General features: G+C 47.0%; 1 long non-coding RNA gene across 5 annotated transcripts; it reads right to left on the bottom strand.

Moving 5' to 3' along the window:
- Positions 1-40,920: 40,920 nt before the first annotated feature.
- Positions 40,921-71,494, bottom strand: LOC135050993 (uncharacterized). Of its 5 annotated transcripts, none has more exons than XR_010241976.1 (4): positions 71,441-71,494; positions 55,995-56,145; positions 41,324-41,473; positions 40,921-41,214 (listed from the first exon to the last, which is right to left on the bottom strand). It is a non-coding gene; the product is annotated as an uncharacterized LOC135050993 (long non-coding RNA). The 5 variants fall into 5 exon arrangements; XR_010241977.1 differs by lacking the exon at positions 71,441-71,494 and adding an exon at positions 67,765-67,788; XR_010241978.1 differs by lacking the exon at positions 55,995-56,145 and having other exon boundaries at positions 40,922-41,214; positions 71,441-71,485.
- Positions 71,495-72,089: the final 595 nt, after the last annotated feature.

Genomic DNA, 72,089 nt, shown 5'->3' with positions numbered 1-72,089 from the left:
GGGGTTCACTAGTGTATACTCAATGTAGTGTCTCTTCCAAGGCTAGTGGGGAAGAACCAGCATGGCTGGACTCCATTAAGGGAATGATTTCCACAATCTCTACTAAGTTATCTCGGACCGAGAAAGAGACGCAATACTTAAGACAATCTATGACTGAGTTTATGAAAAGAGACTCAGTACCCAAACCAGTGTCTCAGTCTCCTGCCAGTTGTCTGCAAAAATGCACTTTGGCCCATATCCTGCAGCCTGACTCGGATGATGAGGGGTCAGAAATGGAGGAGGGTGAGGGTACTCTGTCACAGGGAATAGAGGCTCTCTATCAGAGAAGTTCTAAAAATCCCTGATAAGGTGACAGAGGAGAGTGAGGGATCTTATTTTAAAATAAAAAAGAAATCCTTAGCCACGTTTCCTGTGTCAAAGGAACTAAATACCCTGTTTGAAGAACTGTGGGTTAGTCCTGATAGGAAATGTAAAATTCCTAAATGGTTGTTATCATCCTTTCCTTTTCCTCCTGAGGATAGCAAAAAATGGGAAAATCCACCGGTAGTGGATGCATCAGTCACCAGGCTTTCACGAAAAATTGTATTGCCGGTCCCGGGTGCAGCCTCCCTAAAAGACGTGGCTGATCGTAAAATTGAGACTACACTGAAATCCTTGTATACAGCTGCTGAGGTGGCCCAGCGGCCCACTATAGCATGTGGGTGGATTACAAGAGCCATTGCCAAATGGTCGGGTAACCTGGTTGAACGGTTAGACACCTTGCCTCAGGAGGAGGTTATCTTGTTCCTACAGCTTATACAGGACTCTGCAAATTTTAAGGTGGAAGCCATAAAAGAAATAGACTTGCTTAATGCACGCACTACGGATATGTCAGTGTCTGCACGCAGGGGTCTATGGCTACGCCAGTGGACTGCGGATGCGGACTCCAGGAAAGCCGTGAAAGGCCTCCCTTTCACAGGCGAGGCCTTATTTGGAGATGAAATAGACAAATGGATCTCCAAAGCTACTGCAAATAAGTCAACATACCTTCCTTCTGCAGCTCCTCCAGCTAGAAAGGCCTACTCAGGTCCCAATTTACAGTCCTTTTGGAATGCCAAGTTTAGGAGCAAACCCAAAGGTTCTTCTATTGCCACCAGAGGCGCTAGAGGTAAACCACGCAAACCAGCAACTGCGCGGTTCACAGGAACAGGGCTCAAGCTCTGCTTCTTCTAAACCTTCAGCATGACTAGACCACAATGCCTGGAAGACTGGCAGGTTGAAGCCCAGCTAAAATTCTTTAGTCACATCTGGACAAGTTTGTGCCAGGATCCCTGGGTCATAGATCTTATTTCCCAGGGCTACAGACTGGAGTTTCAGGAGCTCCCACCTCACAGATTCTTCAGATCAGGCTTACCAGTTTCACAAGAGGCAAGTATAACTTTACCGCACACCATTCAAAAACTGGTACAGACTCAGGTCATTGTTTCAGTTCCACCTCATCTGCAAAACAAGGGATACTATTCCAACTTGTTTGTAGTACCGAAATCGGACGGTTCCGTAAGACCGATTCTGAACCTCAAATCTTTGAACCCGTACTTCCGAGTGTTCAAATTCAATATGGAGTCTCTGAGAGCGGTGATCTCAGGTCAGGAGGAGGGGGAGTTCTTAGTGTCTTCTGGATATCAAGGATGCTTACCTTCACATTCCGACCTGGCCGCCTCATCAGGCTTATCTACGGTTTGCACTGCAGGACTGTCGCTTCCAGTTCCAGGCCCTGCCATTTGGTCTCTCCACGGCACTGAGGCTGTTCACCAAAGTGATGGCAGAGATGATGTTTCTACTCCGCAAACAAGGAGTGAACATAATTCCGTACCAGGACGATCTTCTGATAAGGGCACCGTCCAGGGAGCAGTTATTGGACAGCATTGTCCTCTCAACCAGACTACTCCTGGATCACGGGTGGATTCTGAACCTACCAAAATATCATCTAGAACCCACAGAGGCTTCCTTTCCTGGGAATGATACTGGACACAGAGTCTCAGAAAGTGTTCCTTCCCTTGGAAAAGGCAATGGTAATCCAGTCAATGGTTCGGGCTGTCCTGAAGCCAACCCGGATCTTGGTGCATCTGTGCAGTCGCCTTCTGGTGAAAATGGTGGCCTCTTACAAGGCTATTCAGTACAGGTTTCATGCGAGGGCCTTCCAGCTGGATCTGTTGGACAAATGGTCTGGATCGCATCCTCACATGCACCAGAGGATCTGTATGTCGCCAAAAGCCAGGATCTCCCTCCTGTGGTGGCTACAGACTTCTCACCTAGTCGAGGGTCGGAGGTTTGGGATTCAGAATTGGATTCTGATAACCACAAACGCAAGCCTCAGAGGCTGGGGCACAGTCACCCAGGGGATGCAGTTTCAGGGAAGATGGTCAAGTCAGGAAGTCATCCTTCCAATAAACATCCTGGAACTCAGGGCTATATACAACGCCCTTCTGCAGGCCTCTTCTCTTCTTCAGAATCAGGCCATTCAGGTCCAGTCAGACAATGTGACGGCAGTGACGTACGTAAACCGAGAGGGCGGAACGAAAAGCAGAGCCGCAATGTCAGAGGTGTCAAGAATTCTCCTCTGGGCGGAAAAACACGCCGCAGCGTTGTCAGTGGTCTTCATTCCAGGAGTAGACAACTGGGTAGCAGACTTCCTCAGCAGACACGACATGCACCCGAGGGAGTGGAGCCTACACCCGGCTGTGTTCCGGTGGATGACACGTCAGTGGGGATATCCAAAAATCAACATGATGGCCTCTTGCCTCAACAAGAAGCTCAAGCGATATTGTTCCAGGTCGAGGGACCCACAAGGAGTGGCGGTAGATGCTCTGACAACTCCGTCGGTCCATCAGCTGGTGTACGTGTTTCCTCCACTTCCGCTGATCCCAAGAATCACTAAAAGAATAAAAAGGAAAAAGGTTCAAGCAACCCTCATTGCCCTGGACTGGCCACAAAGGGCCTGGTATGCAGATATTCTCGAGATGCTGCTCGAAGATCTGTGGCCTCTACCTCTTCGAGCGGAAGAGCCTGTTCATCTATCAAGACTTACCGCGGCTATGTTTAACGGCATGGAAGTTGAACGGCTGATTGTAGCCAGAAGAGGGATTCCTGACAAGGTCATCCCGACTATGATCCAAGCCAGGAAGGGGGTAACATCTAAACCAGGCATGTCAAACCTGCGGCCCTCCAGCTGTTGTGAAACTACATATCCCAGCATGCCCTGACACTCTTTTGCTGTCAGAGAATGCTAAAGCTGTGTCAGGGCATGCTGGGATGTGTAGTTTCTCAACAGCTGGAGGGCCGCAGGTTGGACATGCCTGATCTAAACATTACCACCGTATTGGAAGAAATATGTCTCTTTGTGTGAGAGCAGACAATATTCTGCGGTGGAATTTCATCTGGGACGTTTCCTGCTTTTTCTGCAGTCGGGAGTGGATGTGGGCCTATGCCTATGTTCCATAAAAGTACAGATTTTGTCCATGTCTGTTTCTTTCAGAAACAATTGGCTTCTCTCCCTGAGGTCCAGACGTTCTTGAAAGGTGTTCTGCACATCCAACCTCCCTTTGTGCCTCCCACGGCACCTTGGAATCTCAATTTGGTGCTGCAGTTCCTTCAATCGGACTGGTTTGAACCATTACAGGAGGTTAACGTAAAGTACCTAACGTGGAAGACCGTCACACTTTTGGCCTTGGCTTCAGCAAAACGTGTGTCGGAGCTAGGGGTGTTGTCTTACAAGAGTCCCTACCTAATTTTCCATGAGAACAGAGCTGAACTCAGAACTCGTCAGCAATTTCTTCCTAAGGTGGTGTCTGCCAGGGCGTAACTAGGTGTGTGCCAGCGGTGCCTGGCACACAGCGCATGTGTACTGTGGGCGCAGGACCGCTGGCACAACCCGCAGGACCGCTACTGTCTATCACGGAGGCAGCTCCAAAACCACTGCCGCTAGCTGCAGTGCTTCTGATGCACCCAGCTCCTTCACGGCGCACCTAGTTACCTACATGACACAAGGCAGCGCAGCAGCTGCCCATCAGCAGGCTACGCCTCCTCCCTGCATTGCTCCCACTCTCCGGCCACAAGCCCACAACTCTTCTTGTCAATGTGAGTACCGGGCATCCGAAGCCCCGCCCCGCCCCTAGTGCTCGGCATCCATGTCCTGCAGCATGGAGAGTGTCCACAGGCTTCGCCCTCTCCCTGGTCCCCCTCTCCGGCTGCAGCTCTTGTTAGTGTGCAGCCAAAGCTAGGCCCACTCACTCCGTCATGTCCCGCATTTGTATCCTGCAGCAAGAAGAGTGTCCGCAGGCTCCGCCCCCTCCCCCTCTCTGGCCGCAACTCTTCTTGTCAGTGTGAGTGGGCAGCCGAAGCCCCGCCCACTCAATCCCTAATGCATCCATGTCAGGCAGCACAGAGAGAGTGTGCTTTCAGTTCCCACCCACCAACCCACGGTGCCTCCAGTAGAGGAACAGAAGCCGGCAGCTAAAAGTCAGTGTAGATGGAATATAAGTATGTAAGTAGTTGCAATAATTGCTTTATTTCTGAGTAAGGGAAGTGGAATGCAACACACACACACACACACTCTCTCTCTCTCTCTCTCTCTCTCCTTATACACACACACACACACACACTCACTCTTCACCTTGTGTAATGTGTATAAGGGGCTCTACTATAGCGTAATATGTATAAGGGTTAATACATGTGACTAACAGACACCACTGTGCTGTGCAATGAGACTAACGGACATCACTGTGCGGTGTAATGTGACTAACGGACACTACTGTGCGGCAGCGCCGTAACTAAGTGTGTGCCAGGGGTGCCTGGCACACAGCGCAGTCGCCCTGAGGGCGCAATGGCCAGCGGCTTGTAATGAGTCAAATTGTTGACTCATTACAAGCCGCCTCTGCTGTGCTGGTTGCGCTGCGCGGGAGAAGCTGGAGGCAGGGGAGGAGAGCAGCAGCGCCAGAGGCAGGGGAGGAGGGAGGGGAATAGGAACTGCAGCAGCGCTATGTAATTGGTAGTGGCGCCGCTGCAGCAGTCCCTCTTCTTCCGCATTGGCTGCCCAGCGCTGCTGTGAATGCTGGGATGTGCTTCGCTCACCAATTACATAGCGCTGCTGCGGCTCCAGTCCCCCTTCCTCCTCCTCCTTCCCCCCTGCCCGGGATCTGCCAGCACCGAGGAGCCTGACTGCCAGCGGGGGGAGATGGTAAGTATCTATCTGTCTGTCTGTCTCTATCTATCTATTCTGTCTGCTGCAATGTGTAAAAAGGGGTACGCTGTCTGCCGTAATGTGTAAAAAGGGAGACGCTGTCTGCCGTAATGTTTAAAAAGGGAGACACTGTCTGCCATAATGTGTAAAAAGGGCACGCTGTCTTCCGTAATATTTAAAAAGAGGGACGCTGTGTGTTGTAATGTGTAAAAATGGGGACGCTGTCTGCCGTAATGTGTAAAAAGGGGATGCTGTCTGCCGTAATGTGTAAAAAGGGGGACGCTGTCTGCCGCAATGTGTAATAAGGGGGACTCTGTCTGCCATAATGTGTTGATAATGTTGATATTATCTTAAACCATAAAGCTATACCTTTAAACACACCTTTACCATGGAGCCGCTACGGCCGCTAAACTTAATATGCACTCTATGTACCTTTTACGCTATTTGCGTAACGAGTCCCATACCGTGTACGGACTCTGCGAACAAATGCCGCGCTGGGGGTACTAAGTACACGCAGCGCGTACACACTCAATTAATACACTTTAAAACCTTATACAATTAAGCAATGTAATACACTTTAAACCCTAGCAGGGAAAAGAGGACACAACACCGATTTGTAGTTAATCACTGGGTTCTGACACCACAGAGTAATATATCTGAAAGGGGGTTAACAATACAATTTATACACTACAATACAACAGAGTAAATGGCTACAGTCAATGTACATACGTGAGAATATTCGCATGCGCTTCCTGGTCCAGTCCTCCGCTAATCAGGTAGATAGCGTTGAGAGTCTTGTGTCTGGCCGGCCTGCAGCAGGCTTTATTTATACAAGTCTTCCAAAAGCAATACAATGGATACTGTAATCCCTTTGTCCATTGGACACAGGGATGCATCTTTACAGTACATGAGAGGTCATAGGTTGATTTGAAAAGGTGGGCGATGTCTTTCTCAACTGCTCTTGTGGGTGATCTCCTCTGGATTCCCGCCGCATACATAATATACAGTAAATACAGTTTATATCTATATTCTGCTTCTGCACATAACTATACCCAGGAACATGTGATCTTCCTCAAACCAACACCGGAATGTTACCCTTAAAATACCCTACAGCTGGATACCAGACACCACCTTATAACCTTAGTCTGTCCCCTCCTATCATGCAAAGGTGAATCCCTTCGTTCTGGAATCATTTAAACTGTTGATACTTGCTGATGTGGTGCAGGGGGACTATGTGTACAATGTGCACTATTTGGATTAAATATGTAATGTTTTGATAGCCCTCCATGCGTTCACAAACTCCGCCGTAAATACCGATACCACGCGCTGGACAGCAGGAGCGACCATACGCAAATTGCGGATATGTGCACGCACGACGGAACAAGTGCACGCGCAGTGGGCATCTGTGTGTATTTTATACGTGCTGTGTGTTCTGTAATATTTTTCGACTTTGACAGTCCACCCTTTGGCAGTCAACAATAACTGCCACTATCTAATCACTAAACAGAAAAATATCAATACAATATCTACAGACGATTGGATGGTAGGAGGAGAGTTGTAGGCGGGAAATGTATGACCTAGTGGGATAGTAAAAAGCATGTATGTATGAATCCATGTCTGAGGGGCATGTATCATCGTGCCGTATATGTTCTAGAAAAGCTTCGAGGTATTGCGAAATATACATTAAATCCTTCTTATCCCGTATTAAGGGTCTGTAAGTGGGCCAACAAACACTACCGAGCTTTTTTCGGCTTCTTGCTCCAACAAATGGGGTGCACATTTAGTTGATGATACATGGAGGGGGAACATATGTGAGTGCTGGTATATGTGGATATCACCTGTCGACTATGTGTGTCACTAACTGAAGGTTGTAGAGATGAAGATAAGACACATATCTAAAATACATTCACATAACATTTTCATAATCATTCTTGGGCAGAATATGACATTACCATATTACAAACTTTCCAAGTGAAAAACCCAATCCCTAGTTCTCCCATCTGTTCAGTACAAGTATCAGGCTGTATGATATGAGCACAGTACCCTGGTAATACTTCTCCAACCCACATGGTCTTGCTTCCTCGAGTATACCTATACCGAAAATATCTTCCACTGTTGGCTATTTGGCGTACAAGTTCAGAGTCTATGGGTATCCTATCAGCTCTGTGTGAAAAGGCCATGGTCTGGTTATTCCATGTCCCCTCCCAATTTCCCGGTTTTCGGTAAATGGAAATGTTGAAACACACTAAGGATCTATCTACATGATACTGGTGGAGCTTCAAACTAGGGGGCCTAGAAAAATTAAATTTCTTGTTCACCGGTCTCCCACCCCGTAATTCGAGTACCTCATCTATTGCTAAAGGGTACGGTACTAATCCTGACTTGCTCTGACCTTGAGGTACTTGTGAGCACACCCAGCATTCTGTCTGGTTTAAGACCTTACCCACTAGTGAGTGGTAATCACTCAATGGATGACGGTCCATATTGATATTAAGGCTGGACTGACATCTCTGGATGCACCCATCCTCGACTATGTTCTCACAATTCCTAGAAATGCAATTTTCCTCAGCCAGTAACCCTTCACAGTGCCTCCGAGCTCCCTGACTACCAGATCATTTTCTGATACTCGCCTTTGCTCGAGTGATGTGTTGCTCTTGGAATTCTACAAATCCATCCTCGCCATCAGAACCCATTCCAGATCCTTTCTCGACCTCTCTGGGACCCTCACCAAAACAGACTGTCCTGGCCAACAACAGGATTAACAGGAAAACCCGGAACGCAGTCTCTTGGGATAAGTCCATCTTGTTAAAGGAAGAGAAGGGAAACAAGAAGGGGGAGAAAGGGAAGGAGAGAAGGAGGGTAGTGGGAGATGGAGAAAATAATAAAAAAAAAGAAAAACTGGTGCGACAACCGCCTCTGGTCTTGTTGTTCTCCGCGCTCAGGTGCCGTGACAACAGTCCTGCCTCTCAACCTTCCCGGAACAGACACTCCAGTGATACGATGTTCTCTACACTCTGCTCTTTGTCACGGGTTCTCTCTGGGTCAGCGACCTTCTTACAGTGGGACGAGTGGACCCAAGTCTCTCTTTCGGCAACCTTTAATGCTGTCGTGCTGGTTAGTAAGACCTGGTACGGTCCTTCCCACCTGTCAATGAGGCAACCTGAGTGTAGAAAATTTCGAATCATTACATAATCCCCAGGTTCAATGTCATGACAATTACTGTTTGGCAGGTCAGGAATCACCAGCTTTAGATTTCTATTTTGATTCCTCAGCTGCTGGCTCATCTTAACCAAATATTTTACAGTCACTTCGTTATTGCATTTCAAATCATCCTGGGGGTCTATCATTACATGGGGTTGTCGGCCAAAAAGAATCTCAAAGGGTGATAGGTTAAGTGGGGACCTGGGAGTGGTTCTGATGCTGTACAATACAAGTGGCAAAGCTTCTGGCCACAACAATCCAGTTTCAGCCATCACTTTGCTCAGCTTGTTCTCAATACTGCTGTTTACTCTCTCCACCTTCGCACTCGCCTGTGGGCGGTACAGAGAATGCAGCTTGCTATTAATTCCCATCAGTTTACACATAACCTGAAAGACTTCACCTGTAAAATGGGTACCCCTATCGCTTTCAATTATTCTAGGGATACCATATCTACACACAAATTCCTGCACAATTTTCTTTGCAGTGAACGTAGCAGTATTTGTGGCAGCAGGGAACGCTTCTACCCAATTGGAAAACACATCAATACAGACTAACACATATTTTAAATTCCTACAGGGTGGTAACTGTATGAAATCAATTTGTATTACCTGAAAAGGGCCGTCTGTCGGAGGGATATGGGATGGTTCTGTTGGTATTGACTTTCCAATATTCTTCCTCAAGCAAGTAAGGCATGTCATTGCTCTCTTACCTGCATGAGAAGAGAATCCTGGAGCACACCAGTAGGCTCTCACCAGCTTACACATACCCTCTTTACCCAGATGAGTCAGACCGTGTGCCGCCTCAGCTAAGCTTGGAAGATATGCTCTGGGGGCCACTGGCTTACCCTGTCCACCTGTCCAGAGTCCTGAGGACTCCTGGCCATACCCCTTTGACCTCCAGACCGCCTTTTCCTGTGGAGAACACAAATTTTGCATTTCAATTAATTTTTGTGTATACCTTATGTGTGTTTGTATACCTACAATCCTTCCCTCTGACAGTTATAGCATACTACTACATGTGACTTACCATCAGGGGTCTGGGGTTTTGGCTGATGCGGTTTGGTTGTAAGAGCATTTATACTTACTGTCATCAGCTTATCCCCCTGTGACTCCCTGTGATTAATGACGTTCCGATCGTGCTGGATAGCGGACTCTCTTAATGCAGCAACCAAGATACCTCTCCAGTTAGGTAGAGTGGTTTGTACCCTTGTTCCTAATGTCTCTTTTAACCTGTCCATTAATACTGACACAGCTACCTCCCTGTGATGTACATTTTCCTTAATGTCCTCGATCCCAGTGTATCTAGCCATTTCCTGCAGTGCTCGGTGGAAATATTCAGATGCCATTTCACCTTCTTTTTGTCTTATGGAAAAGATTTTATTCCATTTGACAACAGTAGAGAAATATACTCCTAATTGCAGATTGATTTGTCGTACATTCTCCTTAGTGTACTCATCAGTGAGAGGTACTTCTGCGTCTAATTTACAATCAGTAATGAATTTCGCGGGGTCAATATTGGAAGGTAAACATACTCGTAGCACTGTTCGCCAATCTTTGTTTGTGGGTTCGGTGGCGTTACCTAATTCTTTAATGAACCTCTGGCATACGACTAGATCCTTTCTGGGATCGGGAAATTCAGACATAATTGTTCTCAATTCTGTCTGGGACCAGGGACAATGCATAGCAATGTTCCTGATGGGAGTGACTCCCTGAGCGTCAGTCTTCCCATTGGGGACTGCGATCACCCTGACAGGATTTAATTCAATTACGTCATTCTGAGTTGACTGCACAATCTGAGGTGCTATTGTCTCTGCATAATGTATGGTACCGTACTTACCTGTGGACACGACCTCACTTATCCCTCCGCAAGGGGGCCTTACTACTGATCTTACTGGTTGGGCCGTGCCCACCTGAGTATTCTGTATGGTGGCTGCTAGAGAGAGTGCCGATATCGTGCTGGGCTCATCTTCTTGCTCGCAGTCCTGGGGAAAATTTAAAATGGGATACAACTGGCAAGGGTTAGGGTTAGTACATTTATCAACTATACTCTTATCGGATACCAATATGCCATTGTCTGTAGCCACTTTCTCCCCTACAATATACGGTGGTGGTGGTGCGGTTGCCATCATTTTCCTGCTAGGTTTGGAACCTGCTGCGTGAGCTAATTTTCTTTGCATATCGCCCTCTTGCTGCCATAAGTTTAAACAATTTGTGTGTTTGACCCTTTGTTTTCGGGATTTTATCAGACATATCCTAATCCTTAAATTCTGCAATACCTCTGGTTCAAAACTGCCTACCTTAGGGAATGGTTCCCTATCTTCCGCAGTCATACGTTCCCGTTCATTGCACAAAACTTCTGTGTGTGGTCCATACTTCTCACACATTATGAACCTCGCTGACCCCCTGGGCCGCGGTATGTCAACCTGAACCCTGGTTGAACGTCCCTTACTTGAGCAACTGGCCCCCACATTTTGCAGGTATTGTCCTTTCAGCTAATCCCACAAAAAAAACAAAATACTCAATATAAGGCAACGGTGAAAGTTCTCCGAGCGCTCTTCACCCGCTCACCGCCCACGTTGGCCAGTACTACCATACACTGTCGATAGAGAAGGCAATGTACCCAACTTAGGGCCCTATGTAACCTCTATTTACTGGAAGTTTCTGGGAATAACTTAGCCTTTCCAGTAAATATAGGCTGTTGGAGATTTCCTGAGAGAGACCAGCGAAAACTCCCTAAACCTTTATTATACACAAATCACGCTTGCGTATGCTATATACAGCGCTAATGATACCACGATTTTACGCAAAGCTCGTAAAAAGGGTATCACGTTGCGCTAAATATTGCACCCACGAACGCGCGGTCCAATCGCACAGCGTATAGGTACTTGTTACTTATCCGCCGTACGACCACTGGAATCGATTTTCAGGCTGCAAAACCTCAGCCGGAGAGTATAAAAAAAAACTAAATGGGTAAACCTTCGCTAACCCCCTGGGCTGCAGTACTCTAAACCTCGCTGACCTCCTGGGCCACGGTACTCTGCTACCTTGCTCCTTTGCACTTCAATCTATATTAACGTGAGTCAGCTATCTCACGCCACAAAGTCTCCACTCACTTGGTGTACCACTCGACGGGATCCCGAATTCCCTGGGTCCACAAAACCTTTATTATGTTTGCTCACTCACATTCGTTCACTCAAATACACTTTGGTTTTTCTGTACAGAAAATTATCTTTCATTCAGATAAACAGCCTTAGTACCAGAGGCAATGCAGTAAAAAAAGGTTTTATTTAAACTAAATCTTGGAAACCGAGCAATTTGTGCTAATGTAGCATGGCTACTGTCCCGCCCCTAAACTAAACAATGCTATTGTGTAATTTGTACTTAGCGGTCGTACCCTTACGCACGTTGCGTAAACACGCGACTGTGTGTATGTCTTTACGTTGCGTACGCAGTCCCGTACTTTGTCCGAGACACGTGTACAAAAACCGTACGTCCGCAATAGTACAAATCCCACACTTCTATAAATCTAAGCGATATTACCTATAATCGTTTACTTAACACAACACAGTTTCTTTCTGTATAAACCTGTTTAACTAGGCCAGACTGTATTTGTGTTTTACGTTTACTTCCTTAATATTTATTCTATATTTTTAACTAAATAGCAACAAATTTCTCCGCACAGGTCTAAATGAATCTAGTAATCAGTATTTATGGCAACAATATGAGCAGGTATACAAAGTACAGGTGTACACTTGTGTTGTGTGCGCATTTGTCGCCAAACAGAAATTCACAGACTGTTTAAATAGCTTTGCGTATTTACTTTACGGGTCCCACCAGCATCCCTACAAACCATGCAGAGCAGACGCCATCTAATCAGCAATAAAATAGAGTTTCCCAGTGTATCCTGCAGCCAGAAAAAGGTTTACGTAGGATACCTGCCCGCCCTTTGCTGATAGATAAAGTCTGCTTTAACCTGCTAGGCTGCGGATATGTGGAAAAACCGGACGATGCCCCCAATTGATAATGTCGATATTATCTTAAACCATAAAGCTATACCTTTAAACACACCTTTACCATGGAGACGCTACGGCCGCTAAACTTAATATGCACTCTATGTACCTTTTACGCTATTTGCGTAACGAGTCCCGTACCGTGTACGGACTCTGCGTACGGACTCTGCGTACAAACGCCGCGCTGGGGGTACTAAGTACACGCAGCGCGTACACACTCAATTAATACACTTTAAAACCTTATACAGTTAGGCAATGTAATACACTTTAAGCCCTAGCAAGGAAAAGAGGACACAACACCAATTTGTAGTTAATCACTGGGTTCCGATACCACAGAGTAATATATCTGAAAGAGGGTTAACAATACAATTTATACACTACAATACAACAGAGTAAATGGCTACAGTCAATGTACATACGTGAGAATATTCGCATGCACTTCCTGGTCCAGTCCTCCGCTAATCAGGTAGATAGCGTTGAGAGTCTTGTGTCTGGCCGGCCTGCAGCAGGCTTTATTTATACAAGTCTTCCAAAAGCAATACAATGGATACTGTAATCCCTTTGTCCATTGGACACAGGGATGCATCTTTACATTACAGAAGAGGTCATAGGTTGATTTGAAAAGGTGGGCGATGTCTTTCTCAACTGCTCTTGTGGGAGGTCTCCTCTGGATTCCCGCCGCATACATAATATACAGTAAATACAGTTTATATCTATATTCTGCTTCTGCACATAACTATACGCAGGAACATGCAATCTTCCTCAAACCAACACCGGAACGTTACCCTTAAAATACCCTACAGCTGGATACCAGACACCACCTTATAACCTTAGTCTGTCCCCTCCTATCATGCAAAGGTGAATCCCTTTGTTCTGGAATCATTTAAACTGTTGATACTTGCTGATGTGGTGCAGGGGGACTATGGGGTATATGCAATTGTGGTCGAATTCCCGAAAATGTCGAAAAACAGGACATTTTCACCCAAAAAATAATTCGACAATGCAATACAGTACTTTTCGCTAAAAAAACGGCTATTCCACATTCGACTTTTTGAAATTCGACATTTGTCAAATTCGACATTTCTGCAATGGTACAAATGCGGCATTTCGACAAAAGTATATTCAATTGAAGATTGTAAATTCGACAACAGTTCTTTTAGACAGTAAATTCGTCATTTTCAATCCGCCACACTTTGCTGGCGGAATCTAATAAAAAAATGTAAAAACATGTTTTTTGTGTGTTTTTTTTTGGTAATAGCATATCTATTTATATTAGAAGGGATTAGGTACTTGGTTTGTCTATTTAGGAGGCACAAGTATTATTTATATATTTTTAAAAATATTATTTTTTTTTTTAAATGGAATGGTGTAAAAATCAGGGGAAAAAAATGCGTGGGGTCCCCCCTCCTAAGCATAACCTGCCTCAGGCTCTTTGAGCCGGTCCTGGTTGCCAAAATACGGGGAAAAAAATTACAGGGGATCCCCCGTATTTTAACAACCAGCACCGGGCTCTGCGCCTGGTCCAAAAAATACGGGGGACAAAAAGAGTAGGGGTCCCCCATATTTTTTGGACCAGCACAGGGCTCCACTAGCTGGACAGATAATGCCACAGCCAGGGGTCACTTTATACAGCGCCCTGCGGCCGTGGCATTAATACCCAACTAGTCACCCCTGGCCGGGGTACCCTGGAGGAGTGGGGACACCTTCAATCAAGGGGTCCCCCCCCCAGCCACCCAAGGGCCAGGGGAGAAGCCCGAGGCTGTCCCCCCCATCCAAGGGCTGTGGATGGGGAGCTGATAGCCTTGTTGAAAATGGAAGAATATTGTTTTTTGCAGAAGAACTACAAGTTCCAGCAAACCTCCCCCGCAAGCTGGTACTTGGAGAACCACAAGTACCAGCATGTGGGGGGGGAAACGGGCCCGCTGGTAGCTGTAGTTTTACTGCAAAGAAAATACCCAAATAAAAACAGGACACAGACACCGTAAAAGTATAACTTTATTACATACATTCCGACACACATACTTACCTATGTTGACACGCCGACTCTGGGCTCGTCTCCAATGTCGACGTCCGGGGTACCTGAAAATAAAATTATACTCACCTGATCCAGTGTCCGGTTCTTTTATTGTAATCCACGTACTTGGCAAAAAAAACAAAACGCATTAACCCGAACCAGACGGACTGAAAGGGGTCCCATGTTTACACATGGGACCCCTTTCCCCGAATGCAGAGACCCCCCGTGACTCCTGTCACAGAAAGGTCCCTTTAGCCAATCAGGAAGCGCCACTTCGTGGCACTCTCCTGATTGGCTTTGCGCGTCTGAGCTGTCCGACAGCGCATCACACAGCTCCCTCCATTAGTTTCAATGGTGGGAACTTTGCGGTCAGCGGTGAGGTCACCCGCGGTCAGCAGGGGAGGCTTGCTGGGACTTGTAGTTCTTCTGCAAAAAACAATATTCTTCCATTTTCAACAAGGCTATCAGCCCCCCATCCGCAGCCCGCAGCCCTTGGATGGGGGGGACAGCCTCGGGCTTCACCCCTGGCCCTTGGGTGGCTGGGGGGGGCCTTGATTGAAGGGGTCCCCACTCCTCCAGGGTACCCCGGCCAGGGGTGACTAGTTGGGTATTTAATGCCACGGCCGCAGGGCGCTGTATAAAAGTGACCCCCGGCTGTGGCATTATCTGTCCAGCTAGTGGAGCCCGGTGCTGGTCCAAAAAATACGGGGGACCCCTACTCTTTTTGTCCCCCGTATTTTTTGCACCAGGACCAGGCGCAGAGCCCGGTGCTGGTTGTTAAAATACGGGGGATCCCCTGTCATTTCTTTCCCCGTATTTTGGCAACCAGGACCGGCTCAAAGAGCCCGAGGCTGGTTATGCTTAGGAGGGGGGACCCCATGCAATTTTTTTTCGGGATTTTTACCGTTTTCCCCCGTTTTTTTAAAACATTTTTAAAAATCTAATCAAAATCTGTCAAATCGGCCGTTTTTCGACAGCGGGATTGTCGAATTCGTTTTTTATTGAATATGTCGAACTCCGGCACCCACCTGTTGGAATTCGATTGTCGAATTTAAAAATGGGCGAAAAAGTGCCGCAATTCGCCCGGAATTGCATATACCCCTATGTGTACAATGTGCACTATTTGGATTAAATATGTAATATTTTGATAGCCCTCCATGCGTTCACAAACTCCGCCGTAAATACCCATACCACGCGCAGGACCGCGGGAGCGACCATACGCAAATTGCGGATATGTGCACGCACGACGGAACAAGTGCACGCGCAGTGGGCATGTGTGTGTATTTCATACGTGCTGTGTGTTCTGTAATATTTTTCGACTTTGACAGTGTAAAAAGGGCATGCTGTCTGCCGTAATGTGTAAAAAGGGGGACGCTGTCTGCCGTAATGTGTAAAAGGGGGACGCTGTCTGCCGTAATGTGTAAAAAGGAGGCGCTGTCTGCCATAATGTGTAAAAAGGGGACTCTGCTGCAATGTGTAAAAAGGGGGAATGTCTGCCGTAATGTGTAAAAAGGGGGACGATGTCTGCCGTAATGTGTAAAAAGGGGGTCGCTGTCTGCCGTAATGTGTAAAAAGGGCACGCTGTCTGCCGTAATGTGTAAAAAGGAGGCGCTGTCTGCCGTAATGTGTAAAAAGGGGACTCTTTCTGCTGCAATGTGTAAAAAGGGGGACTGTCTGCCTTAATGTGTAAAAGGGGCATTACCTGGTGTAGTAGCGCTACTGTGCAGCGTAATTTGAATAATGGAGACTACTGTGCACCGTAGTATGAATTGGTATTATTTTGTGGCCATGCCCCTTCCCCATGAAGCCATGCCCCTATATATTTTTTGCGCGTCTACGGCGCGCTCTGCCCCTATCTTGCATAGGGGGTGCGCCAATGCCGTTTTTTGCACACAGCGCTAAAATGCCTGGTTACGGCACTGGTGTCTGCGTTTCACATCAACCAACCTATTGTCGTTCCGGTTGTTACGGACACCTCTGCTACTTCAAAGTCTTTGGATGTTGTGAGGGCTTTGAAGGTGTATGTAAAGAGAACAGCTCGTCACAGGAAATCGGACTCGTTGTTCGTTCTCTATGATCCCAATAAAATTGGGTGTCCTACTTCAAAGCAGTCAATTGCACGCTGGATCAGGCTCACTATCCAGCATGCTTATTTCACGGCAGGCTTGCCGGTTCCAAAATCTGTTCAGGTCCACTCTACTAGGTCGGTGGGTTCTTCTTGGGTGGCTGCCCAGGGTGTCTCGGTTTTACAGCTCTGCCGAGCAGCTACTTGGTCAGGTTCGAACATGTTTGCTAAGTTTTACAAGTTTGATACTTTGGGCTCTGAGGACCTTCTCTTTGGTCAGTCAGTTCCGCAGGAACCTCAGCACTCTCCCACCTGGTTTGGGAGCTTTGGTACTTCCCCATGGTACTAAATGGATTCCCAGTATCCCCTAGGACGTAAGAGAAAATAGGATTTTAATTACCTACCTGTAAATCCTTTTCTCGTAGTCCGTAGGGGATACTGGGCGCCTGTTCGGTGCTTCGTTCTTCCTGCACTGTTACTTGGTTAAGTATTCTGGTTTACTCAGCTGATGCTGTTCCTGTTTCAAGTTTGGATAGCATGGCTTTCCTCTTGTTTTGTGTGTGCTGGTTCGTAATCTCACCACTTTCCTTATCTATCCTTCTCTCAAAGTATGTCCGTCTCCTCAGGTACAGTTTCCTAGACTGAGTCTGGTAGGAGTGGCATAGAGGGAGGAGCCAGCGCACACTATCAGTTTCATAAAGTGCCCATGGCTCCTAGTGGACTGTCTATACCCCATGGTGCTAAATGGATTCCCAGTATCGCCTACGGACTACGAGAAAAGGATTTACAGGTAGGTAATTAAAATCATATTTTTTCAGCTGTATTAATCGCCTTTAGAATCACTTAACAGTCCTGTTTCACTAGTGAGAATACATCATGCAGGGAAGCATATGCAAATAGCTGGATATCAGTGTGCTAATACTGCAGGTGTAATGTTGGAATTTCAGTAACAGTTAAATGTGCTCCTGTTTCCCTGTTTTTAGCATATCATACAGGGATTTTTCTAGTGTTCAGACAGATATCCAAGCACTTTTAGCTGGAAGTCTGTTTTTAGGGCCCGATTCAGAACTGATCGGTGTTGTGCGATTTTGCAAGGCCGCCAATTATCGATCGAATGCGTAAGCGTACGGATCGTAATGTGCACGTGCGAGGCCAAACTGCGAAAAAATCCAGAGTCTTTTTTGATTGCTAGTAATATGCAACTTGATATGCAAGTTGATTGACAGGAAGCCGGCGTTTAGGGGTAGTAACTGGCCATTTTCTGAGAGTGTCAGGAAAAACGCAGGCGTGCCCAAGTGTTTTCAGGGAGGGTGTGTGACGTCAGCACCGGCCCTGATCAGCCTGATTCTATTGCACTGTAGGAGTAGGTAATGGGCTATGCACAGACTGGAAAAATAATTTGATGGTGAGTTCTGAGCGGTGACTACGTAATCGCAAACCTCTGCAAATTCGCAGAGGTGCGATCAGGTCTGAATTACCCCCTTTAAATATAATCTTATGCCCAGATTTATCAATCCTTGGAGAGTGATAACTTGCACGGTGATAAAATACCAGCCAATCAGCTCCTAATTGCCATGTTACAGGCTGTGTTTGACAAATGACAGTTAGGAGCTGATTGGTTGATACTTTATCACCGTGCAATGTATCACTCTTCAAGGCTTGCTAAATCTGAGCATTAGTTCTCAAATCTCACTGCTCCTGGACTGTTCAGTTACTCACATCAGTTATAGAAAAAAACATTTGTACTGTATAATCTCATAGGAGCTCAGGGGCTTTAAGCCACTTGGGTGGTATGATAGTTTAAGGAGAGTTTCTATATGAAACCTGGGCACCTTGAGATATTTGTTCAGCAATTTTAGATCGAGTATGGGATGATGAGACCCATTGGGTTTCTGAACCAAAAAAAAGTGAAGAATAGAACCCATGGCCCTATTGAGACATGAGGACAGGAATAATCATGCCTGATTGTAGGAAGGATTGAATAACTTCTTCAGCACCTTGGCCTTGCTGAGGTCTGCTGGTGGACTGGTAGGAAAGTATTGTCTGGGAGGACGGTTCAGGAAGAAGAAAGCATACCCGTGGGAAACCACTTCTTGAACCCAGGCGTCTGTTGTGATCTGACACCAAGCGGGTTTATCCTCTGGTTTGGTAGTTGGGCGTCTAGCTGCCCATGCCTGTTTGGGTTTAGGCTTAGAAGCCTTTGTGAGATGTGACAGTCTAGGGAACGTGACCTCTGCCCTTGCCCTGAGGGTATAAGTCCGAGGCTGCATAGAGGAGGCTGAGGGTAGGCAAGCCGTTTTAGAAGTTGCCAGGTTATTGACAATCTTGTCCAATTCTGGTCCAAAAAGAAATTTGCCGGTGTATGGAAGTGCCTCCAGGGCCTTCTTAGTGTCAGAGAGTCTAATTCTGCATGGATCGTAGATGTGCAAAAAATCCATACGATCCATTACACTGACATGCGGGTGGGCGCCCAGCACAGGGCAAGTCCGCCCCAGATTCTGTTTCCAGACCCCCCCCCCCCTCTTCCTGCACGGCAGCGATGCTTTCACATGTTTAGGGTAGCCTACCTACGCAGCCTAGCATTGTCTGGACCGCGCCCCCCCAATGCCGCTGCAATGCCCCCTCCCGCCCCACGAACGCCTCTGCCTGTCAATCAGGAGGAGGCGTTCGTAAAAGTGAGATGCTGTTGTACACGTCACATGGCTTTAGCATGCGAACGCAATCGTACCTGCGTTCCATGCTGAATTAGGCCTGAAAGGGTTAAAGCTCGTCTCTGCTTCAATGTCATAGAATTGCTTGTGTTATAGAACTTAATGTTCCAGCACATTTTTTGCTACTGTCCTTGTCTGTTATCTTTTTTATACAGTGTGAATAACCTTCCTATTTGAGTACCAACTTGCCCATATATGCATATCCTTCCACTGCGGCAGTTCCTAGCCAATCATGTTCTGTTAGCCCCTTTTGTGTTCTGTCCAATTAGTTATTGACTTTGGATATACACGCCCTAAATCCTTTCTTTTATATACTTTTGTTAAACCAACAATAAACAGTGTGAATCTTTACTGCTTGTGTTGTGCATGTTACTCGTAGCATAAAAGGTTTACACTCACGGACGTCTATGAGGCTATCACATCGAGGGTTAAAGGAAAGAGGAGGAATCCTTTCAAGTGGGGGCTCCGTCCGCGATTCAGTTGGTCGTCCCCGGATGGTAAGATAGAGAATTTATTGTCTGTCTTTGCCATACGGGATTGCGGTCATACACTGAAGCTGAATCCGTGTCAGTGTTCTGGGAACACGTGACCAAACATCTTTAATGTCTGGGACTTAAAGATACGTCTGAGAAGGGACCGGGGGTCCAAGCGCAATTCTCCAAAGACGTTAGTATCTGGGATACTTAAAATAGACCTGGGAGTCTATACATAACGTAGATTTTACCTCGATTTGATTGTCTATTATGTTATGGCCATAACAGATATTAGAGTATAAGTTTCATGTATTCAGCTTGACGGGTGGTAAGTGCACGTCTGTTGAATACCCTTATAACTTTCTTGCTTCCTATCACAATACGCTGCATTTCCAAGTCCCTGTACGAGTGGTGAGTAAACGTACAGATTATTACTATCAATTGTTTTTGTTAAAGTACTATGCAGATGATATTGTGATATTGTCAATAACTAATTAACTGGTTAGCTGATGCATGCATAGAAAGTTGTTGGAAATTGTGTTTTTACTATGGGTTCTGGTCAGCGTAAGAAAACTGTATACCCCCCTCCGAGACATGTAAAGAATACGTGGCCCGTAGTTCTACCTCTGATTATTATTTGATTGATCCCTGGGTGGATAATTTAGCAGGGTAGACAGAGAAAGCAGGACAGGACCCACTCCCACGGGAAGGCAGTAATTACCCTTTCTATATGGAGGATTAAAAAAATATCAGTTCCCAACAGCACAGAAGCGAAGAAGTGAGAAACTGTAAATCTTTGAAATCCCTCTCGCCTCCCCCTTACATTCCAATATATCCTGCGCTTAAAGACACAGATCTCTTAGCAGCAGTAACCCTTTCACACCAGATGGGATCGCCTCCAACTCCACTGCTAGAAAATGCGTCCACTAGCTCTATCCCTAACGCACCAGTAACCCAGAGTTTAGATAATAGTAAAACACTGTCCCAAGCCCACCATTACCCCCGATGGCTGTATATCTTATTTGCGCAAAGCTTGCAAAGGACGCAGCTATACACATATGAAGGAAGTCTTTAAAACCCGTGCTCCTTTGCCTGTGTTTCTTTGCCTGTCGCTGTAGCTTGTAAACAGAAACCTTCATAGTCTGTTACTGAGTTTTGGAAAAGGTTTAAGGACTGCTGGACAGATGACGCTGGCTTACCTTTGCTTAACTCAGAAAGCTTACTCATTTCCACCTTCATTAACAACCTTCTACCTTCTGTCATAGTTTCTGTTAAGCAAAGCGTCTCTTCCTGGACTTCTGATAGTACGATAGATTTTAAAAAAAACATCTGTATGAGAAAGAGGCTGCAGGGTGTTTTGATGTAAAGAAACCTGCACTCACTCATAACTATCAGAACTCCAGACGCTTTGACAGACAGAACCAACCCCGCAGTCAGGGAAAGATTCACCTCTGCTGCCACTTATTATAAATGGAAGTAAAGTTCCCTTTTTTGTGGACAGCGGTGCAACAACCAGTGTTTTGTGTTCTGACCTATATGATGGTGATTTGGAAAAGACTGCTCCTTCAATGGGAGTCAATGGGATACCCACCAATGCCTGACTTAGCTCCAGTAAACCCCGCTCTTTGGTCGGAAGGTCCATATGACACTGGCCTAATCTCATGCACACCATATAAGGCCAATCTCAAACCCGACTCACAACCTGTTTATAGAAGGTCTCCGCCCCATGATACAGCAATTCTTACAACAGGGTATTCTCAGACATATTGTATCACCATACTGTACTCCTGTGAACCCTGTTGCCAAAGCTGATGGCAGTATAAGATTTGTACAGGATCTCAGAGCGATCAATCAGTTAATTGTCCCAATTGCACCAATTGTTCCAGATGTAAACTCACTCATTTCTGCAATCCCTGCAGATGCTGCGTTCTTCTCTGTAATTGATTTGAAGAATGCCTTTTTCAGCATACCTGTAGATTCACAGACACAATTACTTTTTGCCTTTTCTTTTGAGGGTAAACAACTTACCTGGTGCAGATTATTGACGCACCTGTTGTCTCCAGGCCACATTGGGGCCCTGGCAACCTCACCATGGTTCAGTCCTGCTACAGTATGCAGATGATCTGCTGCTCTGTAGTCAAACTGAGGAGGCCTGCCGAGAGGATGGTGTTTCATTACTAAACTGGCTTTGTGAATGTGGACACAAGGTGTCCAAAACAAAAATGCAATGGTGTAAAAAGCATGTTGATTACTTAGGTTTTGTGCTCACTCAGGGAGAGAGGAAAGTCAGTCCACAACGCATACAGTCTGTATTGGGCCTGGTCACCCCAACTACCCAGAAGGAACTACTGTCCTTCCTGGGTATGGTAAATTACTGCAGACAGTGGATATCTGATTGCTCCTATTATGATAACATTTTGAGACAAGCCACACTGAAGGACAAACCTAAAACTGTATAATGGTCACAAGAAATGTTAACTGCATATGAAAGTTTAAAATGTATGTTGATGAAAAGTCCGGCACTTGGCCTCCCCAATTATGTACTACCTTTCCATCTATATGCAAGGGACAATTGTAAAACCATGGCGGGGGTGCTCACACAGTTTCATGGAGGGAAGTTGCGCCCCGTGGCATTTTTTTTCCAAAGTCATGCCAGTGTCTGTGCAAGGTATGCCTGCCTGCCTCAGGGCTTTGGCAGCCTGTGCAATGGTTGCAGAAATGGCCACTACCCTCACTTTAGGCCACATCACAGTACTCCACACCACACATGATGTCCTGGCAATACTTAAAGGCTTACACACACAGCACATGTCAGCACAACGCCTTAGTGGATATGAAGTACTCCTTTTGAGTAACCCTACCCTTACCATTAAGTACACTGCTAGTTCTTCTGGCCCTGCACCCATTCTCAATGCCCTTTTAGGCTTGAAAGGTCCCGAGGATGAACCACCCGACCTACATGACTGTGCTGCTTCCATTGAAGCTGAAACTTCTCCCAGACTTGACTTGTCTCCCGTTCCCATACCAGGCGCAGACATAGTTTTTGTTGACGGCTCCTGTAGTAGGCCCAATGACAATACATACCCGGCTGGCTATGCCATTGTCACCCTCCCTGACACTGTGTTGGAAGCCCTACCAATACCTTATCAGTCCGCGCAAGCTGCAGAACTCATTGCACTCACTAGAGCATGTCCCTCCCTTGACAACGTCCATCTGCTCACTCAACTTCAAGCTGCTGCGACTAATACTGATCTCTCCGACTGGACTTACCCAATTCTGCAGAAAAAATCCTAAATCAGGATTAATCTGCAAAGAGGGGAAACCCTGTGTGCCCCGGTCCGGTGCCCCTTTGCTCGTTGCCCATTGCCGTGGTGTTGGTCACCGTGGTGAAGCCACAACACTCCTCCTACTAACCAATGATTTTTATGTTACTAATGCCAAATCACTTGTGGACCAGTATGTTAGCAGATGCATCACTTGCCTCAGGAATAACCCTAACAACCCCAATAAAGCGAAACACCAGCATCTTGAATACCCCACCACCCCTTTTACACACTTACAAATTGATTTTACCCATATCCCTGGTACAGGTAAACAAGAATATGCCCTGGTCATTGTAGATATGTTCTCTCGCTGGCCAGAAGTATTCCCAACTAAGTCAGAGGATGCCAAGACAGTAGCAAGAATCCTAACACAGAAAATCATCCCTAGATGGGGGTGCCCCCTGCAAATAAATAGTGATAAAGGCTCAGCCTTTACAGCCAAAATCACACAGGCCTTAGTAAAAGCTCTGCAGGTGGAGTGGAAGTTTCACATCCCGTACCACCTGCAGAGTTCAGGGGTCGTAGGAAGAATGAATAGGACCCTCAAAGACAAACTAAGGAAGGCCACAGGAGGTACCTTCCACAAATGGAAGCAGGTCCTTCCCATTATCCTAGCAGAAATCAGAATGACCCCACAGAAAACTCTAGGATACTCACCCTTTGAAATACTAATGGGTAGACCCTTCCCCACACCCTGGGCTAAGAAACCGTTGATGATACAGGAAGGAGATCTAGAACTTATAAGGGAAGAGTATGTCAGGGCCCTCATAACCAAACTTGATGAGATTGAACATGATGTCGCTTGTAAAAAACCCTCTGAATCCACAGGAACCAACACACCCTTTTAAGGTCGGAGACAGAGTAGTGGTGAAGATCCTCCCCCGCAGCAAGAGCCCAGGAGACTTCACCTATGGCCCAGAGGCGGAAGTCGTTGCTGTAACCCGAACCGCAGTCCTGACAGAAGAGAGTCCCACCTGGATCCATGCTTCCCGAGTAAAGAAAATTCCTAGACCAGACCTAGAGGAGGAAACAGGTGATTCCAGTGAGGTACGAACAGGGGCGGACAGCCCTGACCTCCCACCTAGCGAAGACAGAAGACCAGAGGAGGATGAAGAAAATGCCCCCTATCTTTACCCTGGGGACTATCTTGATAGCCCTACTGGCCCATTTTCCCCTCTCAATGACTGAGGTTGATATAACTCAGAATAAGGGAAACTGACACTATGGTATAACTCTTCCACCACATACACCGCAACCTACATACTAGATTATTTCCAATTCCCCCAACTAGCTGCTGTCCAAAAGTCTGTTGACTACCAGATCCGCGCTGACACCACAGACAACCTAAGCCCCGAGGTACCTTATATTTGCGTTACAGGCCATAACTGGGGAAATGATTGCAGCTCATGGTCCGCGGCTGCCTGGAACACAGGTACCCCATGGGGCTATAAGCCCGCTGAAGCCTTAGATAAAAAGGATAAACACGGAACATCATTAACCCAACGATTAACCCTTCTTAAAATGCCCAACAATTACTGCAACTCCCGCTCAGGCTAAAAATTGCGCCACGGGCGCGCAGAAAGACGTAAGCTTTGCAAGAATCATATAGTATAACAATAATGATTCTAAGAGGGGATTGAAAGGGTTAAAGCTCGTCTCTGCTTCAATGTCATAGAATTGCTTGTGTTATAGAACTTAATGTTCCAGCACATTTTTTGCTACTGTCCTTGTCTGTTATCTTTTTTATACAGTGTGAATAACCTTCCTATTTGAGTACCAACTTGCCCATATATGCATATCCTTCCACTGCGGCAGTTCCTAGCCAATCATGTTCTGTTAGCCCCTTTTGTGTTCTGTCCAATTAGTTATTGACTTTGGATATACACGCCCTAAATCCTTTCTTTTATATACTTTTGTTAAACCAACAATAAACAGTGTGAATCTTTACTGCTTGTGTTGTGCATGTTACTCGTAGCATAAAAGGTTTACACTCACGGACGTCTATGAGGCTATCACATCGAGGGTTAAAGGAAAGAGGAGGAATCCTTTCAAGGCCCAAAGTCCGCCTTCCAGGAACAAAGCCAAATAATGTGTCTGGATATTACAGAAGCAGCCGAAGTCTTAGATGACAGAAGGGCTGTATCCAGAGCAGCCTCACCAATGTAATAGGCGGCATCCCTGATGTTGACAATTAATGACAGTTGTTTCTTGGTTGCCTCAGAAGGGAAACTGTTTTCAAGGGAATCAGTTTTCAATAGATTTAGCCACCCAGGCCGTGGCAAGTCTGGCTTCCACCTCCCGGAGAGGGGTGCACCTATGATGGAATGCAGCTGATGAAGCTGCAAGGCTCTGTACAGAGTTAGAAAACATGTCCAACCACGAAGGAGGGACAGGAGAGACTGTAATGGGCTGATAAACAGGCTGCAATTGCTGAGGTAGACCCATAGGGAGAGTCATAGACAGAGTTGCAATATGGTCAGCAATTTTAGCCAGCATGTGAGAAACTGAGGCCCAAGGAGGCTCCTCTGCTTGCGGGGGGGAAGCTGACAGGCCAGGAGGGACAAAACAATAAATCCTGAGGTAATACCTCTGCTGAACAGGTCCGACATGACACTAGGGTTGGGGCCCCAGTCTGTTTAGCTGCCTGCCTTTGTTAGACATAACTGCAAGGAGAGCACACACAATATGGTAATGTTCAGCATGTAACTGAAAACAGTATGTGACAGTATGCCTTCACAAATACAATAAATTGTAATGTGGGCTAATTAACCCCTGTACACACCAGTATCTAAGGGTTACTGAGTAAGAAAAGGTACAGGGAAAGCACATACAATGCAGATAATACAACTTAACTGCAGTGGGCACTAATTTCAACTACCCATCGTTTAGAGCTTGTAGGAAACAGCACCGTGTATATTCTGACTCCAAGGAGAGGTATACAGGAAGACCGAACCCATAGTTCCTGGAGATCTGAAGAACTCTTGTAATGGGAGGCAGTCAATTGGCCGCCGGACGGGATCCCAGTGGTCAATATACCAACGCCGGCTGGTTCCCCCACTTGGGTGGTGGTCCACAGCACCACCCGAGAAGGAATAGAACCATGTGGTGACCGATGGTCACCAACGGGCCCGAAGCATGGCAAGCGCAGCAAGCCCACGAGGGGACACGCTGCGCTCGCCGCCGGGATCCCATCGTCAATCTGATACTGTCATACTGATCCCCATGTAGTGGCTGCCCAGCATTTCTGTGAGGAAGGAGGGTGAAGGAGGAGCAGCCCAGGGTGAGAAGACCTCAGTGGAATGGCGCCCTGGGTAGGGGGAGGGGCCACTGAGGAAGTGCTGCCTCTCCTTGCTGACATCCAACACCGGTTCCCTGGCCTTAATACAATACCCCCAGTAATATATGTGCCATAGTCAAGCCCACAGCTCGCCATGGTCTGGGTCCCGGGACCAGCAACCTCCGGTCCATCTTCCAGATCTGGAGGTATAAGGACTGCCACGATCGTGTGTCCCGATTTTTTGCCCACCTTACCTGTCCCACAGTGTCCAGTTGCAGTCTGGGGTGCCCCTGCTAGTGAAAGACTGCAGGGTCCTGCTGAAATCACAGAGCCATGGTTGGAGTCACGGCGCCGGTGGGGGTAATGGAGCAGCAGCGCTGGCATCCAAGGGACTGCCTAGCGCTGCTTGCTCAGTGAAATTTTTTTTTAAAGTTAAAAACTTGGGCTGCACAGTGCAACTCCACTGTTATCCAGTGACCATCTACTGCTGGCACCAAACAAAAACTGAAGAGCCTAAACTGTGGCAGGGGTATGAGGGGAGAGGGGTCCAGTGCTTTCTGAGAGCATGAAAAGTTTTGCTGTTTGGTGCCTGTCCTGGTCTCCACCAAGCATACCCCAAGGTAACCCAGTGGATCCAATGGACCCTGAAAAAGAAAGTTACATTTTTGAAATTTCTGCATAAGAAATAGTGGAGGGTATTTTTTATTAAATCAATAAACTGATAGGCATAGGCATCCCCCCGGGTTGGATATGTGTGACCGTCGGTCAGGAGTCCACCAGTCACAATGCCGATGACTGTGATCCGGCTGTTAGATGGCCGGTGAGTGCAACAAAGACCCTTGCGGGCTCGCTTCACTCGCCACGCAGGGGGTTTGCCACAGGTTCTATTCCCACTGTAAGGGTGCCTATTGGTCGGCATGCCGACTGGCGGGATATTCAGGGGTTGAGATTCTGGCGTCAGTATTGTGACTGGCACTCTCCTGTCCGCCGGTCACATAACCACATCCCCATCATCCCCCACAGGGATCCCACCCTGTGTCACTTACAGCTCTATCCACCCTCCCTCTCTCCTCTGGTTGGGAAGCTCTGTCGATAGTTCATGAAATCTGATACTCCTGGCTGTCTGGTTTTGCTGCTGCATAAGAGGGGAAGCCAGTGATGCTCTGGTCAGGGGGCCCCCTGACAGAGGGGGGCCCGGGGTACAGTATGCCCTGCTCCCCCCCCCCCCCCCCCTTAATCTGGCTATGACATCAATAAATACTAATATCAATTTGGTGATAGTATTACAGGTTGAGTATCCCATATTCAAATATTCTGAAATACGGAATATTCCGAAATACGGACTTTTTTGAGTGAGAGTGAGATAGTGAAACCTTTGTTTTTTGATGACTCAATGTACACAAACTTTGTTTAATACACAAAGTTATAAAAAATATTGTATTAAATGACCTTCAGGCTGTGTGTATAAGGTGTATATGAAACATAAATGAATTGTGTGAATGTACACACACTTTGTTTAATGTACAAAGTTATAAAAAATGTTGGCTAAAATGACCTTCAGGCTGTGTGTATAAGGTGTATATGAAACATAAATGAATTGTGTGAATGTAGACACACTTTGTTTAATGTACAAAGTTATAAAAAATATTGGCTAAAATGACCTTCAGGCAGGGCTGTCTTAACAGCAGTGTAGGCCCCTGGGCACAGCAATGCACTGGGCCCCCTACCAATCCTCCAGCGGTAGGGGTGGGGGGTGCTATCAGCTTTGATGTCCCGCGGGTGGTAGGGGGTATTCTATCTTCCGCTCAGCATGTGGGACCTGGAGCACTAATTTCTACTAATTACTCCTTTACTGCACAGATGGGGCTAAACTGTAGAAGGAGGCATTAGGCTGAATGAATAAGTCCTGGTACAAGACTTCCAGGGTGGTAGGGGGTGTTTAATACATAGGGGAGGGGTGGATAGTGGAGTGGGCTTAATATTTATAATTTTCCGGTGGGAAGGCAGCTTGCTTGACTGCAGATATCTCACGTTCCTGAAAATATATTTCTTAGCTTTGAATGGGATAAAAAAAACTAGAGAGTCCCACCTTTCAGAAGGTTCTGGGGACTTGGGGATCAGAGTTCAGGAGCCAGAGCAATTCACCAACGAAAATCTAAAACTGCATATTAGGTGTGTGGAGCTGTAGCACGAACCAGCTGCTTGAAGGCTGATATCTCTGGTTCTGGGCATAGTAGAGACAAGCTGCCAGTGTCCACCAAAAGGGGAGAGTCACATCTTTTGGATTATACCCTCAGAAAAATTCAGAGTCAGACAGAACCCGAGACATCTGGCTGGGAAGAGCAATTAACAGGCTTGGATGGGGATCACTGCTTTCAAGTCGGATATCTCCGGTTCCCCAGGGCCGATTTTAAAAAATCTGGTACCCCTGGAAAGAGGGGATCCTCAGCTATCAACCTAGGGCCCTTATACTCCTGGGGCCCTTGGGCAAGAGCCCATTGAGCCCATACGAAAAGACGGCCCTGCCTTCAGGCTGTGTGTATAAGGTGTATATGAAACATAAATGAATTGTGTGAATGTACACACACTTTGTTTAATGTACAAAGTTATAAAAAATATTGGCTAAAATGACCTTCAGGCTGTGTGTATAAGGTGTATATGCAGTGGTGGGATTCAAATAAATTAACAACAGGTTCTATGCAGTGGTGGGATTCAAATAAATTAACAACAGGTTCTATGTCCTAATGACCATTTTAACTATACCAAAAGATATACCGAAAGGTAGTTTAATAATTCACGCATTAAATACTGCAATAAGAACAGTAAAAGAGGTACAGACAACTAGATTATGTTTAAAGGAAGATTTTTAATATTAAATACCTGACAAACAGTTATTGAAGATATTTCCATATTGCTGTTTGATTGGCGTCCTCACTTGCAATTTTCTTTGCTTTTATCCGAGCATCATCAGCTGTGTGATTTACCCTTAACCATCTTTGCACGGTAGGAGTAGGATTCCATTCCTTTAGCGGTAGGCCGATTAGACTGATAATCATTATGTTTGATATATTGGAAACAGTTAGGCGACTTCTCTTCTCAGAACATATAATGTTCATCTTTGAAAAACCCCTTTCTGCTTCTGCTGAACTTACAGCAATTGTTCTGACAATATTTTTAGCTCTTTGAACACTTTCAGGAATTGAATAGTTCTGGTAGTTTTTTAAAACATTTTCCACAAAATCTCGATACTCATTAATATCAATTTGGTAATTGAAATATGTATTAAATACATGCAATTGCTCTTCAGCTGCTTTCCATGGAACTATTACTTCTTCAATATTCCAGTAATCTGGCTCCAAAAAAGTGAGAAATTTAAATGTATTACTATCATTAAATTGGCTACAACTTGCTTTTAAATGTCCACAATCCATTAATCTTTTTTTCAAATTCGTTACAATGCCTTCTAAAAGTGTTTCCCGAGGAAGGCCAACAAATCGATGATTTTCTACAAAATCTATATTTTTGTAGCTTTCTGAAGTAATTAATTCATTAACTTTTTTTTCGTATGGACCCTTTTCTTTTTCAAGCATTTCAAATGCTTTAATAGATCGTATCACAAGTTTTTCAGCCTTTATTATGTCTGTATTTCTTGCTTGCAGTGCATTGGAAAGTAGAGAAATTTCGTTTAAAATATCAATCATCAATGCCAAATCAGTGAAAAAAAAAATATTTTTAAGACGGGTAGCCATACCCAAGTACTTTGCATTTGAAGAAAAATAGTGATGTAGCGCAGGATAAGCGCGCCACACAGCTAGGGTTGACCTTAAACTACAGGCAGCCCATCTTGGTTCCAAAACTCTATCAATCTTTATAATTTCAATTCCGAGTTGTTCGGATATTTTGGTAAGTTCAATCTGGTTCTTATTGGATTGATGAAAAATAGTATATATCTTATCAATGAATATTTTGAAATGATTTACTTGCTTTATTTCCTTTATTGAGTCATCTAAAACAAGTTGGAGGCGATGGTTTAAACAGTGCCATATTATTATGTTTGGAAAGTCTTTTGCTATCCTAGTGCTCACTCCAGATTTTCTCCCAAGCATAACACTTGCACCATCAGAGCAAAATCCTATTAAATGTTTTTGTAAGTAGTTCTTAGTAAGCCCAACTTTATTTAAACTTTCCATAACTGAAGAACATATTGTCTCTGCATCTTGTTTTTCCAATTCAACTAGCTCAACAAAAATTGTTGGAGATGAAACTGAGTCCTCAACTTTTAAGAAAAGTATAATAACTGGTTTGCAAGATATCGTTGAAGCTTCGTCAATAATCAAACATATTTTCTTATCATTTTCAGTAATTTTAGTAAATATTTCTTTTTTAATTTCCTTTGCAATAAAATCAACTATTTTCACAGCAGTTTTACGTGAATGCAATCCTATTCCCATATCTAATCCATTTTTCATTTGCAGTTCAATCTCATCTGCTATGTCTGAAAATGGTTTACATCTTTTTGACAGGCTGTAAACTGTATTAAATACTCTACAAGTAGTACTGAAATATTTTTTATTCATTGTATCTACTACGTTTGTTATAGTATCCTGCTCACGTATTTTGAAGTTGTCTTTACAAATGTTATGAGCCTTTGATGAAAAATGTTCTTTCATTTTTTTCCTTAGAGAAGCTTGTTGCACCACTCTGTTTTTCCCTGATGCCTCAATCTGAAAACCTTTCCACTCTTTTGACGTATGAACACTTTTCTCTTTTATGAAATCATATTTTGCACAATACTCACAACCTAACTTTTTGTTAGAAATTCCCAGTCCTTCATATTTTACTTTAAAATTTTTATATTGTTGCACTGACCAGCATTCAGGAAGACTATTTACAATATTGGAGTTGATGTGATTTTCTATTTCAATTGACGTGCTGCTTTCTTCAGGCTGGATTGGTTGTGCTAGTGACTGTGTTGAACCTTCCAAGGCCAATTCTGATACAACAGAAGAATCTGACTTTGTTTTCTTATTGAAAAAATCTGTCAAACTGTGTTGCCTTTTCATCCTTAGTTTCAAGGGCTAGGTAAAAAAAAAATCTTTTAAAATATAATTATAACATTTATTTATGGACATGTAAGTAGAAGCATACATCTCAGTCTCACCCTAAGTACAGAAATCATGGTCCCATGGCAGCATGAAGAATGGTATTGTACATCCATACAACAAGGATACAAACAATGTGGCAGATGTATTAAGCACGGTGATGAGATAAAGTGGTGATAAAGTGTAAGGAGATAATTCAACAGCTAATCAGCTGTGTTTGAAAAATGACAGTTGGGAGCTGATTGGCTGGTGCTTTATCTACTTCCATGTTATCTCACTTTCTGTCCACTTTATCTCTTCACCAGGCTTAATACATCAATCTGCCCCAATGTGAATGCTCAAATATTCTCTGTAAAGTGCCATTACCAAAATGCAGCCTCTCTGACCACTCCCATCTCCCTCAGCACCTCAGTCAGGGGCCCTTCCTGGCAGTCTTCCCTCCTTCATACTGCGCCATTTTGATGCCCCCCTCCCTCCTCCACCACTGCAGGCTAATAATGGCTCCTCTCCTCTCTGGCCAGCCCACAGCCAGCCCAGCAACCGAGTCCAGCCATACTGGCTACTCTCTCAGTCTCTCCCCAACAGCATTGTGCTGCTGCCTGGCAGCCCCTGAGCTACTCATCCTCGGCAAGCTAGCAGCAGCCTCCCTCCCCTCGTTCATCATACTGCAAGCATAACTGCGCCATTTTGATGCCCCCAGCGGGCCCGCCCGGCCCCTCTCTTGCCACATTAAACACTGCATTGACAGGCTCAGCACAGCAGCATAACTCACCCAGATGCCGACGGTCGGTGACCCAGTACTGTCCGTACTCCCGGGCTGCCTGTCTCTGCTCTGCTCTTCTGTCTGCGCCGCAGTCTCCGCCTCAGACGCTGATGTGATGTCACGGACGCGGCCGCCGGGCCAATAGGAACTGGCTGAACAGTGTTGTGCCCGTGCCGTGCGTCTGTCTGTCCCCGCTCTGGCAATCCCGAGTCACGACTCCGTACCGACTTGTTGTAAGTTGTTGTCTTCCAGGCTGCCCTTCTGCGCACCGCCCGCTGCCGCGTGATGGCTGATGGTTGCTCTGCCTCTGAGTCCTCTCCTCTGCACAGTCTGCACAGAAGTTCAAAACACGTGTGCAGGGGGATCCAATCCTTGCCAACAACAAGGGAGGCAGGGTGGGGCTTACACAGGCTGACAGACAGCCTGGCCAGCCCTGCCCAGCCCAGAAGAGCAGAGCCAGGCAGGCAGCCATTATATTAATTTATAATCATTGTCCCGGCCAGGGCAAGCTGCGGTGGACAAATAAAGTAATAAAAATTAACAGCAGGCGCCCGGGTTGTATCAGTGGGTCAGTGGTGGAATTCAGGAGGCCAGCAAACGGTTCTGCAGAACCGATAGTACATTAGGTATCGGTTCTGTAGAACCGGTGCGAACCGGCTGAATCCCACCACTGTGTATATGTAACATAAATGCATTCTGTGCTTAGACTTGGGTCCCATCACCATGATATTTCATTATGGTATGCAATTATTCCAAAATAAGGAAAAATCCGATATCCAAAATACCTCTGGTCCCAAGCATTTTGGATAAGGGATACTCAACCTGTATCATTACATTTTGCAGCGCCATACACACTAACAACTGTAATAACTTCTGGACCGACTCAATAAATTGGGAAACATTGATAACACTTTACTAATCTTTGGACTTGTTTAATGTATTCAGATATCACCTATGAGCAATGGGGGTCATTCCGAGTTGTTCGCTCGCTAGCTGCTTTTAGCAGCATTGCAAACGCTAGGCCGCCGCCCTCTGGGAGTGTATCTTAGTTTAGCAGAATAGCGAACGAAAGATTAGCAGAACTGCTACTAAATAATTCCTTGCAGTTTCTGAGTAGCTCCAGACCTACTCCTAGATTGCGATCACCTCAGTCCATTTAGTTCCTGCTTTGACGTCACAAACACGCCCTGCGTTCGGCCAGCCACTCCTGCGTTTTTACCTGGCATGCCTGCGTTTTTTAGCACTCTCCCTGAAAACGGGCAGTTTCCACCCAGAAACACCCACTTCCTGTCAATCACACTACGATCACTCGAGTATTGAAAAAATGTCGCTCGAGCTTGTGTAAATCTCCAAAGTTTTGTGTAAAATTACTAAGCGCATGCGCACTGCGTACCATGCGCATGCGCATTTTCCACCTAATCGCTCCGTTGCGAAAAACGGCAACGAGCGAACAACTCGGAATGACCCCCAATGTGTCATGAATTGAGAAAGAATACATTTGCCAATTATATGGGCCAAGCGGAATCTTTTTAATTATCAATAATTGTTTTCATGTGATACGGCCATTTATGTTTCCTTTTTATTTTCACTGTATTTTAAATAAAGTCATCTTATATAATAAATGGCTAACGGTGCTTCTCACCTCTATGGGGGGAATTCAAGTGCTGTGCATGCCGGCGGCCACTAGATGGTGTCTGATAGAGCAATTCAAGTGTTGGTCGATTCGGGCGCACACAGCTGCCGACGCTGACATTACTGTTATGTTGTTCCCGTAGATGCCCCCGCTGCACTGAGGAAGACAAAACACGATATACTTAACAAGCCCCGTTCCCGCTTCCAGATCTCTGCAGTCCTCCTCCTCTCTTGGCGTCCTCTCCTCAGCACTATGAGAGAGACGTCATGACTGACGTCTCTCCCATAGCGCACGCTGCACAGTGACAGCGCCGGAAGCCGGAGCGGCCTCCGGCTGCCGCTGTGCAGGGAGACGGGCGCCCGCTGGTAACACAATTTCAGCAGGTGCCCGTCATCTCCCTGTGCGGCGCCGGGGGGACGACGACGGAGGGAGGGACGGGGGACGGAGGCCACAAACGACAGGGGGGGCACAGGCCCGAGTGCTCCCCCCCCTGGATCCGCCACTGTGTGTGATCCCACTGCTTGTCGTCTATGCTGAATTGTGCATGTGCTGCAAACGTTATAACAGTGGTCACAAGGTAATTGATAGGGACTGTTTGGGGGAGGCAATGGGGAGTAGCAGCAAAAATATAGGCATGTCATGACTTATTTAGGGTTTTGTTTGATCTGCAACTGCAATCCTGTATGCAACTGCAATGTCTCAGGTGTCTTACTACCTGTGGCCATGCTGCGTGACCATAGGGCTGCTTGGTATTTCGATAAGCGACAGATATGTAACTGATACTGTATCTTTGGGGTTGGGTAGGGCATCCCAACAGTCCGGATGCCGATGGTGAAAATACTGACAGCGGCATCCCGACTGTCAAAATCCCAAAACATTTAGGTAAGTACTGGATCCCTTACACCTCCTCTCCCCTAACCCACCCCTCCCTCAGCCTAACCCTAACCTCCTGCAGCCTAACCCTAATTTCTCCCTACCACAGCCCCTAACCCTAACATTCTCCCTCACCCCTCAGCCTAACCCTGTTAGGCGCCGGGGTCCGCTCGTCGGTGCGGCCCGGCGCCTAGCAACCAGGGACGCCGTGCGCGTACAGCCGCCGGCTCCCTGGCAACGCTGGACGCCGGGCGCACGGAGCCGCACGGACCCTAGCAACGGGGACGCCACTGACGGACCGCGTTCCCCGTTGCTGGGTCCATTTTAATCAATAGGACACCTGTTTCCTGGCCATGCAGCTAGGCAGCTGTATGGCATCTAATCCAATCAGCCTCTAAACAGCTGATTGGAGGACTCCCTGTTAAATACACTTCCTGGGCTTCTCACAGACGCCGGTAATAGCTTCTTGCATGCTGTATCTGTTTGCTGAGAGTGTTTCCAGTCCTGCTGTATCCGGTCGTTCCTGTTCTCAGTTGTCCTGTACTCGGAAGTCGTCATCTGTTCCTGGAGTCCTGACTGAGCACCTTTGAACATCCAGTGGTGTTCGTGAGTCACGGCGTAGCCGTGTGTTGCGGCTTGGCCGCCTTATCATTTATTATTTATGTTTCGGAGCTTTTGCGGAGGATTCCGCTCCCACAGATCCACTCTGGTATCCAGCGGTGCTGGGTAGGAGTACGGACTAGTGGATTTTGGTTGTCCTTTTCCCTGGCGGGTTACCGCACATACCTCAGGTTTAGTCAGTTAGCTTGTAGCCCCTGGCCTGGTTGTTTAGTCAGAGGGCCCCTTGTTATCACCCTGTCTCGGATTTCCCTTTGTCTCCCATTAAGACCTGAGGGGGCATCGGAGTTGGGCAGACATAATCCGCCCTTCAAACGCGGCTGCCATGGGCTCAAGCAACCATAGTCTCGCAGGGGATTTCTGACAGCACGGGCGAGACAACGGAGTTAGGGCGCCAGGGGCTACTTTCTATTCCCGCTTCCTTCCCCAGCATTACGTTCCAGTGCTCCGGTCCTTGCAATAGGACCTCCTCAGACCAGAGTGCTGGAATCATAACAAACCCTAATCCCAATTACTGGTAGAATGTGTCGGGATGCGGCTGTCCGTATTGTGACCGTCGACATCCTGACTGTAGCGATGCTGACTACCTCCCGTGTCTTTGTAGGCAGATTCTGGGATTTGCAAAGTCGCTGGTGGGCATCTCAATACAAATCTAGGCAGCTGAGATATAAGCATGTTTTCGCACAGCTGCTGTGTGCTTAGTAAATCCTGTTACCCCGTTTTGTTACCCTGCATATCTACTAACTTACTGCACTGTAAAGCCCTGCCCTGTGCAATCCTAAAAATGTATGGTGCTGCTATCCTGATATCTTGTTCAGTACTATGTGGATTCCTCCTAACTTGCCTGATGCAAACCTGTATGTTTTTCTTGTATCTTGTTTCCTACCCTGAGATTCCTCCACCTTGTGTACTTACAAACGCTATCTACCTGTATCTGTGCAATACGCTGCTACTACCATCTCCTGTTGTGACACTGAAGAGAAAAACAGAACAAAACAAAGCAAAGCAACAAATTATATAAAAAATAAAAGTATAGGGTTAAAGAGTATTAGCAAGCAATCAATAGATATCTTCTATACAAACTCTTTGCTGGGAAAATTTTAGATTCACAATTACTGAATTAGGACTTTTCGTAATAGAAAAGTGACAAATATGTTGAGTCAAATATTAGTTATGATTAGGAAAAAAATAATAATTACCTCTATGGTAGAATAAATTTGGTATATACGGTTCCAAGAATCTTGCCCTGTCTGAACTGAAGAAATAAGTATTGGCATACTTACCGACTTTTTGGCTGCTCTCTCCGGGAGAGAGCAGCCAGGTCGGTGCTGCAGGGGATCGGGCTGCGATGTAAGTGCAGAGGGGGGCGTGGCGTAGGCGGGGGCGTGGCTACGGGATCGTCCCGTGTAAGCCCCGTCCCCCGCTGTGTAATGCCGCTATTGCAGGCATTATACAGCAGGGGCGTCGCTATGATGACGCGATTCAACAAGAATCGCGTCATCGCCTGCCCGGACCGCCCACTTTACTCGCTAAGTGGGCGGCCAGGCAGGGGAAGACCCCTGTAACCGGGAGACTTGCCTGCTCTTCCGGGGGGCCGGGAGGGTCACCCGATTTTCGGGAGCCTCCCGGCCATTCCGGGAGAGTAGGCAAGTCTGAGTATTGGTGTGCTAAACTCTCAGATAGGCCCTCATTCCGAGTTGATCGCTCGCTGCCGTTTTTCGCAGCATAGCGATCAGGCTAAAAACCATCTGTTCTGCGCATGAGTATGGGCCGCAGGGCGCACGCGCCAAGTACTTTCACACAAAACGCTTTTCAGTCGCTCTGCTGATCGGTGAGTGATTGACAGGAAGTGGGTGTTTCTGGGCGGAAACAGACCGTTTTCCGGGAGTGTGCTAAAAAACGCAGGCGTGTCAGGCTAAAACACAGGAGTGGCTGGGGAAACGGGGGAGTGGCTGGCCGAACGCAGGGCGTGTTTGTGATGTCAAATCAGGAACCAAACAGTCTGCAGTGATCGCAATCTAGGAGTAGGTCTGGAGCTACTCAGAAACTGCAGGAAAAGATTTTCGAGCAATTCTGCTAATCTTTCGTTCGCACTTCTGCTAAGCTAAGATACACTCCCAGAGGGCGGCGGCCTAGCGTTTGCACTGCTGCTAAAAGCAGCTAGCGAGTGATCAACTCGGAATGAGGGCCATAGTTCTTATAGTAGTAGTGCCCTCCCTTTCAGTAATATACCTATGCCAAAGTGTCCATTTCCTTGAAGTTGAAATAGATGAAAAATACTGGGAGACTACATATGTCTCCATTTCATAATTATGTTGAACTTTGTCACTTTAGACAAAATTGGCCGAGATAATTTCCATAATTGTGCTTAAGCAGCTCTAGCTGCTATGAGAATCTGTCCCGTCAAATATCTATTTTAGGGATGGTTGAAGGACACCGGTTCAGCAAGGCAAGAATCAGACACGGATTTACAATTTTCTGGAACACCTTAGACCAGTGGTTCCCAAACTTTTTGGAATCACGGCACTCTAGAGTATCAGAATTTTTTTCACGGCACCCCTAGGCCAATAGTTTCTTATTGAAAAATGTAGAAAGAAATATTAAATTAAGTAAATTGTCTTTATATGTCATCCTTAGGGTAACTTATGTGGTGAGGGACAAGATTTGCTTCTGATTGTCAATATATTTTATGATTGGCAGCCATTAACACTGGTTTTGCTTTTTACATTGACCATTCAGAATTTGAATTGGTTCTGGATCACCAACCCGTGGCACCCCTGCAAGTGTCCCGAGGCACCCCAGGGTGCCACGGCACACAGTTTGGGAACCACTGCCTTAGACCATACTTACCTACATTGTAAGTCTCCTCTCCGGGAGAAGCCGGAGAGGAGACGCAGCAGGTGTCTACGGGGGGCGGGGCCGGACTGTGACATCACTAAGCCCCGCCCCCGCATTGGGAAATGGCGCGATTTGCGGGTCCGCGGGAAGGGGGTGGGGCTAAAATGACGCGATTTGCCCCAAAAACGGGAGCCTCTCGCAGCTTCCGGGAGAGTAGGTAAGTATGCCTTAGACCATGGGTCTTCAACCTGTGGCCCCCCAGCTGTTGTGGAACCACACATCCCAGCATGCCCTGCTAAGTTCTAGCATGCCTTAATAGCAAAACTGTGGCAGGGCATGCTGGGATGTGCAGTTCCACAGCAGCTGGAGGGCCACAGGTTGAAGACCCAAGAAGTAATAATGCCACTGTATAGGTCATTGGTACGGCCTCATCTAGAATACTGTATTCAGTTCTGGAGGCCATATCTTCAAAAGGATATTAATACATTAGAAACTGTACAAAGGAGGGCAACTAAAATGGTGCATGGCCTACATCACAAAACATACCCAGAAAGACTAAGAAATCTCAATATGTATAGTTTGGAGCAGAGAAGGGAAAGGGGGGACATGATAGAAACTTTCAAATATATCAAGGGTTTTAACAAAGTCCAGGAGGGAAACATTCTCCAAATGAAGAGAAGCAATAGGACACGAGGACATGCACTGAGACTGGAGGGGGGGAGGTTCAGGGGAAATTTGCGGAAAAATGATTTCACAGAAAGGGTAGTGGACAAGTGGAATAGCCTCCCATCAGAGGTGGTAGAGGCTAAGACAGTAGAGCAATTTATACATGCATGGGATAGATATAAGGATATCCTTACAAAGAAATAAGGATCAAATAAGGTTAGAGATAAAAATAATATAAAAAAAAAAAAAAAGGGGCAGACTAGATGGGCCAAGTGGTTCTTATCTGCCGACAAATTCTATGTTTCTATGTTTCATGCCTTAGACAATAGTTTAAAAATTCTGTCCAAAAGTCTTGAAGTACTGGACACTCCCAAAATATATGAAAAAGTGTACCTTCCTCCGAGCATTGCCTCCAACAATATTTTGAGGAGCAAGCCCACATTTCGTGTATGGTAACATATAGGGGTACATTTACTAAGATTCGTATTTTCCAAAATCATGTCCAAGTTCAATCACGAATGACATCGACAGTGTAAAATTGCAACTTTTTGAATTGATTACGACTAATTTACTAAGCTGTCGTATTCGTATTTTTCGTTTCTTCCGATGTCGATGTCATTCGTGCTTTTCTGATGTAGATTGCGGCCGCGTTTGCTATTTCGCGGCCGCGTTGTTGTTGTTTTTTTACGACTGCGTCACAAGTCTGTTACGGCAGTGATTTGGAAATTGCTGCCGCGTTTTTACTCCTAAGTTTCGTTTACGTCACGCGGCCGTGATTGGTTGTATTCGTGAAGGAGGAGTGTCTGTGCATATTACTATAAAACCGCCCCAAACACTCCGCACCTCGTGGGTTTAGCTAGTGGAGAGGAGAGAGGAAGGTGTATTTGGAGTTGGTGAGTTTGGTGGAGTTTTTGGTGGATTTGGAGAGGAGTTTGGTGATTGTTGAGTGCTGTACTTTGTGTGTAAGTAGTCTTGTCATATTTGTAGTATTGTTTTTTCACAGTTTGTCAATTTTTTTGTCCTTGTTTTTTTTTTACAGTCTTTTGTCATTGTTTGTGAGTGAGTGAGCGTGTGTGTTGGCTGTGTGGTGTGTAGTAGTAGGAGTAGTGGAGGAGTGTGTTTTGTGTTTTGATTTTTCAGTGTTTTTTGTTGTTTGTCATGTCCGACTCAGAGGTCAGTGTGGTGGCGGAGGTTAGTGAGGTGGAGGCTGGTAGTGAGGTGGAGGCTGGTAGTGAGGTGGAGGCTGGTAGTGAGGTGGAGGGGGGTAGTGAGAGGGAGGAGGTTAGTGAGGAGGAGGAGGAGGAGGGGGTGCCTGTTGCTGTATTTTCCAGTGATAGTGATGGTGTTGTGGCTCCGCAGCCACGCACCACTACCAAGACTGGCAGGAATATAAAGTTCAGCTATGCTGAAAACATGGCTTTGGTGCGTGAGCTGATGAAGCACCATCGCCAATTGTTTGGTCAGGATGCTGGCAAGGTGTCCTCCCGCAGGAAGTCTGTCCTGTGGGGTCAAGTAATACTTGCTGTGAATAGTGAGGGTGTGGTGAGGCGGACTGAGGACACGTGCCGCAAGCGTTTTTATGATATTAAGCGGCGTGTCAAGGCCAAGATGGCCAAAGAGGCCAAATCTGCACGTAAAACCAGAGGTGGCCCACCTTTCCGTGCAAGCTATCGGGACTGGGAGGAGCCTGTGCGGGCATTGATTCCTGCAGAAGTGGTGTCTGCTACTCATGTCCGGGATTCGGACCGACCCACGCAGGATGGTAAGTTTGATTTGGTATATTGTTTTAAAAATGTCCGCTAAATGTTGTAAATGTCATTTTTAAAGGGTAAAGGATGCATATATTGTTTTTCACATATTGCAGGCCTATGCTCCCTTAAGGTGTGTTTGTGTTTAGAATGTGCTTTTTTCACCTTGCATAGGCTATTTCTTAAATTAAATTTTGTGCAAAAACATGTGCACTGTTTTTTATAAATTTAAACTAAAAGATATTTTTTTTTGGCGTTAATGCTTGGACATGTGTGTTTTCTGCTGTTTTAAAAAAAAATTTTTATTTTTTATTCTTCTGAAAAGCGTTGCAATTTTTGCAACATGACATTTTTTAAACATTTGCAAGTAGTGAATCTCTGCAATATCTGAGGCATAATTCAAAAATGTAACATATTTATTGTGTGCCACATCATGTACATTTGTATATACAACTCAAAATAATGAAGCTAGAAGCTCTTAAGCTGAAATTATTTGTTTAACCAATACCTAATAGATGGTTACAGTACAATAAGGCTTTGCAGTGGTTGTTTTTACACAAAGCATGGTAATAATGTTTGGTCCACTTTTTCAACAGTCACACAGACCAGCCGGCCAGACAGGCCTCAGACAAGTCAGGATGAGGCTGGTATTGCAGGTAAGTCTTCACTGTAGTCACATATTCTGAAAACACATAGAAGTACAAAATATTAATGTTTTTATTTTCACATAGGTTCTGCTTCTGGAATCCGACCTCCTGTAAGGCGCCCATCACAGGGCTTGGGCCACTTACCCAGGAGGCCAAGTTCGACACGGCGTCTTGCCTCGGAATCTGCGGCTCCATCATCCCCACCCAGGCGACGACTTTCGGCAGTGTCACCCCAGCCACCACTGGCACTATTGGCGAGTTCTCAGAGTGATGAGCCCCGATCACCTCAGTTATCTGGTGAGTAAAAACAGAAATTAAACACATAAGCAATAATATACACAGTACAGTTAATATGTTGTTAGTTGGTTTGGAGATTACATGTTTTCCAGAACAAGCAATGTGTTGTTCCGTCTTCAATTGCTAAAGGTGCTAAAAAATTATTATATAAGGTCTTAGTGGATGTTCTCGACAACATCATTTTTTAAAAATTACAGATTTTTAAAAAAATTGAGCCCACACACGTGCACATTTCTTAAAAATATGAATACAATTAAATATAAAAAACAGTATCCACAACATTATAGTGTTCACACATCTCCCCTGTCCAGTATGTAGATGGCTTACTTGCTCGGCTCCTCTGGACTATCCAGGTAAGTAGTCTATATCGTGGTCAGGGGAGGGAATCTAACAGTGTAATGCTGTGGAGGGGAGTTAGTTAGGTGAGGATTATGCAAATCTGTCTATGTTTCCGCCTGTGTTGGTATATATGTTTTTTTACCTAAAATACATTATAATTTGATAAAATCAAATGTAAAAAGTGTAAAAATGGAGTATTATGAATGTAGTAATGTGTAGCATTAGCCTTGAAAAAAATATACAAATAAACATTGCATGTTGCCCACCCCATACAGAGCACAGCTTGATGGCCGACGTGGACCAGCAGGGCCAAGACCAACAGGCAACCATCACACTGCAACTTACACCTGTTGACCCAAGCCAGCCAATACAGTTGCAGGATATCCCCCAAGCATCCATCAGTCCACAACTGGCACAAGCTCCGCCCCCAAGCCAAATACCAGATGATTTTTGGGCCAGTTGGACAAGCCAACAGGCCCAAAGCAATGCCAGCCTGACCGCACATACACAACACCTTGCCAGTCTGCCCCATCATCTACCGCGTATTAGTCGCAACTCGGGCAGACTGATAGTACAAGTAGGGCGAATGGCTACCTCAATGGAGCAAATTAGGGCTGACAACAGCCAAATGCTTGCACATTTATCCCGCATCATAGATGAGCAACAGCGCCATCAGCAGGCTCTCGTTCAGCTCATTCAGCACAACCAAGTGGTGAATGAGTCGTTATCAAGGATTGTAGCCAGCCACACTGCTACCAACACTCAGCTGATTGCAAGCCTAAATAATTTGAGCAGCAATATTTCACTGATGGGAGCTCACCAAGTAACCTCCAGCTCGGGGACCACGACCCCTATCCAAACGCCAGTAACCTCCCCTATTCGGCGTTCCTCAAGAGCACGTGCAAGTGAGCCAGCACCCAGCACACACAAGCGCAAAAAATAACAACAATGTTATTTGTAAAATAAAAATTTGTATTTGACAAACACACAACTTCCTGTGTCCGTCTCCAACATTGTCGAAGCTGCTCTGTATGTATGTATGTTTTTCATGGGTAATGACTGAAAATGTATTTTTAGCATAAACTAAGCACAATGTACACACCACTATAAACAACAAACAGTAAGTAACAAAACACACAATAGAAAGTAGTGCAAAGTGTTTAGTCAAGGATAATTACAGCCTAATAAAACTGACCTGAAAAATATCGCAGGATCACTTCTTGCCGTACCTGCCTCCCTACATTTGTACTCACACTGTCACCAGATGGTTCTAACTCCTCTGCTTGCTGACTGCTTTCTCCCTCATCATGTGCCAGATGTTGACTTAAACACAGATTATGGAGAAAACAGCAGCAGAACACAATTCTAGTCACCTTTGAGGGACTATACAACAAAAGTCCGGCAGATTTATCCAGACACCGAAACCGTGACTTCAGCACACCAAAACATCTTTCTATCACATTCCGCGTAGCCTTATGTGCATGATTGTAACTGTGTTCAGCAGGAGAATCAGGTTGGGACAATGGAGTAAGGAGCCAAGAGTAGCAGCCGTAACCCCCATCACCTGAAAAACATATATAGTCAACATTAGTACATATGTTAGATTATTCTTTCACCTCATCCAAACTCTAGTTTGTGGTTAAAATACATACACACAAAACATTTTAAACATACCCAACAGCCAGCCATCAGGCATTTGTCCGTCCTCAAATTTATCGAAGAGCGATGACTGACTGAGGATGAAGGAGTCATGGCAGCCACCAGGGTAACCTGCAACAACACTCATAATTTTTATGTTTGCATCACAGACCACCTGGACATTAGTTGATTGTGCCAGATGCCTATTAGTATATATATATTGGCGGCCCTTAGGTGATCTCAGCTGAACGTGTGTGCAATCTATGGCCCCCAGCACATTGGGCATGCCAGCAAGCTCATAGAAAGCTACCCTGACAGCACTCCACTCCGACTCCTCGGTAGGGAAGCGGATTGAGGCTTTAATGTGTGGCTCCAACACATCCAAAACCTGAGTGGACATTAAAGAAGCTAAGGTGAGTGTCATGTTAGGTATTCTCTACAATACTGTGTTGTTTCAACTTCCAGAAGCAACACTTAGACATAACCGCATATGTATTTTTAGACTCACCTGCATCAAATATCTTGAAAAGGTGGGCTGTGAGATACCAATGACGTCGCCTGCCACAGCCTGGAAGCTCCCAGTAGCCATAAAGTGTAACACAGCCAGGAGTTTGTGTAGGCCTGAGACAGAGCGAGAGCGTGCTGTCTCAGGGTCTATGCCCAGTTTGACAAGGTCATACAGGTGGAAAATGTTGGTTCGATTTAGGCGGAACATCTGTATGACCCTATCATCGGACAATGCATTTAAGTTTAAACGCCCTCTAAAAAAACGAGGCTGGCGCAGCCTCCGCGGTACCTGGACAACCTGTTGACCATGTTCACTTACCTGGGCCTGATTCCTGGAAGCCTCATGGAGCAGTCTAAGGTATCCCACAGCAAACAAAAAATCATTGCCACACACCACAGCCGCCATTTCAGAGTGAGAGAAGTTCAGAATGTGCCTGAAACACTTTTATAGGGCCAAACATTCAGGTGTGAGTAATGGATAATTGAGTACACATGTAAACGCGGTTTTCAAAGGCTGGCGTGTTTTTTTTTAGGAAAAAAATACGAATTGTAATTTTTCGCGGCCGCGAATGCATTTTCGCGGCAGCAATTACAATTACGAATGGTTAGTAAATGACCGAGATTCATATCTAAACAGGCGTAATTTGACCGATGGTGTATTCATTCGTAATTTTTTACTTGGACTTGCAAAAAATTACGAATGCCCTCATCACTGCCGTGATTAGTGTTTAGTAAATTACCGAGATGACACTTTGAAGAAAAAACGCCATCTCGGTCAAAATCGGGACCTTAGTAAATTTACCCCATAGTCTTTGAAGCAATTTGAAGTGCATTTCTATGTGATTAGTACACCTAGACATACATGAGGAGTTAATCTAGATAGCTTCTCACTGTTGTGTGGTAAATGTATGCTGCAAATCTATTTCCCATCGAGTCTAAGATATACTGTAAATTTAGCAGTAGGATTAAGTTGTATATGCTGGTACCAAAAAGAGATATCTCTGTGGACACTATTCAGATCTCGTTAGCAAATCAACCTACACCTCTATTACACAACCAAGGGAGACCCAGTTTACAATGCCTTCCGCTTGCCAACTCCAATCAAGTACTTTGGAGATCCTAATATCTGATGAGGGAAAGGAGTCTGATAGAATAGGGTCAGATCTCTTCCACAGCGGAGATGCCCAATCCAGGGCTTGCCCAGAATGTAACAGGAAAAAAATAGACAATATTGGTTCTTTCTATAGGGAAGTTCCTAGGTTGCAATTAAAAATGTATACTGCATTGGTTCAGAAATCCTCTACAAGTTTTAGATTTTCATCCTATTTAGCCAAAGTAGGTAGGTGGAGCCTGGATGCTGGAGGTGAAGTGTACCTTACTTGCTCAAGTAACTGTGGTGTGGCTTGGTTACTTGAGTAGAATCCATGCAAATGGATAGGACCTGTAGGAATTGCATGAGTTGGCCTTGATTAGCTTCTTGCTTTTCCAATCTGCTTGCCATATATTGGATTGAGTCCATCTTTAGGTTCTATTTCCCTACTGAATCCATCTGACCAGTACAAACTGATATGACACTAGGCGTTTGTTAATTTGGGTCTGGATTCCTTGGGCTACCTGTATGTACTGGAGTGTGAATGGTGTTGAATGACTTAATAATGCTATTCCTCATGCAGGCCACTAGTAGTAGTAGAGGACTGGTGCTGCAGTATGGTTAAACGAATAGATATGGAACAAGTGCAATCTAGCAGAATACCCCATGGTTGTATTAGTATGTATGATATTTAGGGGAAGAGCTGGAGCACAACTGAAGCAGGCTGCAAGAATTTACTGGAACTGGGTGCCAGAACCACAAATGAAGCAGACTGCAGGAAACACTGGAGCTGGGTGCCGGAGCACTAATAGAACAGGCTGCAGTGAAATATGCTGTGAAGCAATACTGGAGAAGGTTTCTGGATAGCACTGGAGCAGAAAGCTATGAAGTAAAACTGAAGCAGGTTTGCTGGAATACACTGAAGCAGACTACTGAGAAACAATACTGGGGCAGTTTTGCTGGAACACGCTGAAGCAGATTGCTGAGAAGCAATATGTGGGCATGTTTCCTGGATAGCACTAGAGCAGACTACTGTGAATCAATACTAAAAGAGATACCGAACCAGGAGCCAGGGTAAAGATGGTCTGAGACAGGGGCGTAGCGTAGCCAGAACTTTCTGAACCGTAGTAGTTCCCTAGTTCACATTATGTCACATTGTAGGGCTGTCAATACACATTTTGCAACAAAGTACCATCAATTCACATTATAACATACAGGTGAAACGCAGAAAATTAGAATATCGTGCAAAAGTTAATTTATTTCAGTAATTCAACTTAAAAGGTGAAACTAATGTATTATATAGACTCATTACATACAAGGTGAGATATTTCAAGCCTTTATTTGTTATAATTTTGATGATTGTGGCTTACAGTTTAAGAAAACCTCAAATCTCAGAAAATTTGAATATTTCATAACATCAATAAAAAAAGGATTTTAAATACAGAAATGTCGGTCCTCTGAAAAGTATAATCATGCATATGTACTCAGTACTTGGTTTGGGCCTATTTTGCATGAATTACTGCCTCAATGTGGTGTGGCATGGATTCTATCAGTATGTGGCACTGCTGAGGTGTTATGGAAGACCAGGATGCTTCAATAGCAGCCTTCAGCTCTTCTGCATTGTTTGGTCTCATGTCTCTCATCTTTCTCTTGGCAATGCCCCATAGATTCTCTTTTTTCTTTAGCCCAGGTAAGACGCTTCTGATGTTGTTTGTTGTTTCAGGAGCGGCTTGACAAGAGGAATACGACATTTTAAGTAGAGATGAGCGGGTTCGGTTTCTCTGAATCCGAACCCGCCAGAACTTCATGGTTTTTTTCACGGGTCCGAGCAGACTCGGATCTTCCCGCCTTGCTCGGTTAACCCGAGCGCGCCCGAACGTCATCATGACGCTGTCGGATTCTCGCGAGACTCGGATTCTATATAAGGAGCCGCGCGTCGCCGCCATTTTCACACGTGCATTGAGATTGATAGGGAGAGGACGTGGCTGGCGTCCTCTCCATTTAGATTATAAGAGACTGAGAGAGATTTACTGGAGCTGACTAGGAGGAGTACTGTTACTGTAGAAGTGTAGAGACTGAGTGGAGAGAGTTTACTAGTGAGGACAGTGCAGTTTACTTTATAATCCGTTCTCTGCCTGAAAAAAGCGATACACAGCACACAGTGACTCAGTCACATACCATATCTGTGTGCACTGCTCAGGCTCAGGCCAGTGTGCTGCATCATCTATTATCTATATATAATATTATATATATCTGTCTGACTGCTCAGCTCACACAGCTTATAATTGTGGGGGAGACTGGGGAGCACTACTGCAGTGCCAGTTATAGGTTATAGCAGGAGCCAGGAGTACATAATATATTATATAGTGAGTGACCACCAGACACACAGTGCAGTTTATTTAATATATCCGTTCTCTGCCTGAAAAAAGCGATACACACAGTGACTCAGTCAGTCACATACCATATCTGTGTGCACTGCTCAGGCTCAGGCCAGTGTGCTGCATCATCTATATATATTATATATCTGTCTGACTGCTCAGCTCACACAGCTTATAATTGTGGGGGAGACTGGGGAGCACTACTGCAGTGCCAGTTATAGGTTATAGCAGGAGCCAGGAGTACATATTATATTAAAATTAAACAGTGCACACTTTTGCTGCAGGAGTGCCACTGCCAGTGTGACTGACCAGTGACCTGACCACACTGACCACCAGTATAGTTAGTAGTATACTTATATTGTGATTGCCTGAAAAAGTTAAACACTCGTCGTGTGACTTCACTTGTGTGTTTTTTTTTTTTTTATTCTATAAAAATAAAACTCATTCTGCTGACAGACAGTGTCCAGCAGGTCCGTCATTATATAATATATAATATATACCTGTCCGGCTGCAGTAGTGATATATATATATTTTTTATATCATTTATCATCCAGTCGCAGCAGACACAGTACGGTAGTTCACGGCTGTGGCTACCTCTGTGTCTCTGCACTCGGCAGGCAGTCCGTCCATAATTGTAATACCACCTAACCGTGGATTTTTTTCATTCTTCTTTATACATACATAGTTACATAGACATCTTCTCTTTATCAACCAGTCTATATTAGCTGCAGACACAGTACAGTACGGTAGTTCACGGCTGTGGCTACCTCTGTGTCTGCACTCGGCAGGCAGTCCGTCCATAATTGTATACCACCTAACCGTGGTTTTTTTTCATTCTTCTTTATACATACATAGTTACATAGACATCTTCTCTTTATCAACCAGTCTATATTAGCTGCAGACACAGTACAGTACGGTAGTTCACGGCTGTGGCTACCTCTGTGTCTGCACTCGGCAGGCAGTCCGTCCATAATTGTATACCACCTAACCGTGGATTTTTTTCAGTCTTCTTTATACATACATAGTTACATAGACATCTTCTCTTTATCAACCAGTCTATATTAGCTGCAGACACAGTACAGTACGGTAGTTCACGGCTGTGGCTACCTCTGTGTCTGCAGTCGGCAGGCAGTCCATAATTGTATACTAGTATCCATCTCCATTGTTTACCTGAGGTGCCTTTTAGTTGTGCCTATTAAAATATGGAGAACAAAAATGTTGAGGTTCCAAAATTAGGGAAAGATCAAGATCCACTTCCACCTCGTGCTGAAGCTGCTGCCACTAGTCATGGCCGAGACGATGAAATGCCAGCAACGTCGTCTGCCAAGGCCGATGCCCAATGTCATAGTACAGAGCATGTCAAATCCAAAACACCAAATATCAGAAAAAAAAGGACTCCAAAACCTAAAATAAAATTGTCGGAGGAGAAGCGTAAACTTGCCAATATGCCATTTACCACACGGAGTGGCAAGGAACGGCTGAGGCCCTGGCCTATGTTCATGGCTAGTGGTTCAGCTTCACATGAGGATGGAAGCACTCAGCCTCTCGCTAGAAAAATGAAAAGACTCAAGCTGGCAAAAGCAGCACAGCAAAGAACTGTGCATTCTTCGAAATCCCAAATCCACAAGGAGAGTCCAATTGTGTCGGTTGCGATGCCTGACCTTCCCAACACTGGACGTGAAGAGCATGCGCCTTCCACCATTTGCACGCCCCCTGCAAGTGCTGGAAGGAGCACCCGCAGTCCAGTTCCTGATAGTCAGATTGAAGATGTCAGTGTTGAAGTACACCAGGATGAGGAGGATATGGGTGTTGCTGGCGCTGGGGAGGAAATTGACCAGGAGGATTCTGATGGTGAGGTGGTTTGTTTAAGTCAGGCACCCGGGGAGACACCTGTTGTCCGTGGGAGGAATATGGCCGTTGACATGCCAGGTGAAAATACCAAAAAAATCAGCTCTTCGGTGTGGAGGTATTTCACCAGAAATGCGGACAACAGGTGTCAAGCCGTGTGTTCCCTTTGTCAAGCTGTAATAAGTAGGGGTAAGGACGTTAACCACCTCGGAACATCCTCCCTTATACGTCACCTGCAGCGCATTCATAATAAGTCAGTGACAAGTTCAAAAACTTTGGGTGACAGCGGAAGCAGTCCACTGACCAGTAAATCCCTTCCTCTTGTAACCAAGCTCACGCAAACCACCCCACCAACTCCCTCAGTGTCAATTTCCTCCTTCCCCAGGAATGCCAATAGTCCTGCAGGCCATGTCACTGGCAATTCTGACGAGTCCTCTCCTGCCTGGGATTCCTCCGATGCATCCTTGCGTGTAACGCCTACTGCTGCTGGCGCTGCTGTTGTTGCCGCTGGGAGTCGATGGTCATCCCAGAGGGGAAGTCGTAAGCCCACTTGTACTACTTCCAGTAAGCAATTGACTGTTCAACAGTCCTTTGCGAGGAAGATGAAATATCACAGCAGTCATCCTACTGCAAAGCGGATAACTGAGGCCTTGACAACTATGTTGGTGTTAGACGTGCGTCCGGTATCCGCCGTTAGTTCACAGGGAACTAGACAATTTATTGAGGCAGTGTGCCCCCGTTACCAAATACCATCTAGGTTCCACTTCTCTAGGCAGGCGATACCGAGAATGTACACGGACGTCAGAAAAAGACTCACCAGTGTCCTAAAAAATGCAGTTGTACCCAATGTCCACTTAACCACGGACATGTGGACAAGTGGAGCAGGGCAGGGTCAGGACTATATGACTGTGACAGCCCACTGGGTAGATGTATGGACTCCCGCCGCAAGAACAGCAGCGGCGGCACCAGTAGCAGCATCTCGCAAACGCCAACTCTTTCCTAGGCAGGCTACGCTTTGTATCACCGCTTTCCAGAATACGCACACAGCTGAAAACCTCTTACGGCAACTGAGGAAGATCATCGCGGAATGGCTTACCCCAATTGGACTCTCCTGTGGATTTGTGGCATCGGACAACGCCAGCAATATTGTGTGTGCATTAAATATGGGCAAATTCCAGCACGTCCCATGTTTTGCACATACCTTGAATTTGGTGGTGCAGAATTTTTTAAAAAACGACAGGGGCGTGCAAGAGATGCTGTCGGTGGCCAGAAGAATTGCGGGACACTTTCGGCGTACAGGCACCACGTACAGAAGACTGGAGCACCACCAAAAACTACTGAACCTGCCCTGCCATCATCTGAAGCAAGAAGTGGTAACGAGGTGGAATTCAACCCTCTATATGCTTCAGAGGTTGGAGGAGCAGCAAAAGGCCATTCAAGCCTATACAATTGAGCACGATATAGGAGGTGGAATGCACCTGTCTCAAGTGCAGTGGAGAATGATTTCAACGTTGTGCAAGGTTCTGATGCCCTTTGAACTTGCCACACGTGAAGTCAGTTCAGACACTGCCAGCCTGAGTCAGGTCATTCCCCTCATCAGGCTTTTGCAGAAGAAGCTGGAGGCATTGAAGAAGGAGCTAAAAGGGAGCGATTCCGCTAGGCATGTGGGACTTGTGGATGCAGCCCTTAATTCGCTTAACAAGGATTCAAGGGTGGTCAATCTGTTGAAATCAGAGCACTACATTTTGGCCACCGTGCTCGATCCTAGATTTAAAGCCTACCTTGGATCTCTCTTTCCGGCAGACACAAGTCTGCTGGGGTTGAAAGACCTGCTGGTGACAAAATTGTCAAGTCAAGCGGAACGCGACCTGTCAACATCTCCTCCTTCACATTCTCCCGCAACTGGGGGTGCGAGGAAAAGGCTCAGAATTCCGAGCCCACCCGCTGGCGGTGATGCAGGGCAGTCTGGAGCGACTGCTGATGCTGACATCTGGTCCGGACTGAAGGACCTGACAACGATTACGGACATGTCGTCTACTGTCACTGCATATGATTCTCTCAACATTGATAGAATGGTGGAGGATTATATGAGTGACCGCATCCAAGTAGGCACGTCACACAGTCCGTACTTATACTGGCAGGAAAAAGAGGCAATTTGGAGGCCCTTGCACAAACTGGCTTTATTCTACCTAAGTTGCCCTCCCACAAGTGTGTACTCCGAAAGAGTGTTTAGTGCCGCCGCTCACCTTGTCAGCAATCGGCGTACGAGGTTACATCCAGAAAATGTGGAGAAGATGATGTTCATTAAAATGAATTATAATCAATTCCTCCGCGGAGACATTGACCAGCAGCAATTGCCTCCACAAAGTACACAGGGAGCTGAGATGGTGGATTCCAGTGGGGACGAATTGATAATCTGTGAGGAGGGGGATGTACACGGTGATATATCGGAGGGTGAAGATGAGGTGGACATCTTGCCTCTGTAGAGCCAGTTTGTGCAAGGAGAGATTAATTGCTTCTTTTTTGGGGGGGGTCCAAACCAACCCGTCATATCAGTCACAGTCGTGTGGCAGACCCTGTCACTGAAATGATGGGTTGGTTAAAGTGTGCATGTCCTGTTTTGTTTATACAACATAAAGGTGGGTGGGAGGGCCCAAGGACAATTCCATCTTGCACCTCTTTTTTCTTTTCTTTTTCTTTGCATCATGTGCTGATTGGGGAGGGTTTTTTGGAAGGGACATCCTGCGTGACACTGCAGTGCCACTCCTAGATGGGCCCGGTGTTTGTGTCGGCCACTAGGGTCGCTAATCTTACTCACACAGTCAGCTACCTCATTGCGCCTCTTTTTTTCTTTGCGTCATGTGCTGTTTGGGGAGGGTTTTTTGGAAGGGACATCCTGCGTGACACTGCAGTGCCACTCCTAGATGGGCCCGGTGTTTGTGTCGGCCACTAGGGTCGCTAATCTTACTCACACAGTCAGCTACCTCATTGCGCCTCTTTTTTTCTTTGCGTCATGTGCTGTTTGGGGAGGGTTTTTTGGAAGGGACATCCTGCGTGACACTGCAGTGCCACTCCTAGATGGGCCCGGTGTTTGTGTCGGCCACTAGGGTCGCTAATCTTACTCACACAGCTACCTCATTGCGCCTCTTTTTTTCTTTGCGTCATGTGCTGTTTGGGGAGGGTTTTTTGGAAGGGCCATCCTGCGTGACACTGCAGTGCCACTCCTAGATGGGCCCGGTGTTTGTGTCGGCCACTAGGGTCGCTTATCTTACTCACACAGTCAGCTACCTCATTGCGCCTCTTTTTTTCTTTGCGTCATGTGCTGTTTGGGGAGGGTTTTTTGGAAGGGCCATCCTGCGTGACACTGCAGTGCCACTCCTAGATGGGCCCGGTGTTTGTGTCGGCCACTAGGGTCGCTTATCTTACACAGCGACCTCGGTGCAAATTTTAGGACTAAAAATAATATTGTGAGGTGTGAGGTATTCAGAATAGACTGAAAATGAGTGTAAATTATGGTTTTTGAGGTTAATAATACTTTGGGATCAAAATGACCCCCAAATTCTATGATTTAAGCTGTTTTTTAGTGTTTTTTGAAAAAAACACCCGAATCCAAAACACACCCGAATCCGACAAAAAAAATTCGGTGAGGTTTTGCCAAAACGCGTTCGAACCCAAAACACGGCCGCGGAACCGAACCCAAAACCAAAACACAAAACCCGAAAAATTTCAGGCGCTCATCTCTAATTTTAAGCCCATGTCCAGGATCAGTCTGTGTGTGGTGGCTCATGATGCACTAACTCCAGCATCAGGCCACTCCTTGTGAAGCTCCCCCACACAAGAAAAAAAGAACTGGGGGTATATTTACTAAGATTCGTGTTTCTGCCGTTTTGAAGGGTGTTTGAACTCGAATGGTACCGCAAAGTTCCCACCATTGGCTACAATGGAGCGCAGAGGCGCTACATTGTATCTGTGCCGTGTGCTGCCTCACAGACACTACAGGAGCACACAGCCAATCAGGACAGTGCCACGACGTGGCGCTCCCCGATTGGCTGAAGGGACCCTCTTTGACAGGAGTCAGGGGGGGGTCCTTGCAGTCGGGGAAAGGGGTCCCATGTGTAAACATGGGACCCCTTTCAGTGCGTGGTCGGGTTTCCGTTTTTTTGTTTTGCCAAGTACGTGGATTATACATTGGACACAATCTACACTGGATTATGTGAGTATAATTTTTTTCACAGGTACCCCAAGGATTCTACATGGAGAAGAGGACCGAGCCTTGTGGGAACATAGGTAAGTATGTGTGTATGGAGGTGTGCATGTATGCAATAAACTTATACTTTCACGGTGTGTGTGTCCTGTTTTTTGGGGGGTATTTTTTTAGTAGTAGTACTACAGGTACCAGCGGGCCAGGTTTTCCACCGCATGCTGGTACTTGTGGTTCTCCAAGTACCAGCTTGCGGGGGAGGCTTGCTGGGACTTGTAGTACTGCTACTAAAAACAATATTCACATTTTTTACACATGGCTATCAGCCCCCCATCCGCCGCCCTTGGATGGGGGGGACAGCCTCGGGCTTCACCCCTGGCCCTTGGGTGGCTGGAGGGGGGGGACCCCTTGATTTAAGGGGTTCCCACTCCTCCAGGGTACCCCGGCCAGGGGTGACTAGTTGGGTATGTAATGCCAGGGCCGCAGGGACCACTATAAAAGTGTCCCCCGGCTGTGGCATTATGTACCTAGCTAGTGGAGCCCGGTGCTGGTTTCAAAAATACGGGGGACCCTTACGCTTTTTGTCCCCCGTATTTTTGGAACCAGGACCAGGCGCAGAGCCCAGTGCTGGTTGATTAAATATGGGGGAACCCCTGTCATTTCCCCCCCCATATTTTTTCAACCAGGACCGGCTCAAAGAGCCCGAGGCTGGTTGTGCTTAGGAGGGGGGGCCCCACGCAATTTTTTTTCCTGTTTTTACACTAAACAAACCCTTTCCCATAGATAACCATGCACAGATCTCACTGACTGGAAAAAGCAGGTCTATTTTTTTTGCTGCTTTTTTTAACGAATCGAAAAAAAATAGACCCGCACTTGAGCACTCAGAGACTAACACCCAAATACGAATGAATAGTGAATGCCCGTATTGTATGAAATAACAGCCGCGTTTGACCGATGGTCTATTCATTCGTATTTCAGAACTTTGCCAATAAAACCATTACGAATAGACCAGACACTGCCGAGTTTTCTGCTTAGTGAATTCCCGGATTGGGACTTAGAAAAAAAAACACAAATCGGCCAAACTCTGATTTTTAGTAAATACTGGCCCTGGTCTGTTGCTCAGTGGTCCAAAGTCCTCTTTTCTGATGATAGCAAATTTTGCATCTCATTTGGAAACCAAGGTCCCAGGATATGGAGGAAGAATGGAGAGGCACACAATCCAAGATGCTTGAAATCCAGTGTGAAGTTTCCATAGTCTGTGTTGATTTGGGGACCCATGTCATCTGCTGGTGTTGGTCCACTGTGCTTTATTAAGTCCAGAGTCAACGCAGCACTCTACCAGGACATTTTAGAGCACTTCATGCTTCCTTCATCAGTCAAGCTTTATGGAGATGCTGACTTAATTTTCCAGAAGGACTTGTCACCTGCCAAAAGTACCAAAACCTGGTTCAATGACTGTGGGATTACTGTGCTGGATTTGCCAGCAAACTCGCCTGACCTGAAACCCATAGAGAATCTATGGGTTATTGCCAAGAGAAAGATGAGAGACATAAGGCCAAACAATGCAGAAGAGCTGAAGGCCACTATTGAAGCATTCTGGTCTTCCATAACACCTCAGCAGTGCCACAGGCTCATAGAATCCATGCCACGCCGCATTGAGGCAGTAATTCATGCAAAACATGCCCAAACCAAGTACTGAATACATATGCATAGTTATACTTTTCAGAGGGCAGACATTTCTGTATTTAAAATCCCTTTTTTATTGATTTTACGTAATATTCTAATTTTCTGAGATTTTGGATTTGGGGTTATTTTAAATTGTAAACCACATTCATCAAAATTATAATAAATTAAGGCTTGAAATATCTCACTTAACATGAAATGAGTCTATATAATATATTAGTTTCACCTTTTAAGTTGAATTACTGAAATAAATGAACTTTTGCACAATATTCTAATTTTCTGAGTTTCACCTGTATTATGTCACACTATAGTGCTTCTACTTCATATCTGCCAAATTACAATGCCCCAGTTCATATTATGTAACAGTACAATGCCCTCCAGTTCATTTTATACCACATTACAATGAGCAGGTCTAGGGTATATTGCAGACCCCAAGGCAAGAGATTGTGAGGGCACCTATGTATCACCCAATGAAAATAACACATGTAATGTTGGTAGGAAAGGTGGGCCCCTCTTAGCTCAGGGCCCCATAGCAGCTGAACTCCCTGCACCTATGGTAGCTCTGAGATGTTGTACTAGCAATGTCATATCAGCAATACCAGGTTTAAATAGAGCATCATGAGCACTCATAGGCTGGTTGAAACATGTACTTAAAGTCGCTGGGGTTGTTTAGACAGAGCAGACAATGTGATACAGTCCAATAGAGCGGTGCCTATGATGCAGAGGACAGTGGGAACCGCAGACACACTCTCCCATTTTATGGTAGGGGGATGTAGAGGTATTCATGACAGAGAGATCACCCATTCCCAATCCAGAGTGTGTGGCAGCTCTCACACAAATCTCCGCCCCTGTTCTGGGATTAGACTTTTGCTCCTCCAAATCTTCTGAAAAAACTTCTTTGGGAACACTGCTCAAGATTTGCTGGACAAGCTGGAGTCCATAAAACGCTGGAACTCACTATCCATGATTATTGGTGACCCAAACTCTGCCAAGATACAGAAACAATTTGTCTCAGCTTATTCTAAGTGTGCACAGCACAAGGGGGTATTTACCAAGGTATCCATTTTTTAGAAGTGGAGATGTTGACTATAGCAACCAATCAGATTCTAACTATTATCTTCTAGAAGCAGCTAGATAAATGTTAAGTGGAATCTGATTGGTTGCTATGGGCAAACTCCCACCTTAGTAAATATACCCAAAGGTATCCAGACAAACTCCCATGAATTAATATAACATAATATCACTCATAAAACACAAATAGTCAATAAAATGCACTGGATACATAAAAACAGGATTTTAATACCTACCGGTAAATCCTTTTCTCCTAGTCCGTAGAGGATGCTGGGATCCACTTCATGACCATGGGGTATACACGGTTCCACAGGAGCCATGGGCACTCTTAAAACTTTTCAATGGGTGTGAACTGGCTCCTCTCTCTATGCCCCTCCTCCAGACCTCAGTTATAGGAACTGTGCCCAGGGAGACGGACATTTCAAGGAAAGGATTTACTTTAATACTAGTGGTGAGATACATACCAGCTCACACCTCAACCATGCCGCACAACATGGCATTCAACAGAACACACGCCAACAGGCATGAACCAATGACAGCAACATACTGAAACTAATATAACACAACTTGTGTAACTCTAATAACAAAACTGCAGGTAAACTACGCACTGGGACGGACGCCCAGCATCCTCTACGGACTAGGAGAAAAGGATTTACCGGTAGGTATTAAAATCCTGTTTTCTCATACGTCCTAGAGGGTGCTGGGGTCCACTTCATGACCATGGGGTTTATACCAAAGCTCCAGTACGGGTGGGAGAGTGCGGATAACCCTGCAGCACCGATTGACCGAACTTGAGGTCTTCATCGGCCAAGGTGTTAAACTTGTAGAATTTTGCAAACGTGTTTGACCCCGACCAAGTAGCTGCTTGGCAAAGCTGCAATGCCGAGACCCCCCGGGCAGCCGCCCAGGATGAGCCCACCTTCCCAGTGGAATGGGCCTTCACCGACGTCGGTAACGGCAGTCCAGCCGTAGTATGAGCGTGCTGAATCGTACCTCTGATCCAACGCGCAATAGTCTGCTTGGAAGCAGGACACCCAATCTTGTTGGGAGCATACAGGACAAACAAAGACTCTGTTTTCCGTATTCGAGCTGTTCTAGCGACATAAATCTTCAAAGCCCTAACCACATCTAGAGACTTTGTCTCAGTGAATGTGTCAGTAACCACTGGCACCACAATAGGTTAGTTTATGTGGAAAGATGAAACCACCTTTGCAGTGGCGTAACTAGAAATTTTTCTCCCCCAAGCCAAAAAATTCTTTGGCGCCCCCCCCCCCCCCCCATAATTGGCACTAGTAAAGGGACAAAAAGGGGAGTGGCTTCGTTTAAATGGGCGTGGCTTCACGTAAAGGGGCGTGGCATTGCAGGAAAAGACTACCTTATACCCCAGTTTTGCAACCTGCACGCCCAGACGTTAGCTACCACAGGAAAGAAAGATAATCCTGATTCATGCCCCTTACATTATTTGTCATTTTTCCTCCTTATAGTAATGCCCAGTATACATTATGCCACATACTGCAAAGGCCCTCAGACATTATGCCACACACAATAATGCACATGACACAATATGCACACACTGTAATGCCCCCGACACATTATGCCACACATGCCTGTGACACATTATGACAGGAATCGCAATGCCCGTTATACATTATGCTACACACTGCAATGCCCCTGATACATTATAGCACATACAATGTCTGTGACACAGTATGACACACACCGCAATGATCCTGAGACATTATACCACATACCACAATGCCCGTGATATAGTATACAACACACCGTAATGCCTGACACATTATGACACACACCGCAATGTCCGTGATACATTATGCCACACACCGTAATGCCCATTACACATTAAGTTCTACAGTAATTACTTTTAAATTACCTGCTCGTTGCCAGGGGTTTCATGCTCTTGGTTCCATGCACGGTGCCAGGGATTTTCATGCTCAGGGTGTCATGCTCGTTGCCAGGGGTTTCATGCACTGGGTGTCATGCTCGTTGCTAGGGGGTAGTGCTTGTTGATAGGGCCGTGCTCCCAGTGCCACATATGCCCCCAGTGCCAGATATTCCCCCACAGTGCCAGGTACATGCCCCCAGTGCCAAATATACCCCCCCCCCCAGTGCCACATATGCCCCCAGTGCCAGGTACATGCCCCCAGTGCCAAATATACCCCCCCAGTGCCACATATACCCCCAGTGCCAGATATTCCCCCACAGTCCCAGGTATATGCCCCCAGTCCCAGATATTCCCCCACAGTTCAAGGTACATGCCCCCAGTGCCAAATATACCCCCCCAGTGCCACATATGCCCCCAGTGCCAGATATTCCCCCACAGTGCCACATATGCCCCCTCAGTGCCTGCTCCCCTCAGTGCCAGATATTCCCCCACAGTGCCAGGTATATGCCCCCAGTGCCAGATATTGCCCCACAGTGCCACATATGCCCCCTCAGTGCCTGCTCCCCTCAGTGCCAGATACTCCCCCAGAGTGCCAGGTATATGCCCCTAGTGCCAGATATTCCCCCACAGTGCCACATATGCCCCCTCAGTGCCTGCTCCCCCCAGTGCCAGATATTCCCCCACAGTGCCAGGTATATGCCCCCAGTGCCAGATATTCCCCCACAGTGCCACATATGCCCCCTCAGTGCCTGCTCCCCCCAGTGCCAGATATTCCCCCACAGTGCCAGGTATATGCCCCCAGTGCCAGATATTCCCCCACAGTGCCACATATGCCCCCTCAGTGCCTGCTCCCACCACAGTGCCAGGTATATGCCCCCAGTGCCACATATGCCCTCCTCAGTGCCTGCTCCCCCACCCCCGCTCCTTTGTGTTGGAGGGACACGGAGCGCATAGCGCGCGCCTCTCCCGTGTCCCTCCTGGCTCTCCGGCCGGTCTAATAAAGGAAGTGCCGGTTCGTGAGCCAATCAGAGCTCACGAACGGCACTTCCTTTATTAGACCGGCCGGAGAGCCAGGAGGGACACGGAAGAGGCGCGCGCTGTGCCCTCCGGGTCCCTCCAACACAGCAGCGGAGGGAAGGAGACCGCAGATTGACATGCGGACGCTCGTCCGCATGTCAATTTGTGCTAAGTCAGTGGCGCCCCCGCAGCCCCTCGCCCCCAAGCCACCGCGAGGACTGCGGGGGCAGTAGTTACGCCACTGCACCTTTGGAAGAAAATGTTGACGAGTTCTCAACTCTACCCTATCTTCATGGAAGATCAGGTAAGGGATCTTGTGAAACAAGGCCCCCAATTCAGACACCCGCCGTGCGGATGCCAATGCCAAAAGCATCACCACTTTCCAAGTGAGAAACTTAAACTCTATCTCTTGTAGAGGCTCAAACCAATCCGATTGAAGGAACTGCAACACCACTTTAAGGTCCCATGGTGCCACTGGAGGCACAAATGGAGGCTGGATGTGCAGAACCCCTTTCACAAAGGTCTCAACCTCTGGAAGAGAGGCCAATTGTTTTTTGAAGAACACTGACAAGGCCGAAATCTGGACCTTGATTGACCCCAATCGGAGGCCCGCCTCCACACCAGTCTGCAGAAAATGGAGAAAACGTCCCAACTCAAACTCTTCCGTAGGAGCCTTCTTGCATTCACACCAACACACATATTTTCTCCAAATACGGTGCTAATGTTTCGACGTTACTCCTTTCCTGGCCTGAATAAGGGTGGGGATGACTTCCTTGGGAATACCCTTTCGGGCTAGGATCCGGCGCTCAACAGCCATGCCGTCAAACGTAGCCGCGGTAAGTCTTGATAGACGCTCGGCCCCTGCTGCAGCAGGTCCTCGCGAAGAGGAAGAGGCCGAGGATCTTCTATGAGCAACTCCTGAAGATCTGGGTACCAAGCCCTCCTTGGCCAGTCTGGGGCAATGAAGATTGCTCGAACCCTTGTTCTTCTTATGATCTTGAGAATTTTTGGGATCAGCGGAAGTGGAGGGAAGACATACACTGACCGGAATACCCACTTGGTCACTAGCGCATCCACTGCTATTGCTTGAGGGTCTCTCGACCTGGAACAATATTTCTGAAGCTTCTTGTTGAGACGAGATGCCATCATGTCTACTTGAGGAACTCCCCAAAGACTTGTCACCTCTGCGAAGACTTCTTGGTGTAGGCCCCACTCTCCTGGATGGAGATCGTGTCTGCTGAGGAAGTCTGCTTCCCAGTTGTCTACTCCCGGAATGAAAATTGCCGACAAAGCCTTTACATGTCTTTCTGCCCAGAGGAGGATCTTCGTCATCTCTGCCATTGCCGCTCTGCTTTTCGTACCGCCCTGCCTGTTTATGTACGCGACTGCTGTTACATTGTCCGACTGGATCTGCACGGGATGATCTTGAAGAAGATGTACCGCTTGTTGAAGGCCGTTGTAAATGGATCTCAATTCCAGCACGTTTATGTGAAGGCAGGTTTCCTGACTTGACCATTTTCCTTGGAAGCTTTCCCCCTGAGTGACAGCTCCCTAGCCTCGGAGACTTGCATCCATGGTTACCAGGACCCAGTCCTGAATCCCGAACCTGCGTCCCTCTAGTAGGTAAGAACTGTGTAGCCACCACAGGAGCGAAATCCTGGCTTCTGACGATAGGATTATCTTCCGGTGCATGTGTAGGTGGGATCCCGACCACTTGTCCAACAGGTCCCACTGGAAAACTCTGGCATGGAACCTGCCAAACTGTATGGCCTCGTAGGCCGCCACCATCTTCCCCAACATTTGAATCAACACAGTTGATGGTTTCAATATCTGTTTTACCATTTTCTGGATTTCCAGAGCCTTTTCCACTGGAAGAAATACTCTCTGAACTTGTGTCCAGAATCATCCCGAGAAAAGACAATCTTGTCGTCGGTTCCAACTGTGACTTTGGATAATTTATGATCCAACCGTGTTGTTGGAGTATTGACAGGGAGAGTGTGATGTTTTGTAACAACTGCTCCCTGGATCTCGCCTTTATCAGGAGATCGTCTGGATAAGGAATTATATTGACTCCTTTTTGACGCAGGAGAACCATCATCTCCGCCATCACCTTGGTGAATACCTTCGGCGCCGTGGAGAGACCGAAAGGTAACGTCTGGAATTGGTAATGGCAATCCTGAACCGCAAATCTCAAATAAGCCTGGTGAGGAGGATAAATGGGAACATGCAGGTAAGCATCCTTTATGTCTACAGACACCATGTAGTCCCCCTCCTCCAGACTGGAAATCACTGCCCTCAGTGATTCCATTTTGAACTTGAATCGTTTCAAGTAGAGATTCAGATTTTTTAGGTTTAGGATCGGTCTGACTGAGCCGTCCGGCTTCAGAACTACAAAAAGGCTTGATTAAAACCCCTCCCCTTGTTGTGATAAAGGTACCAGGACAATGACCTGATCCTGACATAATTTTTGGATTGCCGCTGTTACTGCTTCCCTTTCCGGAAGAGAATCTGGCAAGGTCGATTTGAAAAATCGGCATGGGGGAACGTCTTGAAACTCCAGCTTTTACCCCTGGGATACTATCTGCAAAACCCAGGGGTCCAGGCCAGACAGAATCCAACCTTGGCTGAACAGTTTGAGATGTGCCCCCACCCGAGCGGCCTCCCGCAAAGGAGCCCCAGCGTCATGCTGAAGATTTGGCAGAAGTAGGGGTAGACTTCTGCTCCTGGGAACCTGAAGCCGCTGTGGACTTCTTTCCCTTTCCCCTACCTGCAAAGAAGGGGGAACCTCTCGCTTTTTTGTATTTATTGGGCCGAAAGGACTGCAAGTGCGGGTGATATGTCTTTTTTGCCGGTGCAGGCGCAGAGGGCAAAAATGTTGACTTACCTGCGGTAGCCGCCAAGACTAACGCATCCAGTCCATCGCCAAATAAGGCCTCACCTTTAGATTGGAGAGCCTCCATATTTCTTTTGGAATCTGCATCTGCGTTCCACTGGCGAATCCACAATGCCCGCCGAGCCGATACTGCCATTGTAGCGGCTTGTGAACTCAAGAGTCCAATATCTTTCATCGCTTCTAGCATGTATGCGGCAGCGTCTTTGATATTCCCTAACTTAAGGAGTATCTCATCTTTATCAATCGTGTCAATTTCTGATGACACGCTTTCTGACCATTTTTCAATAGCGCGACTCACCCACGCGCAAGCAATTGTGGGCCTGAGTAGCGTACCATTGGCAACATAAATGGATTTCAATGTAGTCTCCATTTTGTGGTCTGCTGGCTCCTTTAGTGAAGCCGTGCCAGGTGCAGGGAGAATTACCATCTTTGTCAACCTGGACAGAGCACTGTCTAACACAGGGGGTGACTCCCATTTTTTTCTGTCCTCCACCGGGAAAGGATAAGCTATCTGAATTCTCTTGGGAATACGAAATTTATTTTCGGGATTCACCCACATCCCTTCAAAGAGAGTATTAAGCTTGTGGGAAGGAGGGAAAGTGACCTTGGATTTCTTTTCTTTATAGAAATAAGCCTTCTCTTGAGTTAAAGGAGTGGCTTCCGTGACTTCCAGAACTTCCCTTATAGCTACAATCATATATTGTATATTTTTTGCCAATTTATGATCTATTTCCCTGGAGTCACTATCGTCGACACAAGAATCAGTGTCCGTGTCGGTATCAGTATTCACAATATTCGCAAATGGTCTCTTATGTGAGCCAGAGGGGTCGCCTGCGGATGGAAGAACAGAGCCCTGAAAAATCACATCCTCCACAGATTTTCTCCAGCACTCAGCATGAGATTCAGACTTATCTAATCTCCTATTGATATGATGCATACTATCACGTATTTCTTTCACCCATGCAGGCTCTTGGTGTGCTGGCAGCGCCACCACATTACAACTCTGTGTCCCTAAAATGCCTTCCTCCGGGGAGGAACTCCCTGCCTCAGACATGTCTTACACACGTGTACAACACACACTCACAGACACACTGGGACTTATAGCGGACAGACCCACAGTAAAATCTGTCAGAGGGACACAGTTTAGGAGCAGCCAGTTCACAACCCAGCGCCAAAGAAAAAATCCCCGTGCCGCGTACTTTGTACACAGAGACAAAATCCCTGTGTCACATACTCCGTACACAGAAACCTTTAAGTGCTATTATATTATGAATAATATGTTTTAGCACCCAGGCCCCCCCTTTTTTCACCCTGATACTTGTTCAGAAATGTACGTGGACCAGCTTCTTCTCTGCAGTCTGTGAATGAGAGAAAATGGCGCTGAACAGTGTGCTGGCTGACTGACTGAGGAGGAAGCTCCGCCCCCACAATGGCACGTTTCTCCTCAGAGATTTTTTACATAATATTTATACTGGCGGGGGTAGGGCTGTGCCTTGGCATCTTATGCCCCCTTTTTTCCAGTTTACGAGGTTATTTGCTGCCCAAGGCGCCCCCTCAGCGCCTATGTATGTGTGGACAGCAATGGCGCACTGCGCTCCCGCCAGCCGCGCGGTACATCAGCCTTTACTTTACTTGATTGAAGATCTGTCTTCTTACACTCACCTGTCTTCTGACTTCTGGCTCTGTGAGGAGGATGACGGCGTGCTGTGGGAGTGAGCACCTAGACACGGCTAGCGTTCAGTTCCCTTCAGGAGCTAATGGTGTCCTGTCAGCCAGAAGCAGAGCCATGAAACTCTTCAGGAAGTTGGTTCCTACTTCTGCCCCTTCAGTCCCATGAAGCAGGGAGACTGTTGCCAGCAGTTCTCCCTGAAAATAAAAAACCTAATATAAGACTTTTCAGAGAAACTCAGTAGAGCTCCCCTGGAGTGCATCCAGTCTGCCTGGGCACATTTCTAAAACAGAGGTCTGGAGGAGGGGCATAGAGGGAGGAGCCAGTTCACACCTATTGAAAATTCTTAAGAGTGCCCATGGCTCTTGTGGAACCGTCTATACCCCATGGTCATGAAGTGGACCCCAGCATCCTCTAGGACGTATGAGAAAATATGGTAATCCTTAGATAGACAGTGATCATTCATAGTAACCTGGCATCCAAATTAACTCATCAGTAGAGTACAACATGCAACAACTATCAGTAAATTCTGAAAGATCCGTTGGTATTTGTCAGGTTATTGAACCCAGCAATATTAGTAGCCTCAGTCATTTGTAAAGAATAAGATAGAGTTGTGATGAGTGCAGAAGCACCACGGCACACTGAAGCAGCACATGGTCCTTGCATCATTTTAGCATCTGGGGCAGTACGGATGGTTTAATGGTTAGCATTACTGCCTCACAGCACTGAGGTCATGGGTTCGATTCCCACCATAGCCCTAACTGTGTGGAGTTTGTATATTCTCCCTGTACTTGCATGGGTTTCCTCCGGGTACTCCGGTTTCCTCCCACAATCCAAAAATATACTGGTAGGTTAATTGGATCCCAACAAAATTAACCCTAGTTTGAATTTGTGTGTGTGTATACATGTGGTAGGGAAAATAGATTGTAAGCTCCACTGGGGCAGGGACTGATGTGAATGCCCAAATATTCTCTGTAAAGTGCTGCGGACAGGGGCGGAACTACTGGCGGGGCAGGCAGTGCATTGCACTGGGGCCCCGCCGCACTCAAGGGCCCACAGCCGCCGGCCGGCATTACATGAATGAGTCACAATGACTCATTGTATGTCATGCCGCAGCCGCACACCAGCGCTCCCGTGACCCGCCCGTCATAAGGAACGATTCTGGTCACCCGCACACGAAGGAGGGAGGAGGGTCCGTCCCTCCCTCCCTCATATACAAACAGGTCACAGTCTCTCAGTGAAGGAGAGAGCCGCAGCAGCGCTTTGTTACTGGTGGAGGCGCTGCTGCTGCTGCTCCTCTGCTTCACTATAGGCTGTCTCTGAGAACAGCCTATAGGGAAGCAGAGGGGCAGCAGCAGCAGCGCCTCCACCAGTAACACAGCGCTGCTGCGGCTCCCTCCTTCACCTCCCTCCTCCTTTTTCTCTACTGCCCGGGAAGCTGCACCGAGGAGCCTGAGCCAACAGAGAGGGTAAGTATAATTCTTTCTTTCTTTCTTTCTTTCTTTCTCTTTCTTTTTTTATTTGTTGGGACTGCCTGCCGCAATGTGTAAAAAGGGGGGACTGCCTGCCGCTATGTATAAAAATGGGGAATCTGCCTGCCGCAATGTAAAAAATGGGGAATCTGCCTGCCGCAATGTAAAAATGGGGAATCTGCCTGCCGCAATGTGTAAAAATGGGGAATCTGCCTGCCGCAATGTAAAAATGGGGAATCTGCCTGCCGCAATGTGTAAAAATGGGGAATCTGCCTGCCGCTATGTATAAAAATGGGGAATCTGCCTGCCGCTATGTATAAAAATGGGGAATCTGCCTGCCGCTATGTGTAAAAAGGTAGAATCTGCCTGCCGTAATGTGTAAAAAGGGCACGCTATCTGCCGTTATGTGTAAAAGTGTATGGTGTCTGCCGTAATGTGTAAAATGGGGACGCTGTCTGCTGTAATGTGTAAAATGGGGACGCTGTCTGCCGTAATGTGTAAAAAGTGCACGCTGTCTGCCGCTATGTGTAACGAGGGCACGCTGTCTGCCGCTATGTGTAACGAGGGCACGCTGTCTGCCATTGTGTAAAAAGTGTATGCTGTCTGCCGCTATGTGTAACGAGGGCACGCTGTCTGCCGTTATGTGTAAAAAGTGCACACTGTCTGCCGTTATGTGTAAAAAGGGGAATCTGTTCGCTGTAAGGAGTAAAAGGGTCTCTACCTGGTGTAGTGGTGCTACTGTGCGGCGTAATTTGAAGAATGGAGACTACTGTGCACCGTTTTATGAATTGGTATTATTTTGTGGACACACCCCTTCCCCACGAAGCCACGCCACTATGTATTTTTGCGCGCGCCTACGGCGCGCACTGCCCATGGGGTGGACTTGGATGGGATGGGGGGGGGGGGCCCAAAGCATTTTGTTGCACCTGGGCCCACCGCTTGCTTGTTCCGCCACTGGCTGCGGAATATGTATGCGCTATATAAATAACTGGTAATAATAAATAATAATATCTCCTTCATCATGACTGGCACTTTCCACAGAGACACCACCACAGCAAAAGTAACAGCACACTGCTGTGAGTCATTGCCTATGGGCACAGCACAGAATGGCTCTCTAACTCAGGGGTGGGGAACCTTTTTTCTACCGAGGGCCATTTGGATATTTATAAAATCCTTCGGGGGCCATACAAAAATTCTCAACTTAAAAAATGACCCTGCCCCCCAGTAGGTCTGCCCCTTAGAGGTACTGTGTGTGCAAAAAAATGGGTGTGGCCAGTTAAAATGGGACGTGATACACATATGTCCCCAATAGTGCGGTGCCAGATCCACAATTGCCCCCACAGTGCCAGGTATACAAATGCCCCCACAGTGCCAGGTATACAAATGCCCCCCACAGTGCCAGGTATACAGATGTCCCCACAGTGCCAGGTATACAGATGCCCCCACAGTGCCAGGTATACAAATGCCCCTCACAGTGCCAGGTATACAGATGCCCCCACAGTGCCAGGTATACAGATGCCCCCACAGTGCCAGGTATACAAATGCCCCCCACAGTGCCAGGTATACAGATGCCCCCACAGTGCCAGGTATACAGATGCCCCCACAGTGCCAGGTATACAGATGCCCCTCACAGTGCCAGGTATACAGATGCCCCCACAGTGCCAGGTAACAGTGCCAGGTATACAGATGCCCCCACAGTGCCAGGTATACAGATGCCCCCACAGTGCCAGGTATACAAATGCCCCCCACAGTGCCAGGTATACAGATGCCCCCACAGTGCCAGGTATACAGATGCCCCCACAGTGCCAGGTATACAGATGCCCCTCACAGTGCCAGGTATACAGATGCCCCCACAGTGCCAGGTAACAGTGCCAGGTATACAGATGCCCCCACAGTGCCAGGTATACAGATGCCCCCACAGTGCCAGGTATACAAATGCCCCTCACAGTGACAGGTATACAGATGCCCCCACAGTGCCAGGTATACAGATGTCCCCACAGTGCCAGGTATACAAATGCCCCTCACAGTGCCAGGTATACAGATGCCCCTCACAGTGCCAGGTATACAGATGCCCCCACAGTGCCAGGTAACAGTGCCAGGTATACAGATGCCCCCACAGTGCCAGGTATACAGATGCCCCCACAGTGCCAGGTATACAAATGCCCCTCACAGTGACAGGTATACAGATGCCCCCACAGTGCCAGGTATACAGATGTCCCCACAGTGCCAGGTATACAAATGCCCCTCACAGTGCCAGGTATACAGATGCCCCCACAGTGCCAGGTATACAGATGCCCCCACAGTGCCAGGTATACAGATGCCCCCACAGTGCCAGATATACAGATGCCCCCACAGTGCCAGGTATACAAATGCCCCTCACAGTGACAGGTATACAGATGCCCCCACAGTGCCAGGTATAGAGATGTCCCCACAGTGCCAGGTATACAAATGCCCCTCACAGTGCCAGGTATACAGATGCCCCCACAGTGCCAGATATACAGATGCCCCCACAGTGCCAGGTATACAGATTCCCCCACATGCCAGGTATACAGATGCCCTCCCCCCTCCCCGCTGCTTACCGTGGACGGAGGAGAGCGCGGCTGTTGGGTGAAAGCGGCGGCGTGTAGTACTTCAAATCAGCCGCCGGTTCGAGAGCCAATCAGAGCTCGCGGATCGGCAGCCGCGGCTCCTGATTGGCTGCCGGTCTGCGTGCTCTGATTGGCTCACGGACCGGCGGCTGGTTTGAAGTACTACACGCCGCCGCTCCCACTCGACATCCGCGCTCTCCTCCATCTCCCTGTTCTGACAGCTGAGACACGCTGCCGCCGGACTGAGCGGCAGCGTGTCTCACTGACACAAGCTGGTGGACCGGACCAAACGGCTTCGCGGGACGTATACGGCCCGCGGGCCGGAGGTTCCCCACCCCTGCTCTAGCTGGAGTTCACTGTACACACTGTGGATCTCAGCATTCATGTCCAGCTGCCAGAGTTGGATTGTGTTTGATTAAATTCAGGGGTAGATGTGTTATTGTAAATGCTTCTACTGTTATTTGTGCGGACCCGCTTCACCATAATCCGGATAACGGCAGCATGTATTAAGGTCTTCTTTACTAAAGAGGGAGAGTTTTAAATGACCTGTTCACAATGCGCACTCTCCCGCAGGCTTTCCTGTAATGCAGAATGGGCTCTGTGCGCTTGCTTACCAGTGGCACCTGCGGGGCTATTGCAAACCCCCCAAAAAACTTTATTTTTTTGTGTATGCACAATCCCTGGCTGTCGGATCAGTCAGCCAGGGATAGTGCTGTGTATGTGGCAACGATGGCTGCAGCTGTCGAAGTCAATAGCTGTAGCAGTGGCCAGGGCCACTGTCCATTCATACATTGCCCAGCAAAATGGCGTGCTACCTTAAAGATAGCAGTGCTGATAATGACAGGCACAACCACCCCCCACACATAATATGCGCCAATACCACTTCTCCCCTATATTGTGCATTAATACATCTACCCATCAGTGAGGTAACAACCGGACTGCTGCCTGTCCGGGATCCAGTCAGGATCCTGGCTGTCGGGATCCCGGCAGTTGGAATGCTGATACTGGAATCCCGCACTGCTTGGAAAGCCGGCACCCACACAAGGTCCACCACTCGGACAGCCTGGATCCCAAACGAGCATATGCCGGGCCACCAGAGAGGTAAGTCACGCGTGTGTGTGTTTAGTTTTAGGCTGCGAGGAGAGGAGTTAGGTTTAGGCTGCAGGAAGGAGGAGTTAGGGTTAGGCACCCCCAGGGAGGGATAGGCTGCGGGGGAGGGAGGATTAGGCACAGGTTGTGGGAAGTGTGTGTGTGAGGGGGGGGAGGTTTAAGTGCTACCGGGGATGGTTTGGGTTAGACTGCTGGTAGGGAGGGTTAGCGGGGCAAGTATACTTACCTTTCCCATGTCGGTATTCTGACCACCGCCATCCCAAATGCTGGCATTTCATACCCAACGCTTTAACATTGACAATTAAGACCCAGCTGTTTGCTATTTTTTCACTTGCAGATTTCTAAGGGATCAATATGCTCTCTAAAGAGTGTGTATAAAGAGCATACTAATTCTGTGCCAGGATACGTGACTTATGCTTTACTAATGACTGAGATTTGCTACTATCACTTTTTGTATGTTATACCCTATTTCTCATACGTCCTAGAGCAGGGGTGGGGAACCTTTTTCTACCGAGGGCCATTTGGATATTTATAAAATCCTTCGGGGGCCATACAAAAATTCTCAACTTAAAAAATTACCCTGCCCCCCAGTAGGTCTGCCCCTTAGAGGTACCGTGTGTGCAAAAAAATGGGTGTGGCCAGTTAAAATGGGACGTGATACACATATGCCCCCAATAGTGCGGTGCCAGATCCACAATTGCCCCCACAGTGCCAGGTATACAAATGCCCCCACAGTGCCAGGTATACAAATGCCCCCCACAGTGTCAGGTATACAGATGTCCCCACAGTGCCAGGTATACAGATGCCCCCACAGTGCCAGGTATACAAATGCCCCTCACAGTGCCAGGTATACAGATGCCCCCACAGTGCCAGGTATACAGATGCCCCCACAGTGCCAGGTATACAAATGCCCCCCACAGTGCCAGGTATACAGATGCCCCCACAGTGCCAGGTATACAGATGCCCCTCACAGTGCCAGGTATACAGATGCCCCCACAGTGCCAGGTATACAGATGCCCCCACAGTGCCAGGTATACAAATGCCTCTCACTGTGACAGGTATACAGATGCCCCCACAGTGCCAGGTATACAGATGTCCCCACAGTGCCAGGTATACGAATGCCCCTCACAGTGCCAGGTATACAGATGCCCCTTACAGTGCCAGGTATACAGATGCCCCTCACAGTGCCAGGTATACAGATGCCCCCACAGTGCCAGGTATACAGATGCCCCCACAGTGCCAGGTATACAAATGCCCCTCACAGTGACAGGTATACAGATGCCCCCACAGTGCCAGGTATACAGATGTCCCCACAGTGCCAGGTATACAAATGCCCCTCACAGTGCCAGGTATACAGATGCCCCCACAGTGCCAGGTATACAGATGCCCCCACAGTGCCAGGTATACAGATGCCCCCACAGTGCCAGATATACAGATGCCCCCACAGTGCCAGGTATACAAATGCCCCTCACAGTGCCAGGTATACAGATGCCCCCACAGTGCCAGGTATACAGATGCCCCCACAGTGCCAGGTATACAGATGCCCCCACAGTGCCAGGTATACAGATGCCCCCACAGTGCCAGGTATACAGATGCCCCTCACAGTGCCAGGTATACAGATGCCCCCACAGTGCCAGGTATACAGATGCCCCCACAGTGCCAGGTATACAAATGCCCCTCACAGTGACAGGTATACAGATGCCCCCACAGTGCCAGGTATACAGATGTCCCCACAGTGCCAGGTATACAAATGCCCCTCACAGTGCCAGGTATACAGATGCCCCTCACAGTGCCAGGTATACAGATGCCCCCACAGTGCCAGGTAACAGTGCCAGGTATACAGATGCCCCCACAGTGCAAGGTATACAGATGCCCCCACAGTGCCAGGTATACAAATGCCCCTCACAGTGACAGGTATACAGATGCCCCCACAGTGCCAGGTATACAGATGTCCCCACAGTGCCAGGTATACAAATGCCCCTCACAGTGCCAGGTATACAGATGCCCCCACAGTGCCAGGTATTCAGATGCCCCCACAATGCCAGGTATACAGATGCCCCCACAGTGCCAGATATACAGATGCCCCCACAGTGCCAGGTCTACAAATGCCCCTCACAGTGACAGGTATACAGATGCCCCCACAGTGCCAGATATACAGATGCCCCCACAGTGCCAGGTATACAGATTCCCCCACAGTGCCAGGTATACAAATGCCCCTCACAGTGACAGGTATACAGATGCCCCCACAGTGCCAGGTATACAGATGTCCCCACAGTGCCAGGTATACAAATGCCCCTCACAGTGCCAGGTATACAGATGCCCCCACAGTGCCAGGTATTCAGATGCCCCCACAATGCCAGGTATACAGATGCCCCCACAGTGCCAGATATACAGATGCCCCCACAGTGCCAGGTCTACAAATGCCCCTCACAGTGCCAGGTATACAGATGCCCCCACAGTGCCAGATATACAGATGCCCCCACAGTGCCAGGTATACAGATTCCCCCACAGTGCCAGGTATACAGATGCCCTCCCCCCTCCCCTCCGTGCTGCTTACCGTGGACGGAGGAGAGCGCGGCTGTCGGGTGAAAGCGGCGGCGTGTAGTACTTCAAATCAGCCGCCGGTTCGAGAGCCAATCAGAGCTCGCGGAACGGCAGCCGCGGCTCCTGATTGGCTGCCGGTCCGCGTGCTCTGATTGGCTCACGGACCGGCGGCTGGTTTGAAGTACTACACGCCGCCGCTCCCACTCGACAGCCGCGCTCTCCTCCATCTCCCTGTTCTGACAGCTGAGACACGCTGCCGCCGGACTGAGCGGCAGCGTGTCTCACTGACACAAGCTGGTGGACCGGACCAAACGGCTTCGCGGGACGTATACGGCCCGCGGGCCGGAGGTTCCCCACCCCTGCTCTAGCTGGAGTTCACTGTACACACTGTGGATCTCAGCATTCATGTCCAGCTGCCAGAGTTGGATTGTGTTTGATTAAATTCAGGGGTAGATGTGTTATTGTAAATGCTTCTACTGTTATTTGTGCGGACCCGCTTCACCATAATCCGGATAACGGCAGCATGTATTAAGGTCTTCTTTACTAAAGAGGGAGAGTTTTAAATGACCTGTTCACAATGCGCACTCTCCCGCAGGCTTTCCTGTAATGCAGAATGGGCTCTGTGCGCTTGCTTACCAGTGGCACCTGCGGGGCTATTGCAA

Source organism: Pseudophryne corroboree, chromosome 2 (genome assembly GCF_028390025.1).
Source record: "Pseudophryne corroboree isolate aPseCor3 chromosome 2, aPseCor3.hap2, whole genome shotgun sequence".
Taxonomy (NCBI): Eukaryota; Metazoa; Chordata; class Amphibia; order Anura; family Myobatrachidae; genus Pseudophryne; species Pseudophryne corroboree.
This window is presented reverse-complemented; position numbering and strand designations above follow the sequence as displayed.